Source organism: Bufo gargarizans, chromosome 6 (assembly GCF_014858855.1).
Source record: "Bufo gargarizans isolate SCDJY-AF-19 chromosome 6, ASM1485885v1, whole genome shotgun sequence".
NCBI lineage: Eukaryota > Metazoa > Chordata > Amphibia > Anura > Bufonidae > Bufo > Bufo gargarizans.
Genome location: NC_058085.1, coordinates 72,849,286 through 72,921,374, shown reverse-complemented (window position 1 = coordinate 72,921,374; position 72,089 = coordinate 72,849,286).

The following is a 72,089-nucleotide window of genomic DNA, read 5'->3' as shown; positions in this document are numbered from 1 at the left end:
CTCAAAGAGGCAGTGGGGTGGCAAAAGGGAGAAGGCAGGCCACACCAAACAGGCCCGCAACTGTTCCCCGGAGCACCACCTTGCGGCAATCTCCCTTGCCAAGGGGTAGGTGTTCCGCAGTCTGGCGCTTTTTGGTAGGTGTTCTGCAACCTGTGCAGTACCAAAATCAGCAGGGGTGTGAACACTAGTAACCTCACCACCACCAGCATGATCCGCCACATGGCATCAAAAGCAACCTAATTGGTGGGCCGAACGCCTGGGTCCACAATCAGTGTCTGCGGGTCGCACCACTGCTTCCTCTTACCCTGTGTTACGTGCTGGCCAATACCCTGTCCAAGATGCAGGCCTAGATGCCTCCCACCCTGCACCTGGACCTTTGCAAGCACCATCAGGCCCTACTTCCATAAGGATTTTCGCCACCACCTACATTAGTGGCTGCAACCCCCCCCCTCTCCTCCTCCACCTCCTCCTCCACTTCCACCTCTGAATTCTAATCTTGCAGCACCAGTCAGCTATCAGTCAGTAGCTGGAAGCAGTGTAGCACTGCAGTGGGGAAGCGGCTACAGGCCAAGATGAAATTAATTTGGTGACAAACAGCACACCTCCGCTGAGCTGTGGCAGGGTATAAAGGACCAGACTGAGCTGTGGCTCTCGCACTCAACATACAAACAGGCATGGTCATGTCTGATAATGGCTATAACTTGGTGGCAACTTTGGAGCTCGGCAAGCTCACACACATACCATGCCTAGCCCACATGTTCAACTTAGTGGTTCAGTGGTTTCTCAAAACCTACCCCAATTTGCCTGAGCTACTGGTGAAGGTGTGCCGCGTGTGTGCCCATTTCCTAAAGTTATCTACAGCTGCCGCCGGTCTGGCTACGCTGCAGCAGCACTTACAATCGTCAGCTCACTGACTGTTGTGCGACGTGAGCACACGCTGGAACTCCACGTTCCACATGTTGGCCAGGCTTTGTGAGCAGTAGATCGCAGTAGTGGAATACCAGCTGCAACATGGTCGTCGCCTTTCCAGTCAGCTTCTGCTCTTCACAAGCGACGAGTGGGCATGGATGTCTGACTTTGTGAGGTTTTACGCAACTTTGAGGGATCAACAGAGATGGTGAGCGGTGATGCCACTATTATCAGTGTAACCATCCCACTTCTGTGTCTACTGAAATGCTCGCTGCTCACAATGAAGGCGGACACTTTGCATGTGTAAGAGGTGGAAATGGGGAAGACAGTACATAGGATGATAGCCAGACCACCCTCAGTTCATATTCTTAGTGCAAATTGGATGATGATGAGGAGGAGGAGAAGTAGCAGGAGATGGTTGCCTCCGCTACAGGGGGTAGTACCCATAGCAGGTTTATTCCATCTGTTCAGCGTGGATGGGCCAAAGAGGAGGCAAAGGATTAGGAGATTGAGAGTCATCCTCCTGACGAGGACAGTGAAGTCTTTTCTGTTGGGACTCTGGCACACATGGCTGACTTTATGTTATGCTGCCTTTCCTGTGACCCTCGTGTTATATTGTTATATGCATTTTGGCCAACACCAATTACTGGTTGTTCACCCTTCTCGACCCACGCTACAAAGAAAACTTCTCATCTCTCATTTCTGTGGTGGAAAGGAGTAGCAAAATAGTGCAATACCAGAAGGTCCTTGTGGAAAAATTGCTCCAAAAATTTCCAGCTCACTACGGTGGTGGCAGAGTACGTAGTTCCTTGGGCAACCGAGGAGGGGAGACAAGGGGAACACACAGCAGTTCCAACAGAGGCAGGACAACACTCTCCAAGGCCTGGGACAGTTTCATGACACCCGGCCAGCACCCTCACTCTTATGCGTGGCCTAGTGTCACAAGGAGGGAAACGTTTTGGAAGATGGTAAAGGAGTACATAGCAGACCATGTCAGCATCCTCAGTGATCCCTCTGTGGCTTACAACTATTGGGTGTCCAAGCTGGACACATGACATGAACTGGCGCTCTACACCTTGGAGGTGCTGGCCTGCCCTGCCACCAGCGTTTTGGCAGAGCGGGTATTTAGTGCTGATGGGGCATAATAACTGATAAATGCATCCGCCTGTCAAATGAAAATGCTGACAGGTTGACTCTTATCAAAATAAACAAGGCCTGGATTTTCCCTGACTTCGCTACTCCACCAGAGGAAAGCGGCTGAACATAAAGGCACTTTAAATGTGCCTTTTATGGTCTATTGAATACACTGTATTCCCATGCACCCCTGCCACCGCAAAAAAAGGGTATATGGTTCAATCTTCCATTTCTCATCCTCCTACTCCTCCTCCATCATATCAACATGCTTATTAGGCTGTCCTCGCTCCTAATGTTTTAGAGGGTCATCTCAGCAGCAGACCCTCACCCCTTATGTTTTAGAGGGTCACCAGCAGGCCCTTGCTGCTGTTTTTGAGGGCCACCAGCAGGCCATCAATCATAATTTTTCAAGTGTGTGTATGATGCCCTCCTTGTGTTATAAAGGGTGTGTTAGAGTGCCGGTTCCTTGTAATTTTTGGCAGCCCTTTCACTTAGGCTTTATGAGTGTAGGGGTCCCACTATAGATTACACCAAGTATTCTTTTTTCAGTGTTTATATCCCTTTGTAATTCCACCATAAGGTTTCAACATCCTCACCATCCGCACCCACAATTGCCTCTTTCACACTCGCCTTCAGATCACTCCTCACATATAGGCACACACCACTGCCTTTTCTATTGACCCTGTCTTTCCTAAATAGTGAAAACCCTGAATATTAATAGCCCAGTCATGTGAAGAGTCCAACCATGTCTCAACCACACCAACTACTTCTATGTGTTCCTCTTGTACTATAGCCTCCAGCTCCCCCATTGTGCTAGCTAGACTTCTGGCATTTGTGAAAATGCATTTTAAGTTACTATTGCCTGTAAAGTGAATATCTGGAATTTTTTGGGTACCTTGTTTGATGTTTATGTATAACAGGTCCATATTACCAGCAGCTCTATTTTTCATTGGAGTACAGTTCTGCCCAGTCTTCTCACTAACCCCACTGCCCCCTCCTATATTCCACTCTCTATCTATGCTATCTACCCTTATTAGCATGACCCCCTTCCTCCCTCCAGAACCTAGTTTAAAAGCTCCTCCAGCCGTCTAACCATTCTTTCCCCAGAGCAGTTGCACCCTCCCCATTAAGGTGCAGCCCATCCCTACTGTAGAGCCTGTAGCCGACAGAGAAGTCAGCACAGTTCTCCATGAACCCAAACCATTTCTTCCGCACCAGCCTCTGAGCTACTTATTTAACTCCCTAGGTTCCCTTTGTCTTTCTAATGAGTGACCTTGGAGGTTCTGGACTTGAGCTTCTCTCCTAGTTCCCTAAAATAATTTTTAAGGACCTTTCATCTCCTCCTGACTTTGTTATTGGTGCCAATGTGTCCCATGACTGCCAGGTCTTCCTCAGCCCCACCCAGCAATATGTAAATCCCATCCGCAATATGCTGAACCTGAGCACCCGGAAGACGACACACTGTTTGGCATTTACGGTTTCGGCGACAGATGACCCTGTCTGTCCACCAAATAATAGAGTCCCCTACCACCAGCATCTGTCTGACCTTTGCTGCAGTCCTTTTTCCATCTTTTCTACAGCAGTCATCCTCCTGGCTGCTAGGAGAAACGCCATGCTGCAGTGTTCCTGGCCCTGGGCTTTCATCCCTAATATCAGCCAAATAGGCATATTTACTATGGAGTTCCCTGGCACTTTTTCCTCTACCCCTTCTTCCTACATTAACCCAACTACTGAACCGATAGTCCTGACCTCCTCAACCCACCTCCCTTTCACTGACCACAGTCAGTGCCTACACAGTGAGGTATAAGCCTCTCTCTAGGTCTGCAATGCCCCTAAGTATTGCAAGCTGCCGATTTAGAGTCAAGATCTGAGCTACCAAATATGCAACATGCATGCATCTAGTGCAAATGTATTCACCCTTAAATGGCTCTTCAAGGAATGCATACATTGCACAAGACACACACTTAGTAGCATTGTTCATGGAGCACATGTTTAAATGGGGATAAACTGTTGTAAGGGATCGCCTCTTATTCGGGGGTCATTCTCACAATGATCTTCATCGACCACAGGGTTAGGAGCCAAACATTGCTTTTATTTGGCACCTCAGCAAAACCAAAACAAACAATACAAATAAAACACCTGCCCGACTGGGCTCTAACTAAACATGAGGACTCCCTACCTCAATGAAAGCCCCGTTCACACACGGGAAGAACATGCGGCTTTTCCCAGCTTAAAAATCCAGCACTTCCAGGCTGTAACAAAGTCCAGTACCTTTTGGGGGCTTGTGGCCCAGAAAACCTCCCGACTCTGGCCTAGCGACCGTCGATTCCAAGATCTCGCGGAGTCCCCCAAAGTTCAAGCTAACACCTAGCCCGTGGCCCCTCAGCCAGCTCGGCTGAGCCCACTTCCTCTGCTGCACACAGACTCTCCAGAGTGAGACACACCCAAGATCCAGTAGCAGGATTAAATAGGATCCCTGGACATGAGCATGCCCTAAGTCCCGGACTGGAACCTGGGGAAACAACACCTCAATATTCACATTGCCACACAGTGAAGAAGAAAACTGTAAATAGGAGTTTAGATTTGGAGCCTGTCTGCTGTAGTTGGAGACTTTGCTAGAATCAAGCAAACAACACACAAGGAAAATCTATCAAACCTTAGTTGCTTGCTCCTTTTCTTGAACTCCGGTTCATTAAACTCCACTTATTCAGAAGCCCACTTAGTATAGCATGCCCAGCAGAGCAGAATAGACTGGAAGGGGATTCTACGAAAGTGGTTTCTTGGCATGCTTTGAGATCTGTGCAGAGGTTCAGGAGGGAGTAGATAAGCTGTGATATCACCTATTGTGAATAGTGGATCCTGTGATATCTAAAGTGGTTATCTTTTATTGTAATCCTGACTGTGTTGATAATGAGATGATTGCTGATCAGTGATCTTTACATAACAGGATGTCACAATATATTATTTGGCTTAGTGGTTAGTACAAAAAGTGCAAGAGTATATGTTTTTTTTTAAATATAGAGTCATGGCACTGTAAAAAAAAAAGACAAACATTATTTAAAAAAATATGTTTAACATCAAAACTTTAAACAATATACATTCTCTTTAGGCTGCTGTAGTGTCGCTTGACACTGAGCATTTAACTAACTTATACATTACATTAGGAGCCTCTTTGGCATACACAGATGATAAAGGCTTGTGACCCTGAAAAGAAGCTGCCATAATGGGGTTCAATATACAGTAGTTCTGAAACTGGTAATAAGTACTCAAAGAAGACTTTAAGATGATGTAGCAAACACAATGCAAAACTATGACCGAATATTTAAATGTGACTTTATGTTTAATGCGACAAACATTGCAGGGCTCAGGAGACAAGATAAACACTACGCAATCACATGAACTATAGAGCCCCATGGGAAATGTTAAAGGATATGGAATGGGCTGCAGCCTGGTAGGTATTGTGAATACAGCTGAGTGTACATAATGGTGTAGGGGACTGGAGACAAGCCAGTTTCTGTCTTAGTAAAGGCCATTGTCTGAATATCTAAATAAATCAGGGATCCTGCATCAGATGTTACAGCAGAGGATACACCAATAGATAGGTCAAGTAGAAGTGAACCTGAACAGATCACATTACTGCTGGAATGGAAACTGGTATGAGACTGTGAAACAGTAAAATACAAGTCTGTCAGCTCCTCTCAAGACCGAATCTATTAAGGAGAATTTAAAGATGAAGTGTCTTATTTAGAATTCTAATTAAACTGAAAAATTAAAACATAATAACGAAAGTAATAATTAGTGTTGAGCGAATCAAAGTATCCAAAGTGAACTTCAATCTGTATTTCAGGAAAAATTTGATTCCCCAAAAAAACAAAAGTCCTCATTCTTCATGGTAACGAATACATTTTTCCTAAAATGGTGGCTGAAAATAAAATTATACTAACCTCATCCACTTACTTACCAGGGAGAGGATTTATCTTGCCTGTAAGACTCCTCATGCAGGGGAATTTTCAATCTCTCTCAATGCATACCCGAATCAAAAGTGATGACTCACTGTGTGGCCAGTGTGATCGTGTGGTGAACCATAGGTCCTTTGGTGGTTTTTCTTCAATCAAGATGGGAACAAATGGCCTCTCCGAGAACAAGTAGATGAGGTAAGTATATATATTTTTTAACCCCTGATTAACTCCTGAACGGCTTAATGTTAGTCACAGATGCCACAATCAGCAATGAACGTGGCATCTGAGGGGTTAAATGACGGGGGCGGTGCAATCGCTGTTCCCCGTCATTGCGCCGCTGTTCCCTGTCATTGCGCCTGCTCCGTACAATGGAAAGCGATTTGTGAAGGAGTAATTCATAACTAATAAAATTTCTTGTTAAAGTTTGGCGTAAATTTTTTGGTAATTTAGAATTCTTTGAATTATCCTAGCCATTCTGAGAATGTTTTCTCGTGACCCATTGTACTTGATGTTGGTGGTAAATTTGAGTTGATATGTTTTATCTGTGTTTATTTAAAAAATCCCCAATTTACATAAAATTTTTAAAAATTCACTATTTTCTAATTTTGAATTTCTTTGATTTTAAGACAGATACAGTGGATATAAAAGGTCTAAACACCTCTGTTAAAATGCCAGATTTTTATAATGAAAAAAATATATATCAGATTTACGTACCTTCAGTGTAACTCATTAGCTGTACAATTGAATTGAAAAAGAAACTGAAATAATTTAGTTGCATAAGTATGAGCACCCTTTTATAATTGTGGATGTTGTTGTGTTCAGAATTAGCCAATCACATTTAAGGACCAATTCAGTTATGAAATGACTTTAAGACGCTTGCATAACAGAAACCAACCATAAAGGACCCCATTTTAGAAACTACAAACAAAGTTTATTAACACTTCATTTGTTCCACAACAATTAAAGGAACATGATTTTAAAATTCATTTTTTTGTGGATTTTTCATTTTAGTACATTTTTTTCCTCTAAAGCACCACGGGTTAACAGCAGAACAAACCTGAAAATGCATTAGCCTGATTCTGCAGTTTACAGAAACATCATATATGTGGTTGTAAACTGCTTTATGGGCACAATGCAGAGCACAGAAGGGAAGAAGTGCCATATGGTTTTTAAAGGGCAGATTTTGTGGGAATGGTTTTTGGATGCTATGTCACATTTGAAGAGACCCTGATTTACCCCTACAGTGCACATTTGACCCCATAGGTGTTTTGTAAAAATTAATTCACATCAGAGTACAAAGTGAAAATTGTAATTTTTACACAGATATGACAATTTAGCGCCCAATATTTTTTGACCAAATATGCCAGTATGAAAAGTAAGATATTAAGAATCCCAGCAGCCATGTCTTCTTATCAATATGTCTGCTTTATTCCATCAATATATGTCCCAACAACAAGGACGCGTTTCGGCTATATACCTTCATCAACAGGTACATCCTTATGTGTATATGCAGAATATATATAGAGAGGGGAGCTGATTAAGCCACATGTAGTAACGTCAGACGGTAATCACCAGGTGGTAATCAATCAGCTTTAAAACACAAAGTAAATAACAAAATAACAGCAAAATAGCAACGTCATCAAAATATTCTAGTTATAAACAAAGGATATTACTTTGTCACCACAGGTATCTTTTAACGGAAAAAGGAGGTCTATGGAAGAAATATCATGAGAAGAAAGCAATCACTGACAGAGGCACTAAAGAAATCAAAGATGCATAAATTCATAATCCCTATTGAGGCCCCTAGGATACAATGTATCTATTACATGGCTCCTGAATGCCTCCCTGCGCAATAAAAGTATTTTAATGTCACCCCCCACCCTTGGTATCTTTATTTGCTCTAGCACTTGAAATCTCAGTTGTGCTATGGTATGTTTGTGTCTATCAAAATGATAAGGGAGGGGTAACAATAGATTCTTTGTCCTTATTGTGATCGCTAATTGTCTGTGGCCCCACCCACACGCATATGTCATCTATGAACCTTTTCCGAACTAAAATATTCTAATGGTATAAACCAGTGTTGTATATATGTGTTTCCTCAAATGATGACATAAATGTGTTAGCGTAGGGCGGGGCCACATTAGATCCCATTGCGGTACCACGCCGCTTCAAGTATTAGTTGTCCTTAAACATAAAGTAATTTTCAAATAGAACCAGGCATAGCATTTTCAGGAAAAACTCCTGCTCCAAAGCTGTATAATTGCTATTTCATAATAAAGCAGCTACAGCCTAAATCCCTTCATCATGACCAATCGAAGTATATAAGCTCACCACATCTATAGTAACCAATAAGCTGTCAGGAGGAACAGATGGCAACTCAGCTATTGTTCTCAAAACGTGTGATGTATCCAACAGAAAAGACTGTATTTTTTATCAAAAGTGTCAAAACTTTCTCCAGAACAATAGCCAAGGAAGCAATATGGACCCAACTGAGGCCACAATCCCTCCAAAAACCTTGATCCAGACCAAGTGAAAGCATTACAGAAAGTTTAGACTTTTATCCCCACTACTCGATTTGATAGCTTTCAGTTAGATGTGGATCTGCAACTGTTTTTTCAAAAAATAAGGTTGAAAGCTCATTTCTCCGAACCAAGGGAGATATTGCAAGGTGTGAGCAACGACACAGAAAAAGGCAAAATAAGTTTGACTGATTTGGGCTCAAGAATTAAGAGTACTTTCACGCCACCTAAGGCATATCATCCTGTTGAAGCATATATACAACTGGTTACCAAAGAAGCTCAGGAACTTATGGACTCCATTAAGAGAGGTGAAATACAAATGACTCAGATTGTCTACAAGATAAGAGGGCGGTTTGTACCTTAATGGAGGACAAAAGATTGATTTTGAAACCTGCGGACAAGGGCGGTTCTATAGTTTTGATGGATAGAGCAAAATATGTAGGGGAGGTTATGCGCCAGTTATCGGACACAGAAACATATAAAACCTTACATAGAGATCCCATTTTTCAGATCAAGGAAAAAATCATGAAGGTGGTGCACCACTATGTGGATCTAGGGGTTATGGATGACCAGATGCGCAATTTCCTGATAAACCAATCACCGGTTACTCCGATATTTTAGGTTCTTCCAAAAGTACATAAAACCTTAGTAGACCCTCCAGGCTGTACAACTGTGGCCTCATTTGGGTCCATATTGTCCCCCTTGGCTATTGTTCTGGAGAAAGTTTTGACACCTTTTGATAAAAAATGCACAGTCTTTTCTGTTGGATACATCACACGATCTGAGAACAATAGCTGAGTTGCAGTCTGTTCCTCCTGACAGCTTATTGGATACTATAGATGTGGTGAACTTATATACTTTGATTGGTCATGGTCATGGGATTCAGGCTGTAGCTGCTTTATTACAAAATAGCAATTATATAGCTTTAGAGCAAGAGATTTTTCTGCCAATGCTATGCCTGGTTCTATTTGAAAATTACTTTATGTTTGAGGACAACTATAACTTAAAGCGGCGTGGTACCGCGACGGGATCTACTGTGGTCCCACCCTACGCTAACGCATTTATGTAATCATTCAAGGAAACACAAGTATACAACACTCATTTATACTGTGAGAAAATTTTAGTTTGGAAAAGGTTCATAGATTACATATTTTGCATGTGGGCGGGGCCAGATGGATCCCTGATGTCCTTCTTTGATCATCTTAACACTGCTTGTGAAGGCCTGAAATTCGCCATACTCTATGATATGAATATGGTGAGCTTCTTGGACACTAATGTAATAAAGGAACAGCATGGTTGCCTTTCCACAGATCTTCATAGAAAGGAAACTTACAGGAACAATATTTTCTATTTTACCAGTGCTCACCCCCCATCCTTGAAAAAGGCTATACCGAAGTCTCAATACCAAAGGGTTAAACGTATAGTCACAGACCCAAGAAATCTTCCTATTACACTCCCTACACTGTCTGTCCCTTCCTATGCACAGCTCTCCCTGTTGCGCTACAAACATATATTGCTGCTGTAATACACAATAGTCCTTACAAGGACTTTTGGGTCTCTGAAACGTTTTTGTACAGAAGTAATATTCAATTACACTCCCTACACTGTCTGTCCCTTCCTTTGCTCAGCTCTCCCTGACTTCAAGGAGGGGGGGGGGGGGGGGGGGGTGACATTAAAAAAACTTTTATTGCGCAGGGAGGCGTACTGGATCCATGTACTAGATACATTGTATCCTAGGGGCCTCAATAGGGATAATGAAATGATGCATTTTTAATTTATTTAGTTCCTCTGTCAGTGATTGCTTTCTTCTCATGTTATTTCTTCCATAGACCTCTTCTTTCCGTTAAAGGATACCTATGGTGACAAAGTAATATCCTTAGTTTATAACTAGAATATTTTGATGACGTTGCTATTTTGCTGTTATTTTGTTATTTACTTTGTGTTTTAAAGCTGATTGATTACCACTTGGTGATTACCGCCCAGTCTGGGCGTCTGACGTTACTACATGTGGCTTAATCGGCTCCCCTCTCTATATATATATATAGTGCACATACACATGTACCTGATGTATATAGCCGAAACGCGTCCTGGTTGTTGGGACATATATTGATGGAATAAAGCAAACATATTGATAAGAAGACACGGCTGCTTGGATTCTTTATATCGTATTTGTGGGGTTCGCTCCTTCCTGTGCGCAGACGAGCGAGTACCGGCCAGCTTCGTTATTTAGTATGAATAGTAAGTCCTCAAATTTTTTTCATGTGCTTCCTGGGTTTGTAAACACTTTAGGCTACTTTCACATTAGTGTTTTTTGCGGATCCGTCATGGATCTGCAAAAACGCTTCCGTTACAATAATACAACAGAATGCTTCCCTCATGAACGGATCCGGTTGTATTATGTCTTCTACAGCCATGATGAATCCGTCTTGAACACCATTGAAAGTCAATGGGGGACGGATCAGATTTCTATTGTGTCAGAGAAAGTGGATCCGCCCGCATTAATTTACATTGTGTGTCAGGACGAATCCGTCTTGCTCCATACCACATCGTGGACAGAAAAACGCTCATTGGGAATGCAACCAAACGGAACGGAATGCATTTTGGTGCATTCTGTTTTGTTCAGTTTAGTTTTGTCCCCATTGACAATCAATGGGGGCAAAACTGAAATGTTTTCTTCCACTATTGAGATCCTTTGATGGATCTCAAAAGCGGAATTGAAAACGCTAAAGTGAAAGTAGCCTTACATGTGACCCTTACCTTTTGCCTGGACATATAACAGGGCTCAGGAGAACATGAGCACCATACACATTTGTTCAGTTTTGCAAAATAAAAGCATTCCTGAAAATGATGTTTTTGTGTGGCCGTTTTCTGAAACCCTTTTATTTTTATTATTTTGGTGATGGTCTTGTGTGGGAGGCTTGTTTTTTGCAGGATGAGTTGACAATTTCATTGGTACCATTTTAGGGTACATAGTACTTTTTAATTGCTCCATATTATGTTTTTTGTGAGGGGAAGTGACTAAAAAATGGCTGTAGATAATGTGATTTAAAAAAAATGAATTGTTATTGGCTTGATGAGGTGAACAGGTTTTTTATTTGAAACTTATTTTTTTATTTTTAGAAAACACTTTATTTTTCCTTACATTTTTGAGGGTCTGATCCATTCCACTTCTATTAGGCATATTTTAGTCACAGACTGCGATCTTTCCCCACTCATGCCAGATCAAAAAAAAAAAGTGGGTGTGGCATAGGCGAGGAAGGCGATGGGCCAGCAGGCTCATCTTCTTCATCATTTTTATGCCTGTGTTAGGCGTAGAAAATGGTCTAAATGTAAGCCAGCTAGGAAGCTGGCTTACATTTAGAAGCGGTGCTGGATCCGCCAAAGTTATGTAGATGCCGGTGCCTGGTTATTCAAGTGACCCCCATAGTGTAATGTAATGCATTACATTAACAGTTATAATCCAAAAACAAGCACAAAACCTTATAAACATCAATTGTGTGGACATGTCCCTTCACTGAAACCGACACCTACAAAAATTGCTCACAAAGGAGCACAAAGACACAATGCCCAAAAGAGCATTACAATTTATTAAATGAATAATCAAAAGTACATAATTAAAAACATAAAACATGGGATAAAACATCAAAGACACTGTAGTGTAGCTTCTCAAATCACTAACCACTGATTCCAATACACCCAAAAAAGATGTCAAACATGTAAAATATTGAGGAGAAGGAGAGCCATATTCTCATATATTCAGAGGGGTTGAATGTAATTATACTCTTAAATAGTAGCAACATATAGATTATCTCATATTTAAAAAGAGGGAAGACCTCTATAAACCCTCAAACTATATAATAATGTGGGTACAAAAACACCATATTAGAAAAAAAAAAGCCCACCCAAAAACACAAACCCACCTGTAGACAGGATCAGGGGTAGAGGAACCACAGTGGCCAGGACACACCTCGACACGTATTTCGCTTCCACTGCTTCACAGGAGGCTACTGGTGAGTGATTCGGCACAGCTACACTACAGTGTCTTTGATGTTCTGTCCTATGTTTTATGTTTTTAATTATGTATTTATGATTATTCATTTAATAAATTGAGGATATATTTATTATACTCTTTTGGTCATTGTGTCTTTGTGCTCCTTTGTGAGCAATTTTTGTAGGTTTGGGTTACATTAACAGTTGGCTATGAGACCTAGTCTGGGGCTGGGCCTCATAGGCCTCCATAGCTGCGCAGACCCCAAGTCCTTTTGTGATCAGATCTGGCAGAGCTGTAGGGGTCAGAGAGGGAGCTCCCTCCCCTTGATGTAGGTGCCAGCATTGACCACAGCACCTAAGAGATTAAACCGCCAGCATCAGCGTTTTCACCGATGCTGGCGGTTACAGCAGGGCTCCATCTGCCAGTAACTGCCAGCCCCCTTTCGCTGATCAGGCAAGTACAGATCCTGTGTCCGTCTGATCGAGAACCTCCTTCTCACTGAGCTGTACATGTACCATACGTGTTGGGAAGGGAAAATAATAATAACTATAATACTAATAACAACTGTAATAACAATAATACTAATATGTCCCCGCCTATCCCTTGGTTGAACTTGACGGACTTATGTATTTTTTCTACCGTATTAACTATGTTACTAGAATAATAATAACAATAATAATAATAATAATAATAAAAAGAACAATAATATAACAACTATAATAATAACTGCAATAACAATAGTAATATTGGCAGAATATGGAATATAGCCAATCATGAAAGTGGCTCCTCATTAATGCACACAGACGCACGCACATAGTATTAGAAACATGTGAGGTGTGAATTCAGTTGCTATAACCTTGAGTACATTCCACTCTATAATGATGTATTTGTCTATAACGGTACATACTTAGCATCCATAAATATGGCTTGTTGTAAAGTCACACATTTATTCATTGTGAAATTTAACTCGGAAAGGTGAAAACACGATGGAAAAGGCCACATAGTATGGGTAACGCATAGGATTCAAATCCTCCACACACTTGCTTGTGCATAATGTTTTAAATTAGATTTAATTGGTGTTTGTGTGAAAAGCCTTGAAAAAGTAATAAAATATACTGTCCGTATCATAGATTAAAGCACAACTGTGCTTTATACAATGCTTCACTGTTAACTCTTTGGAGAATGTTGAGTTTGTCATCACTTTTAAGTTATTTTATGTCATTTTCTTTATAAGCCAGCTGTCACAGTAGAGAGTGGGGGAAAACCCCTCACCGCACAATGTCTATAATGACCATGCCACTAGGCCTGGAAGCCAGGATAAGGGATCATACCTGTAACCTAATTCGCCCTGATGATCCCTGATGGTATAGTCAGGAAAAAGAGACAACCGGTTCCTCCAAGACAAGGAAGAACTGGAGTCTCCCACAGGCCTATCAACAAAGAAGGAGCAGAGAGCAAGCATAAACACATAACGGCAGGTAAGAGCCCAGCGCAAACGACTCGCACTGGAACAACCACCACTTACCTGCCACAACAACTGGGTGGAACAACTACAGCTTTCTGGCTTGTGGTTCACCCCTCTGGAAAACCATGGAGCCCATTTCAGCAGGCACAGACAGACAGAGGAAATGTCAAACAACCATGCTGGACTACAAACACCAAATAGACCAGATATGGAACACCAAATGACATACAACAAACACCCTGTGCATAAACCCACACCAAACATCCTAAACAGGTGAGGAAGGGTAAGGGGACATGGGGAAACATCGGGATAATATTGTCAAAGACATTGATGTTCCACAAGGAGGCCCTCATAAACATATGACACATCCGGGGAGGAGCAAAGCTCCTACTCATACAAAGGTAAACATACAACTAACCTCACAACTCCAGTATAAGAAAAGGCATGAGGCCACTCCCAGCATCACCTTGCACACTCCTTTAGGGTCCATTCACACGTCTGTAGTGTATTGCGGATCTGCAAAATGTGGATCCGCAATACACCCGGCCGGCAGCCCCATAGAACTGCCTATTTTTGTCCGCTATTGCGGACAAGAATAGGACATGTTCTATTTTTTTCCTGAGCCGGTCTGGAAGATCCGGGGCGCGCTCTGGAACTGCTGCGGAAGTGTGCTGTCCGCATTCATTCCTGCCCCATAGAGAATGAATGGGTCCACACCAGTTCTGCAGAATTGCGGAACAGGTGCAGACACATTTACGGACGTGTGAATGGACCCTTAGCCCTAAACAAACCAAAATGGGAAGGAAACCCAATCTAAAAGGGGAAGTGTAAAATCATGCTAACAAAACATTGCCACCAGCAACAAGCATGCACGGCAAAATATTCCACTATCACCAGACCATGACAGCCGTGACACCAGCAATATCTTTGATGAGATAATCCTTTTAATAATGCTAATAATAATAATAATAATACTTTCATTCAGTGGACTGTATTGAACTGTGACACTTTAAGGATTTAAAGATTTCTATATTGTCCACAACATATGGACTTTCTCTTGTTCTACAGAACCAAACACCTGAAGTAATGTAAATTCAGTTAAGATGAACCAGAGATCCATGGCTGTGGGTTTAATATAGATGCTAAAATATGTGGCAATAGAGTCATGACGCTTTTAGATTATTTTTCAAATGTGGCACATATGCACATACTATGACCTGGATTAATGAGAATCTTCACAAACACATTTGTTATATATATATTTTTTTCATTCTTTACTTAACACTAGAGTTGAGCGAACACCTGGATGTTCGGGTTCGAGAAGTTCGGCCGAACATCCCGGAAATGTTCGGGTTCGGGATCCGAACCCGATCCGGAACTTCGTCCCGAACCCGAACCCCATTGAAGTCAATGGGGACCCGAACTTTTCGGCACTAAAAAGGCTGTAAAACAGCCCAGGAAAGAGCTAGAGGGCTGCAAAAGGCAGCAACATGTAGGTAAATCCCCTGCAAACAAATGTGGATAGGGAAATGAATTAAAATAAAAATTAAATAAATAAAAATTAACCAAAATCAATTGGAGAGAGGTCCCATAGCAGAGAATCTGGCTTCACGTCACCCACCACTGTAAGAGTCCATTTTCATAAATTTAGGCCCAGCACACAGGCAGAGGAGAGAGGTCCCGTAACAGAGAATCTGGCTTCATGTCAGCAGAGAATTAGTCTGCATGTCATAGCAGAGAATGAGGCTTCACGTCAGCCACCACTGCAACAGTCCATTGGCATATATTTAGGCCCAGCACCCAGGCAGAGGAGGGAGGTCCCGTAACAGAGAATCTGTCTTCATGTCAGCAGAGAATCAGTCTGCATGTCATAGCAGAGAATGAGGCTTCACGTCAGCCACCACTGCAACAGTCCATTGGCATATATTTAGGCCCAGCACCCAGGCAGAGGAGGGAGGTCCCGTAACAGAGAATCTGTCTTCATGTCAGCAGAGAATCAGTCTGCATGTCATAGCAGAGAATGAGGCTTCACGTCAGCCACTACTGCAACAGTCCATTGGCATATATTTAGGCCCAGCACACACACAGGCAGAGGAGAGAGGTCCCGTAACAGAGAATCTGTCTTCATGTCAGCAGAGAATTAGTCTGCATGTCATAGCAGAGAATGAGGCTTCACGTCAGCCACCACTGCAACAGTCCATTGGCATATATTTAGGCCCAGCACCCAGGCAGAGGAGGGAGGTCCCGTAACAGAGAATCTGGCTTCATGTCAGCAGAGAATTAGTCTGCATGTCATAGCAGAGAATGAGGCTTCACGTCAGCCACCACTGCAACAGTCCATTGGCATATATTTAGGCCCAGCACCCAGGCAGAGGAGGGAGGTCCCGTAACAGAGAATCTGGCTTCATGTCAGCAGAGAATCAGTCTGCATGTCATAGCAGAGAATGACGCTTCACGTCAGCCACCACTGCAACAGTCCATTGGCATATATTTAGGCCCAGCACACACACACACAGAGGAGAGAGGTCCCGTAACAGAGAATCTGTCTTCATGTCAGCAGAGAATTAGTCTGCATGTCATAGCAGAGAATGAGGCTTCACGTCAGCCACCACTGCAACAGTCCATTGGCATATATTTAGGCCCAGCACACACACAGGCAGAGGAGAGAGGTCCCGTAACAGAGAATCTGGCTTCATGTCAGCAGAGAATCAGTCTGCATGTCATAGCAGAGAATGAGGCTTCACGTCAGCCACCACTGCAACAGTCCATTGGCATATATTTAGGCCCAGCACACACACAGGCAGAGGAGAGAGGTCCCGTAACAGAGAATCTGTCTTCATGTCAGCAGAGAATTAGTCTGCATGTCATAGCAGAGAATGAGGCTTCACGTCAGCCACCACTGCAACAGTCCATTGGCATATATTTAGGCCCAGCACACACACAGGCAGAGGAGAGAGGTCCCGTAACAGAGAATCTGGCTTCATGTCAGCAGAGAATCAGTCTGCATGTCATAGCAGAGAATGAGGCTTCACGTCAGCCACCACTGCAACAGTCCATTGGCATATATTTAGGCCCAGCACCCAGGCAGAGGAGGGAGGTCTCGTAACAGAGAATCTGGCTTCATGTCAGCAGAGAATCAGTCTGCATGTCATAGCAGAGAATGAGGCTTCACGTCAGCCACCACTGCAACAGTCCATTGGCATATATTTAGGCCCAGCACCCAGGCAGAGGAGGGAGGTCTCGTAACAGAGAATCTGGCTTCATGTCAGCAGAGAATCAGTCTGCATGTCATAGCAGAGAATGAGGCTTCACGTCAGCCACCACTGCAACAGTCCATTAGCATATATTTAGGCCCAGCACCCAGGCAGAGGAGGGAGGTCCCGTAACAGAGAATCTGGCTTCATGTCAGCAGAGAATTAGTCTGCATGTCATAGCAGAGAATGAGGCTTCACGTAAGCCACCACTGCAACAGTCCATTGGCATATATTTAGGCCCAGCACCCAGGCAGAGGAGGGAGGTCCCGTAACAGAGAATCTGGCTTCATGTCAGCAGAGAATCAGTCTGCATGTCATAGCAGAGAATGAGGCTTCACGTCAGCCACCACTGCAACAGTCCATTGGCATATATTTAGGCCCAGCACACACACAGGCAGAGGAGAGAGGTCCCGTAACAGAGAATCTGTCTTCATGTCAGCAGAGAATTAGTCTGCATGTCATAGCAGAGAATGAGGCTTCACGTCAGCCACCACTGCAACAGTCCATTGGCATATATTTAGGCCCAGCACACACACAGGCAGAGGAGAGAGGTCCCGTAACAGAGAATCTGGCTTCATGTCAGCAGAGAATCAGTCTGCATGTCATAGCAGAGAATGAGGCTTCACGTCAGCCACCACTGCAACAGTCCATTGGCATATATTTAGGCCCAGCACCCAGGCAGAGGAGGGAGGTCTCGTAACAGAGAATCTGGCTTCATGTCAGCAGAGAATCAGTCTGCATGTCATAGCAGAGAATGAGGCTTCACGTCAGCCACCACTGCAACAGTCCATTGGCATATATTTAGGCCCAGCACACAGGCAGAGGAGAGAGGTCCCGTAACAGACAATCTGGCTTCATGTCAGCAGAGAATTAGTCTGCATGTCATAGCAGAGAATGAGGCTTCACGTCAGCCACCACTGCAACAGTCCATTGGCATATATTTAGGCCCAGCACACAGGCAGAGGAGAGAGGTCCCGTAACAGACAATCTGGCTTCATGTCAGCAGAGAATTAGTCTGCATGTCATAGCAGAGAATGAGGCTTCACGTCAGCCACCACTGCAACAGTCCATTGGCATATATTTAGGCCCAGCACACAGGCAGAGGAGAGAGGTCCCGTAACAGACAATCTGGCTTCATGTCAGCAGAGAATCAGTCTGCATGTCATAGCAGAGAATCAGGCTTCACGTCACCCAACATTGGAACAGTCCATTGGCATATATATCTAGGCCCCGGCACCCAGACAGAGGAGAGGTTCATTTAACTTTGTGTAGCCTCGCAATATAATGGTAAAATGAAAATAAAAATAGGATTGAATGAGGAAGTGCCCTGGAGTCCAATAATATATGGTTAAGGGGAGGTAGTTAATGTCTAATCTGGACAAGGGACGGACAGATCCTGTGGGATCCATGCCTGGTTCATTTTTATGAACGTCAGCTTGTCCACATTGGCTGTAGACAGGCGGCTGCGTTTGTCTGTAATGACGCCCCCTGCCGTGCTGAATACACTTTCAGACAAAACGCTGGCCGCCGGGCAGGCCAGCACCTCCAAGGCATAAAAGGCTAGCTCTGGCCACGTGGACAATTTAGAGACCCAGAAGTTGAATGGGGCCGAACCATCAGTCAGTACGTGGAGGGGTGTGCACATGTACTGTTCCACCATGTTAGTGAAATGTTGCCTCCTGCTAACACGTTGCGTATCAGGTGGTGGTGCAGTTAGCTGTGGCGTGTTGACAAAAGTTTTCTACATTTCTGCCATGCTAACCCTGCCCTCAGAGGAGCTGGCATTGACACAGCTGCCTTGGCGACCTCTTGCTCCTCCTCTGCCTTGGCCTTGGGCTTCCACTTGTTCCCCTGTGACATTTGGGAATGCTCTCAGTAGCGCGTCTACCAATGTGCGCTTGTACTCGCGCATCTTCCTATCACGCTCCAGTGCAGGAAGTAAGGTGGGCACATTGTCTTTGTAGCGTGGATCCAGCAGGGTGGCAACCCAGTAGTCCGCACAGGTTAAAATGTGGGCAACTCTGCTGTCGTTGCGCAGGCACTGCAGCATGTAGTCGCTCATGTGTGCCAGGCTGCCCAGGGGTAAGGACAAGCTGTCCTCTGTGGGAGGCGTATCGTCATCGTCCTGCCTTTCCCCCCAGCCACGCACCAGTGATGGACCCGAGCTGCGTTGGGTGCCACCCCGCTGTGACCATGCTTCATCCTCCTCCTCCTCCACCTCCTCCTCATCCTCGTCCTCCTCGTCCTCCAGTAGTGGGCCCTGGCTGGCCACATTTGTACCTGGCCTCTGCTGTTGCCAAAAACCTCCCTCTGAGTCACTTCGAAGAGACTGGCCTGAAAGTGCTAAAAATGACCCCTCTTCCTCCTCCTCCTCCTCCTCCTCCTGGGCCACCTCCTCTTCCATCATCGCCCTAAGTGTTTTCTCAAGGAGACATAGAAGTGGTATTGTAACGCTGATAACGGTGTCATCGCCACTGGCCATGTTGGTGGAGTACTCGAAACAGCGCAACAGGGCACACAGGTCTCGCATGGAGGCCCAGTCATTGGTGGTGAAGTGGTGCTGTTCTGTAGTGTGACTGACCCGTGCGTGCTGCAGCTGAAACTCCACTATGGCCTGCTGCTGCTCGCACAGTCTGTCCAGCATGTGCAAGGTGGAGTTCCACCTGGTGGGCACGTCGCATATGAGGCGGTGAGCGGGAAGGCCGAAGTTACGCTGTAGCGCAGACAGGCGAGCAGCAGCAGGATGTGAACGCCGGAAGCGCGAACAGACGGCCCGCACTTTATGCAGCAGCTCTGACATGTCGGGGTAGTTGTGAATGAACTTCTGCACCACCAAATTCAGCACATGCGCCAAGCAAGGGATGTGCGTCAAATTGGCTAGTCCCAGAGCTGCAACGAGATTTCGCCCATTATCACACACCACCAGGCCGGGCTTGAGGCTCACCGGCAGCAACCACTCGTCGGTCTGTTGTTCAATACCCCGCCACAACTCCTGTGCGGTGTGGGGCCTGTCCCCCAAACATATGAGTTTCAGAATGGCCTGCTGACGTTTACCCCGGGCTGTGCTGAAGTTGGTGGTGAAGGTGTGTGGCTGACTGGATGAGCAGGTGGAAGAAGAGGAGGAGGAAGCCGAGAAGGAGGAGGTGGCAACAGGAGGCAAAGAATGTTGCCCTGCGATCCTTGGCGGCGGAAGGACGTGCGCCAAACAGCTCTCCGCCTGGGGCCCAGCTGCCACTACATTTACCCAGTGTGCAGTTAGGGAGATATAGCGTCCCTGGCCGTGCTTACTGGTCCACGTATCTGTGGTTAGGTGGACCTTGCCACAGATGGCGTTGCGCAGTGCACACTTGATTTTATCGGATACTTGGTTGTGCAGGGAAGGCACGGCTCTCTTGGAGAAGTAGTGGCGGCTGGGAACAACATACTGTGGGACAGCAAGCGACATGAGCTGTTTGAAGCTGTCTGTGTCCACCAGCCTAAATGACAGCATTTCATAGGCCAGTAGTTTAGAAATGCTGGCATTCAGGGCCAGGGATCGAGGGTGGCTAGGTGGGAATTTACGCTTTCTCTCAAATGTTTGTGAGATGGAGAGCTGAACGCTGCCGTGTGACATGGTTGAGACGCTTGGTGACGGAGGTGGTGGTGGTGGTGTTGGTGGTACATCCCCTGTTTGCTGGGCGGCAGGTGCCAACGTTCCTCCAGAGGCGGAGGAAGAGGCCGAGGCGGCAGCAGCAGAAGAGGTAGCAGGGGGAGCCTGAGTGACTTCCTTGGTTTTAAGGTGTTTACTCCACTGCAGTTCATGCTTTGCATGCAGGTGCCTGGTCATGCAGGTTGTGCTCAGGTTCAGAACGTTAATGCCTCGCTTAAGGCTCTGATGGCACAGCGTGCAAACCACTCGGGTCTTGTCGTCAGCACATTGTTTGAAGAAGTGCCATGCCAGGGAACTCCTTGAAGCTGCCTTTGGGGTGCTCGGTCCCAGATGGCGGCGGGCAGTAGCAGGCGGAGTCTCTTGGCGGCAGGTGTTCTGCTTTTGCCCACTGCTCCCTCTTTTGCTACGCTGTTGGCTCGGTCTCACCACTGCCTCTTCCTCCGAACTGTGAAAGTCAGTGGCACGACCTTCATTCCATGTGGGGTCTAGGACCTCATCATCCCCTGCATCGTCTTCCACCCAGTCTTGATCCCTGACCTCCTGTTCAGTCTGCACACTGCAGAAAGACGCAGCAGTTGGCACCTGTGTTTCGTCATCATCAGAGACATGCTGAGGTGGTATTCCCATGTCCTCATCATCAGGAAACATAAGTGGTTGTGCGTCAGTGCATTCTATATCTTTCACCGCTGGGGAAGGGCTAGGTGGATGCCCTTGGGAAACCCTGCCAGCGGAGTCTTCAAACAGCATAAGAGACTGCTGCATAACTTGAGGCTGAGACAGTTTCCCTGGTATGCATGGGGGTGATGTGACAGACTGATGGGGTTGGTTTTCAGGCGCCATCTGTGCGCTTTCTGCAGAAGACTGGGTGGGAGATAATGTGAACGCGCTGGATCCACTGTCGGCCACCCAATTGACTAATGCCTGTACCTGCTCAGGCCTTACCATCCTTAGAACGGCATTGGGCCCCACCATATATCGCTGTAAATTCTGGCGGCTACTGGGACCTGAGGTAGTTGGTACACTAGGACGTGTGGATGTGGCAGAACGGCCACGTCCTCTCCCAGCACCAGAGGGTCCACTAACACCACCACGACCATGTCCACGTCCGCGTCCCTTACTAGATGTTTTTCTCATTGTTATGGTTCACCACAACAACAAAAATATTATTTGGCCCAATGTATTGTATTCAAATTCAGCGGGATATAAATTTGAGGCCTAGTATTTAGGCGCTGGGTGACCGGTATGGATTTACTAACAGAATTAGACTTGGAAATTCACAGTAGCGTGTGTGTGAAGTTATTCTGAATGACCCTATGTGCACCTTGAATATTATATACCCTTTTAGGGATAGATTTCAAATAGCTCTGATATAGCAGGAACCACTAAATTATGAAATTGCTAAATTGGGAATTGTACTTCAACCCAGAACAAAAAATGTGCTTTGACGGACACTAAATAACTTTCCCAGCCACAACAGTACAGCGGTAACGAGAGATTTAGCGGGATATAAATTTGAGGCCTAGTATTTAGGCGCTGGGTGACCGGTATGGATTTAGCGACAGAATTAGACTTGGAAATGCACAGTAGCGTGTGTGTGAAGTTATTCTGAATGACCCTATGTGCACCTTGAATATTATATACCCTTTTAGGGATAGATTTCAAATAGCTCTGATATAGCAGGAACCACTAAATTATGAAATTGCTAAATTGGGAATTGTACTTCAACCCAGAACAAAAAATGTGCTTTGACGGACACTAAATAACTTTCCCAGCCACAACAGTACAGCGGTAACCAGAGATTTAGCGGGATATAAATTTGAGGCCTAGTATTTAGGCGCTGGGTGACCGGTATGAATTTAGCGACAGAATTAGACTTGGAAATGCACAGTAGCGTGTGTGTGAAGTTATTCTGAATGACCCTATGTGCACCTTGAATATTATATACCCTCTTAGGGATAGATTTCAAATAGCTCTGATATAGCAGGAACCACTAAATTATGAAATTGCTAAATTGGGAATTGTACTTCAACCCAGAACAAAAAATGTGCTTTGACGGACACTAAATAACTTTCCCAGCCACAACAGGACAGCGGTAACGAGAGATTTAGCGGGATATAAATTTGAGGCCTAGTATTTAGGCGCTGGGTGACCGGTATGGATTTAGTGACAGAATTAGACTTGGAAATGCACAGTAGCGTGTGTGTGAAGTTATTCTGAATGACCCTATGTGCACCTTGAATATTATATACCCTTTTAGGGATAGATTTTAAATAGCTCTGATATAGCAGGAACAACTAAATTATGAAATTGCTAAATTGGGAATTGTACTTCAACCCAGAACAAAAAATGTGCTTTGACGGACACTAAATAACTTTCCCAGCCACAACAGGACAGCGGTAACGAGAGATTTAGCGGGATATAAATTTGAGGCCTAGTATTTAGGCGCTGGGTGACCGGTATGGATTTATTGACAGAATTAGACTGGGATATGGCCAAAAAATAACCACACTATTGCTGGTTAAATGCACTTGGTGACGGGCGCAGCTTGCCCCTGATTTAGTATATGGCCAAAAAATGAACAGACTATTGCTGGTTAAATGCACTTGGTGTGATAGCTTGACCAACCACACTACTGAGGGTTAAATGCACTTGGTGACGGGCGCAGCTTGCCCCTGATGTAGTATATGGCCAAAAAATAAAAAGACTATTGCTGGTTAAATGCACTTGGTGACGGGCGCAGCTTGCCCCTGATTTAGTATATGGCCAAAAAATGAACAGACTATTGCTGGTTAAATGCACTTGGTGTGATAGCTTGACCAACCACACTACTGAGGGTTAAATGCACTTGGTGACGGGCGCAGCTTGCCCCTGATGTAGTATATGGCCAAAAAATGAACAGACTATTGCTGGTTAAATGCACTTGGTGTCACAGCTTGACGAACCACACTACTGAGGGTTAAATGCACTTGGTGACGGGCGCAGCTTGCCCCTGATGTAGTATATGGCCAAAAAATAAACAGACTATTGCTGGTTAAATGCACTTGGTGTGACAGCTTCACCCTGATGTAGGCTTTAGCCAAAAAACAACCACACCATTGAGGGTTAAATGCACTTGGTGAAAGGCGCAGCTTGCCCCTGATTTAGTATATGGCCAAAAAATGAACAGACTATTGCTGGTTAAATGCACTTGGTGTGACAGCTTTACCCTGATGTAGGCTTTAGCCAAAAAACAACCACACCATTGAGGGTTAAATGCACTTGGTCGCAGCTTGGATGCACTTGGTCGCAGCACCGCACGAGACACAAAATGGCCGCCGATCACCCCAGAAAAAAGTGACTGACAAACGGTCTGGGCAGCCTAAAAACAGTGAGTGAGCATTTGAATTTCAGCAGCTCAATGATGCACAGCTGCAGATCGATCGATTAATCAAGTGAAGTCCTTTGGAGGAGTTAATCTGCCTAATCTCGCCCTACTGTCGCATCCGCAACCTCTCCCTACGCTAATCAGAGCAGAGTGACGGGCGGCGCTATGTGACTCCAGCTTAAATAGAGGCTGGGTCACATGGTGCTCTGGCCAATCACAGCCATGCCAATAGTAGGCATGGCTGTGACGGCCTCTTGGGGCAAGTAGTATGACGCTTGTTGATTGGCTGCTTTGCAGCCTTTCAAAAAGCGCCAAGAAAGCGTCACAAAAGCGCCAAGAAAGCGACGAACACCGAACCCGGACCCGGACTTTTACGAAAATGTCCGGGTTCGGGTCCGTGTCACGGACACCCCAAAATTCGGTACGAACCCGAACTATACAGTTCGAGTTCGCTCATCCCTACTTAACACGTTAACCAAGTTTAGCTCAGCTGCATCTGTACATGGATCAACGGTGATCTATCAGTCATAGTGAAATCTGATCAAATGGTACTTCAGTGTGTCTATAAAGAGAGAGAAGTTTGCTGCCATATGGTTTCCTCTCTGTGGTGATGTACAGCCAATACTATAAGCCTTGATCCTGAGAGACATCAATCATGTGTTGGTTTTCTAGTCTAAAATGGTCCATCAACTAATTTTCACTGAGTAGGCATATTCAATCTAATTACAATCTTCTCTTTCTCTATACAATGTATGAGATTATGATGATATTAAAAGATTAAAGGCTATGTACATCTTTTGTGTTTTTTTCTTATTAGTGCATTCTACTCATTATGATCGAAAAATAATTTTTTCAATTAGTATTTATTAAAAATATGGAGTCATTTTCTCTGTACAGAGCTGAGATGCTCTACTGGCCAGATCTGAATTTTCTCTCTTCTCCATCAGGCAGGGAGCTTATAGGCTCCTTATCTCTGCTCTCTGACCTTATAAACACTGATCAAAGCTCAATACTTAACTTAATGATAAGAATGTGGCTTAAATATTTTTATGACCTCTTAGTAATTTAGAGATAGAGGTTATAAGATGACTGACAAAAAGTGAAAGTAGGATGCACACAGCTGGAAAAACAGTTAACGCTTTATAGAGTCCTTCATAGATTCCTTTTCTATGTACAGAGCTGAAATGCTCTACTGGCTGGATCTAAATTTTTGCTCTGCTCTGTGAGGCAGAGAGCTGACTGGCTCATTATCTCTGCTCTCTAACCTCATAAACACTCATCAAAGCTCAATCCTTAGCTTACTGATAAGAATGTGGCTTAGCTATATTTATGACCTCTTAGTAATTTAGAGATAAGGGTTATTAGTAGGGATGAGCGAACTCGAACTGTATAGTTCGGGTTCGTACCGAATTTTGGGGTGTCCGTGACACGGACCCGAACCCGGACATTTTCGTAAAAGTCCGGGTTCGGGTTCGGTGTTCGTCGCTTTCTTGGCGCTTTTGTGACGCTTTCTTGGCGCTTTTTGAAAGGCTGCAAAGCAGCCAATCAACAAGCGTCATACTACTTGCCCCAAGAGGCCATCACAGCCATGCCTACTATTGGCATGGCTGTGATTGGCCAGAGCACCATGTGACCCAGCCTCTATTTAAGCTGGAGTCACATAGCGCCGCCCGTCACTCTGCTCTGATTAGCGTAGGGAGAGGTTGCGGCTGCGACAGTAGGGCGAGATTAGGCAGATTAACTCCTCCAAAGGACTTGATTAACTGATCGATCTGCAGCTGTGGATCATTGAGCTGCTGATCCTCAATTGCTCACTGTTTTTAGGCTGCACAGACCGTTTGTCAGTCTCATTTTTCTGGGGTGATCGACGGCCATTTTGTGTCTTGTGGTGCGCCAGCACAAGCTGCGACCAAGTGCATTTAACCCTCAATGGTGTGGTTGTTTTTTGGCTAAAGCCTACATCAGGGTGAAGCTGTCACACCAAGTGCATTTAACCAGCAATAGTCTGTTCATTTTTTGGCCATATACAAAATCAGGGGCAAGCTGCGCCTGTCACCAAGTGCATTTAACCCTCAATGGTGTGGTTGTTTTTTGGCTAAAGCCTACATCAGGGTGAAGCTGTCACACCAAGTGCATTTAACCAGCAATAGTCTGTTCATTTTTTGGCCATATACAAAATCAGGGGCAAGCTGCGCCTGTCACCAAGTGCATTTAACCCTCAATGGTGTGGTTGTTTTTTGGCTAAAGCCTACATCAGGGTGAAGCTGTCACACCAAGTGCATTTAACCAGCAATAGTCTGTTCATTTTTTGGCCATATACAAAATCAGGGGCAAGCTGCGCCTGTCACCAAGTGCATTTAACCCTCAATGGTGTGGTTGTTTTTTGGCTAAAGCCTACATCAGGGTGAAGCTGTCACACCAAGTGCATTTAACCAGCAATAGTCTGTTTATTTTTTGGCCATATCCCAGTCTAATTCTGTCACTAAATCCATACCGGTCACCCAGCGCCTAAATACTAGGCCTCAAATTTATATCCAGCTAAATCTGTCCCTAGTGCTGTAGCTGGGCGAGTTATTTAGTGTCCGTTCAAGCACATTTCTTGTTCTGGGTTGAAATACAATTCCCAATTTAGCAATTTCATAATTTAGTGGTTCCTGCTATATCAGAGCTATTTGAAATCTATCCCAAAAAGGGTATATAATATTGAAGGTGCACATTGGGTCATTCAGAATAACTTCACACACACCCGCTACTGTGTATTTCCAAGTCTAATTCTGTCACTAAACCCATACCTGTCACCCAGCGCCTAAATACTAGGCCTCAAATTTAAATCCCTCTAAATCTCTCGTTACCGCTGTACTGTTGTTGCTGGGCAAGATATTTAGTGTCCGTCAAAGCACATTTTTTGTTCTGGGTTGAAGTACAATTCCCAATTTAGCAATTTCATAATTTAGTGGTTCCTGCTATATCAGAGCTATTTGGAATCTATCCCTAAAAGGGTATATAATATTGAAGGTGCACATTGGGTCATTCAGAATAACTTCACACACACCCGCTACTGTGTATTTCCAAGTCTAATTCTGTCACTAAACCCATACCTGTCACCCAGCGCCTAAATACTAGGCCTCAAATTTAAATCCCTCTAAATCTCTCGTTACCGCTGTACTGTTGTTGCTGGGCAAGATATTTAGTGTCCGTCAAAGCACATTTTTTGTTCTGGGTTGAAGTACAATTCCCAATTTAGCAATTTCATAATTTAGTGGTTCCTGCTATATCAGAGCTATTTGGAATCTATCCCTAAAAGGGTATATAATATTGAAGGTGCACATTGGGTCATTCAGAATAACTTCACACACACCCGCTACTGTGTATTTCCAAGTCTAATTCTGTCACTAAACCCATACCTGTCACCCAGCGCCTAAATACTATGCCTCAAATTTAAATCCCTCTAAATCTCTCGTTACCGCTGTACTGTTGTTGCTGGGCAAGATATTTAGTGTCCGTCAAAGCACATTTTTTGTTCTGGGTTGAAGTACAATTCCCAATTTAGCAATTTCATAATTTAGTGGTTTCTGCTATATCAGAGCTATTTGAAATCTATCCCTAAAAGGGTATATAATATTGAAGGTGCACATAGGGTCATTCAGAATAACTTCACACACACGCTTCTGTGCATTTCCAAGTCTAATTCTGTCACTAAATCCATACCGGTGACCCAGCGCCTAAATACTAGGCCTCAAATTTAAATCCCTCTAAATCTCTCGTTACCCACCGCTGTACTGTTGTTGCTGGGCAAGATATTTAGTGTCCGTCAAAGCACATTTTTTGTTCTGGGTTGAAGTACAATTCCCAATTTAGCAATTTCATAATTTAGTGGTTTCTGCTATATCAGAGCTATTTGAAATCTATCCCTAAAAGGGTATATAATATTGAAGGTGCACATAGGGTCATTCAGAATAACTTCACACACACGCTTCTGTGCATTTCCAAGTCTAATTCTGTCACTAAATCCATACCGGTGACCCAGCGCCTAAATACTAGGCCTCAAATTTAAATCCCTCTAAATCTCTCGTTACCCACCGCTGTACTGTTGTTGCTGGGCAAGATATTTAGTGTCCGTCAAAGCACATTTTTTGTTCTGGGTTGAAGTACAATTCCCAATTTAGCAATTTCATAATTTAGTGGTTTCTGCTATATCAGAGCTATTTGAAATCTATCCCTAAAAGGGTATATAATATTGAAGGTGCACATAGGGTCATTCAGAATAACTTCACACACACGCTTCTGTGCATTTCCAAGTCTAATTCTGTCACTAAATCCATACCGGTGACCCAGCGCCTAAATACTAGGCCTCAAATTTAAATCCCTCTAAATCTCTCGTTACCCACCGCTGTACTGTTGTTGCTGGGCAAGATATTTAGTGTCCGTCAAAGCACATTTTTTGTTCTGGGTTGAAGTACAATTCCCAATTTAGCAATTTCATAATTTAGTGGTTTCTGCTATATCAGAGCTATTTGAAATCTATCCCTAAAAGGGTATATAATATTGAAGGTGCACATAGGGTCATTCAGAATAACTTCACACACACGCTTCTGTGCATTTCCAAGTCTAATTCTGTCACTAAATCCATACCGGTGACCCAGCGCCTAAATACTAGGCCTCAAATTTAAATCCCTCTAAATCTCTCGTTACCCACCGCTGTACTGTTGTTGCTGGGCAAGATATTTAGTGTCCGTCAAAGCACATTTTTTGTTCTGGGTTGAAGTACAATTCCCAATTTAGCAATTTCATAATTTAGTGGTTTCTGCTATATCAGAGCTATTTGAAATCTATCCCTAAAAGGGTATATAATATTGAAGGTGCACATAGGGTCATTCAGAATAACTTCACACACACGCTTCTGTGCATTTCCAAGTCTAATTCTGTCACTAAATCCATACCGGTGACCCAGCGCCTAAATACTAGGCCTCAAATTTAAATCCCTCTAAATCTCTCGTTACCCACCGCTGTACTGTTGTTGCTGGGCAAGATATTTAGTGTCCGTCAAAGCACATTTTTTGTTCTGGGTTGAAGTACAATTCCCAATTTAGCAATTTCATAATTTAGTGGTTTCTGCTATATCAGAGCTATTTGAAATCTATCCCTAAAAGGGTATATAATATTGAAGGTGCACATAGGGTCATTCAGAATAACTTCACACACACGCTTCTGTGCATTTCCAAGTCTAATTCTGTCACTAAATCCATACCGGTGACCCAGCGCCTAAATACTAGGCCTCAAATTTAAATCCCTCTAAATCTCTCGTTACCCACCGCTGTACTGTTGTTGCTGGGCAAGATATTTAGTGTCCGTCAAAGCACATTTTTTGTTCTGGGTTGAAGTACAATTCCCAATTTAGCAATTTCATAATTTAGTGGTTTCTGCTATATCAGAGCTATTTGAAATCTATCCCTAAAAGGGTATATAATATTGAAGGTGCACATAGGGTCATTCAGAATAACTTCACACACACGCTTCTGTGCATTTCCAAGTCTAATTCTGTCACTAAATCCATACCGGTGACCCAGCGCCTAAATACTAGGCCTCAAATTTAAATCCCTCTAAATCTCTCGTTACCCACCGCTGTACTGTTGTTGCTGGGCAAGATATTTAGTGTCCGTCAAAGCACATTTTTTGTTCTGGGTTGAAGTACAATTCCCAATTTAGCAATTTCATAATTTAGTGGTTTCTGCTATATCAGAGCTATTTGAAATCTATCCCTAAAAGGGTATATAATATTGAAGGTGCACATAGGGTCATTCAGAATAACTTCACACACACGCTTCTGTGCATTTCCAAGTCTAATTCTGTCACTAAACCCATACCTGTCACCCAGCGCCTAAATACTAGGCCTCAAATTTAAATCCCTCTAAATCTCTCGTTACCGCTGTCCTGTTGTAGCTGGGAAAGTTATTTAGTGTCCGTCAAAGCACATTTTTTGTTCTGGGTTGAAGTACAATTCCCAATTTAGCAATTTCATAATTTAGTGGTTCCTGCTATATCAGAGCTATTTGAAATCTATCCCAAAAAGGGTATATAATATTGAAGGTGCACATTGGGTCATTCAGAATAACTTCACACACACCCGCTACTGTGTATTTCCAAGTCTAATTCTGTCACTAAACCCATACCTGTCACCCAGCGCCTAAATACTAGGCCTCAAATTTAAATCCCTCTAAATCTCTCGTTACCGCTGTCCTGTTGTAGCTGGGAAAGTTATTTAGTGCCCGTCAAAGCACATTTTTTGTTCTGGGTTGAAGTACAATTCCCAATTTAGCAATTTCATAATTTAGTGGTTCCTGCTATATCAGAGCTATTTGAAATCTATCCCAAAAAGGGTATATAATATTCAAGGTGCACATTGGGTCATTCAGAATAACTTCACACACACGCTTCTGTGCATTTCCAAGTCTAATTCTGTCACTAAATCCATACCGGTCACCCAGCGCCTAAATACTAGGCCTCAAATTTATATCCCGCTGAATTTGAATACAATACATTGGGCCAAATAATATATTTGTTGTTGTGGTGAACCATAACAATGAGAAAAACATCTAGTAAGGGACGCGGACGTGGACATGGTCGTGGTGGTGTTAGTGGACCCTCTGGTGCTGGGAGAGGACGTGGCCGTTCTGCCACATCCACACGTCCTAGTGTACCAACTACCTCAGGTCCCAGTAGCCGCCAGAATTTACAGCGATATATGGTGGGGCCCAATGCCGTTCTAAGGATGGTAAGGCCTGAGCAGGTACAGGCATTAGTCAATTGGGTGGCCGACAGTGGATCCAGCACGTTCACATTATCTCCCACCCAGTCTTCTGCAGAAAGCGCACAGATGGCGCCTGAAAACCAACCCCATCAGTCTGTCACATCACCCCCATGCATACCAGGGAAACTGTCTCAGCCTCAAGTTATGCAGCAGTCTCTTATGCTGTTTGAAGACTCCGCTGGCAGGGTTTCCCAAGGGCATCCACCTAGCCCTTCCCCAGCGGTGAAAGACATAGAATGCACTGACGCACAACCACTTATGTTTCCTGATGATGAGGACATGGGAATACCACCTCAGCATGTCTCTGATGATGACGAAACACAGGTGCCAACTGCTGCGTCTTTCTGCAGTGTGCAGACTGAACAGGAGGTCAGGGATCAAGACTGGGTGGAAGACGATGCAGGGGACGATGAGGTCCTAGACCCCACATGGAATGAAGGTCGTGCCACTGACTTTCACAGTTCGGAGGAAGAGGCAGTGGTGAGACCGAGCCAACAGCGTAGCAAAAGAGGGAGCAGTGGGCAAAAGCAGAACACCCGCCGCCAAGAGACTCCGCCTGCTACTGACCGCCGCCATCTGGGACCGAGCACCCCAAAGGCAGCTTCAAGGAGTTCCCTGGCATGGCACTTCTTCAAACAATGTGCTGACGACAAGACCCGAGTGGTTTGCACGCTGTGCCATCAGAGCCTGAAGCGAGGCATTAACGTTCTGAACCTGAGCACAACCTGCATGACCAGGCACCTGCATGCAAAGCATGAACTGCAGTGGAGTAAACACCTTAAAACCAAGGAAGTCACTCAGGCTCCCCCTGCTACCTCTTCTGCTGCTGCCGCCTCGGCCTATTCTGCTGCTGCCGCCTCGGCCTCTTCCTCCGCCTCTGGAGGAACGTTGGCACCTGCCGCCCAGCAAACAGGGGATGTACCACCAACACCACCACCACCACCTCCGTCACCAAGCGTCTCAACCATGTCACACGCCAGCGTTCAGCTCTCCATCTCACAAACATTTGATAGAAAGCGTAAATTCCCACCTAGCCACCCTCGATCCCTGGCCCTGAATGCCAGCATTTCTAAACTACTGGCCTATGAAATGCTGTCATTTAGGCTGGTGGACACAGACAGCTTCAAACAGCTCATGTCGCTTGCTGTCCCACAGTATGTTGTTCCCAGCCGGCACTACTTCTCCAAGAGAGCCGTGCCTTCCCTGCACAACCAAGTATCCGATAAAATCAAGTGTGCACTGCGCAACGCCATCTGTAGCAAGGTCCACCTAACCACAGATACGTGGACCAGTAAGCACGGCCAGGGACGCTATATCTCCCTAACTGCACACTGGGTAAATGTAGTGGCAGCTGGGCCCCAGGCGGAGAGCTGTTTGGCGCACGTCCTGCCGCCGCCAAGGATCGCAGGGCAACATTCTTTGCCTCCTGTTGCCACCTCCTCCTTCTCGGCTTCCTCCTCCTCTTCTTCCACCTGCTCATCCAGTCAGCCACACACCTTCACCACCAACTTCAGCACAGCCCGGGGTAAACGTCAGCAGGCCATTCTGAAACTCATATGTTTGGGGGACAGGCCCCACACCGCACAGGAGTTGTGGCGGGGTATTGAACAACAGACCGACGAGTGGTTGCTGCCGGTGAGCCTCAAGCCCGGCCTGGTGGTGTGTGATAATGGGCGAAATCTCGTTGCAGCTCTGGGACTAGCCAATTTGACGCACATCCCTTGCTTGGCGCATGTGCTGAATTTGGTGGTGCAGAAGTTCATTCACAACTACCCCGACATGTCAGAGCTGCTGCATAAAGTGCGGGCCGTCTGTTCGCGCTTCCGGCGTTCACATCCTGCCGCTGCTCGCCTGTCTGCGCTACAGCGTAACTTCGGCCTTCCCGCTCACCGCCTCATATGCGACGTGCCCACCAGGTGGAACTCCACCTTGCACATGCTGGACAGACTGTGCGAGCAGCAGCAGGCCATAGTGGAGTTTCAGCTGCAGCACGCACGGGTCAGTCGCACTACAGAACAGCACCACTTCACCACCAATGACTGGGCCTCCATGCGAGACCTGTGTGCCCTGTTGCGCTGTTTCGAGTACTCCACCAACATGGCCAGTGGCGATGACACCGTTATCAGCGTTACAATACCACTTCTATGTCTCCTTGAGAAAACACTTAGGGCGATGATGGAACAGGAGGTGGCCCAGGAGGAGGAGGAGGAGGATGAGGAAGAGGGGTCATTTTTAGCACTTTCAGGCCAGTCTCTTCGAAGTGACTCAGAGGGAGGTTTTTTGCAACAGCAGAGGCCAGGTACAAATGTGGCCAGCCAGGGCCCACTACTGGAGGACGAGGAGGACGAGGATGAGGAGGAGGTGGAGGAGGATGAGGATGAAGCATGGTCACAGCGGGGTGGCACCCAACGCAGCTCGGGTCCATCACTGGTGCGTGGCTGGGGGGAAAGGCAGGACGATGACGATACGCCTCCCACAGAGGACAGCTTGTCCTTACCCCTGGGCAGCCTGGCACACATGAGCGACTACATGCTGCAGTGCCTGCGCAACGACAGCAGAGTTGCCCACATTTTAACCTGTGCGGACTACTGGGTTGCCACCCTGCTGGATCCACGCTACAAAGACAATGTGCCCACCTTACTTCCTGCACTGGAGCGTGATAGGAAGATGCGCGAGTACAAGCGCACGTTGGTAGACGCGCTACTGAGAGCATTCCCAAATGTCACAGGGGAACAAGTGGAAGCCCAAGGCCAAGGCAGAGGAGGAGCAAGAGGTCGCCAAGGCAGCTGTGTCACGGCCAGCTCCTCTGAGGGCAGGGTTAGCATGGCAGAGATGTGGAAAACTTTTGTCAACACGCCACAGCTAACTGCACCACCACCTGATACGCAACGTGTTAGCAGGAGGCAACATTTCACTAACATGGTGGAACAGTACGTGTGCACACCCCTCCACGTACTGACTGATGGTTCGGCCCCATTCAACTTCTGGGTCTCTAAATTGTCCACGTGGCCAGAGCTAGCCTTTTATGCCTTGGAGGTGCTGGCCTGCCCGGCAGCCAGCGTTTTGTCTGAACGTGTATTCAGCACGGCAGGGGGCGTCATTACAGACAAACGCAGCCGCCTGTCTACAGCCAATGTGGACAAGCTGACGTTCATAAAAATGAACCAGGCATGGATCCCACAGGACCTGTCCGTCCCTTGTCCAGATTAGACATTAACTACCTCCCCATAACCATATATTATTGGACTCCAGGGCACTTCCTCATTCAATCCTATTTTTATTTTCATTTTACCATTATATTGCGATGCTACCCAAAGTTGAATGAACCTCTCCTCTGCCTGTGTGCTAGGCCTAAATATATGCCAATGGACTGTTGCAGTGGTGGCTGACATGAAGCCTGATTCTCTGCTATGACATGCAGACTAATTCTCTGCTGACATGAAGCCAGATTGTCTGTTACGGGACCTCTCTCCTCTGCCTGGGTGCTGGGCCTAAATTTATGACAATGGACTGTTGCAGTGGTGGCTGACGTGAAGCCTGATTCTCTGCTATGACATGCAGACTGATTCTCTGCTGACATGAAGCCAGATCCTCTGTTACGGGACCTCTCTCCTCTGCCTGGGTGCTGGGCCTAAATTTATGACAATGGACTGTTGCAGTGGTGGCTGACGTGAAGCCTGATTCTCTGCTATGACATGCAGACTGATTCTCTGCTGAAATGAAGCCAGATCCTCTGTTACGGGACCTCTCTCCTCTGCCTGGGTGCTGGGCCTGAATATATGCCAATGGACTGTTGCAGTGGTGGGTGACGTGAAGCCTCATTCTCTGCTATGACATGCAGACTAATTCTCTGCTGACATGAAGCCAGATTGTCTGTTACGGGACCTCTCTCCTCTGCCTGTGTGTGTGCTGGGCCTAAATATATGCCAATGGACTGTTGCAGTGGTGGCTGACGTGAAGCCTCATTCTCTGCTATGACATGCAGACTGATTCTCTGCTGACATGAAGCCAGATCCTCTGTTACGGGACCTCTCTCCTCTGCCTGGGTGCTGGGCCTAAATTTATGACAATGGACTGTTGCAGTGGTGGCTGACGTGAAGCCTGATTCTCTGCTATGACATGCAGACTGATTCTCTGCTGTCATGAAGCCAGATTGTCTGTTACGGGACCTTTCTCCTCTACCTGGGTTCTGGGCCTAAATTTATGAAAATTGACTCTTACAGTGGTGGGTGACGTGAAGCCTGATTCTCTGCTATGATATGAAGACTGATTCTCTGCTGACATGAAGCCAGATTGTCTGTTACGGGACCTTTCTCCTCTGCCTGGGTTCTGGGCCTAAATTTATGAAAATTGACTCTTACAGTGGTGGGTGACGTGAAGCCTGATTCTCTGCTATGATATGAAGACTGATTCTCTGCTGACATGAAGCCAGATTGTCTGTTACGGGACCTTTCTCCTCTGCCTGGGTTCTGGGCCTAAATTTATGAAAATTGACTCTTACAGTGGTGGGTGACGTGAAGCCTGATTCTCTGCTATGATATGAAGACTGATTCTCTGCTGACATGAAGCCAGATTGTCTGTTACGGGACCTTTCTCCTCTGCCTGGGTTCTGGGCCTAAATTTATGAAAATTGACTCTTACAGTGGTGGGTGACGTGAAGCCTGATTCTCTGCTATGATATGAAGACTGATTCTCTGCTGACATGAAGCCAGATTGTCTGTTACGGGACCTTTCTCCTCTGCCTGGGTTCTGGGCCTAAATTTATGAAAATTGACTCTTACAGTGGTGGGTGACGTGAAGCCTGATTCTCTGCTATGATATGAAGACTGATTCTCTGCTGACATGAAGCCAGATTCTCTGTTACGGGACCTCTCTCCTCTGCCTGGGTGCTGGGCCTAAATTTATGACAATGGACTGTTGCAGTGGTGGCTGACGTGAAGCCTGATTCTCTGCTATGACATGCAGACTGATTCTCTGCTGACATGAAGCCAGATTCTCTGTTACGGGACCTCTCTCCTCTGCCTGTGTGTGTGCTGGGCCTAAATATATGCCAATGGACTGTTGCAGTGGTGGCTGACGTGAAGCCTCATTCTCTGCTATGACATGCAGACTAATTCTCTGCTGACATGAAGACAGATTCTCTGTTACGGGACCTCTCTCCTCTGCCTGGGTGCCGGGGCCTAAATATCTGAGAATGGACTGTTCCAGTGGTGGGTGACGGGAAGCCAGATTCTCTGCTATGGAACCTCTCTCCAATTGATTTTGGTTAATTTTTATTTATTTAATTTTTATTTTAATTCATTTCCCTATCCACATTTGTTTGCAGGGGATTTACCTACATGTTGCTGCCTTTTGCAGCCCTCTAGCTCTTTCCTGGGCTGTTTTACAGCCTTTTTAGTGCCGAAAAGTTCGGGTCCCCATTGACTTCAATGGGGTTCGGGTTCGGGACGAAGTTCGGATCGGGTTCGGATCCCGAACCCGAACATTTCCGGGATGTTCGGCCGAACTTCTCGAACCCGAACATCCAGGTGTTCGCTCAACTCTAGTTATTAGATGATCTGCACAAAGTGATAGTGAAAGTAGGAAGCACATAGCTAGAAAAACAGTTAAACCTTTGTGGCAGAACGGCTCATTATTTAAAAAAAAGTCCAATTGAAAAAATTATTTTAGACCCACATGATTAAAATGCAAATCCCCAAAAGTGCACATAGCCTTTTAAGGATACAGCTACACAATCCATGTTTCATGATGTAGTTTTGGAAGTCAAAATAAGGAGTGGATTATAAAAGGAGAAAAAGTATAACGATGGAAACGACTTCTCTTTTTTAAATTGCTTTTGGCTTTCGAAACCTGAGCATGTGGCCGTACCCTTACACTTTATTACTTTACATTCATTTTATATTCATTCATTTTACATTTGTTTCCATAGATATGATATAATGCATGTTAGCTGCAGGTGTCTCCTTCCTTACATATCTCACCATGAGTGGACGAGATAACCAGTTTTAATAAAACTCTTCTGCGTTACTCCCCATGTTTGACAAAGTAACGCAAATGGTTTGTACTGTACTTTATAACTAATATCTCCTTCTAGTGCTTCCAGTCTTCGCTTTTCTCCTCTAGGTGATGCTTAACACTCCTCAGACTATCCCAGGCTACAGATTTAACATTTGTCATGAAAACACTTCCTATGTAGAAACTGTAATCCATTAAATTTTAAAGATGCACTCAGTGGCGGTTGCTGTAAATTCCCAGCTTTGCATTTTGTAGCGAAAACTTAACAGCATTAATTTATTGCGCTCTGTCTTTAACAAACATCATTATCATATCGCTTGCTTGGATTATGCAAATCGGAAGCCACTGAAGATATTTCTCTTTAGGAAAGTCACCTTGATTTATATAAACATTTTGGAATAACATACACAAAAGTAATTTCATTGTTACAAAATAGAAAATGCTGGAGGAAAGAAATGTGCAGCAAATATGAAGGGAATAGAAAGAGCAGCACAAGACAGTGCAAGAGATAGCAAGAGAGGAAGGAAAGGCAGTAATCTATATAACACACCAATATCAAACAATGTACTGCATAGCTTAGATGCTGTATGCTACATGTCTTAAAAAAATTTCTACTGACAATGACAAGAACAAAGCACAGAACAAATTTACCATGATATTACTGCTATAAAAAATACTACAGGTTTACAGGATAAGACATGCATCATTTCTTAACAGCTGTGATTTTTTTTTTATCTTGAAAATCCGTTTGAGGAATTGTTCCTAAACCTGCAGTTATAGTAAATTCCCCTAAAGTCAGAAGAATAATAGAAAGCTTCTGGGTCCCAGTGAAGAACTGAAGCAAATGAGGCTTCAACAGACAAGAGTGGCACAGTTTCTGGGATAAAAAGCAGATCTATTTCCTAATCTTGGATAAACTCATATTTTGCTTCCAAATCTGTTACTTATGTTTATTGTTATCTAAAACTTCTAAAAAATGCAATTTGCAACATTCTGGAAAACTCAACAATCACCAGGTTAGAAAGGCCAGATAGCACAAATGGCTGCTAATATTCAAAGCTATTCAAAAGTAAAAGGAACCTTTGAGACCAATGTTTTCATGCAACTGAAAAAAATAGAATGAAAATTTGGCAACATTTTAACACACCTTTATTAAATGTTTCATATTTAATAAATTCCAAATTAGAGAGCAAATTTCTTGAAATTTGCTTCAGGTCTGAATCTAATGAATTAGTCAAAAACTGTAATTCGGGTCTGAACTGATTCTGTCCAAAACAAAAATGTCTCTATTGGCCTGGAAATTGGTGTATGGCACTCTGACGTCTAGGATATTTTTTCTCTCTTGTTTTTCTTTTTTTTCAAACTCTTTCCCATATTTCTCTCCCACCTTTCCCCTTTAAGTTCTTTAAAGCAATAGTAAATAATGTGAGAACGACACTGACATACATAGCTATGAATAAACACGTGGTTGAAGGTGTTGATAAACAGTCTGTTTAAAAACACACTGCTCTTTCTGATGGTCTGCTGTTAAATAAAAAATACTAAACTTCCCCATTAACCTATGGGCCTGAAAATTGTCAATCACTGCATTGTGTTCCACTGAAGAATTAACTTTCTGCAGTGTAAATAATGGTTTGTTGCAGATTGTTGTCCTAATTTGCGTATCTTTTCATATCTTTTCCCCAGAGGAGTGTTGCCTAGGTGCTTAGGAGCTCTCCATAAGAAGAAATACTACCCCTCAGATCCCAACCAAGGCCTCTCACCTAGTTAGGCTACTTTTACATTAGCGTTCGGGGCTCCACTTGTGAGTTCCGTTTGAAGGCTCTCACAAGCGGCCCCGAACGCATCCGTACTGCCCTAATGCATTCTGAGTGGATGCGGATCCACTCAGAATGCATCAGTCTGGCAGCGTTTGGCCTCCGCTCAGCAGGCGGACACCTGAATGCTGCTTGCAGCGTTCGGGTGTCCGCCTGGCCGTGCGGAGGCGTGCGGATCCGTCCAGACTTACAATGTAAGTCAATGGGGACGGATCCATTTGAAGTTGACACAATATGACTCAATTTTCAAACGGATCCGTCCCCCATTGACTTTCAATGTAAAGTCTGGACGGATCCGTCTGAGCTACTTTCAGACTTAGAATTTTTTCTAAAATATAATGCAGACGGATCCGTTCTGAACGCAAGTGTGAAAGTAGCCTTAATCTATTTCTCTCTGCTCTGCACAGAAGAAGGGTAATTTAAGTTATGTTTCAAAGCCTGTTTAAAAGGCTGAGTATTGACTTCTAGTATTGATACTTAACATTTGGTAGTATCAGAGGCTTTCTGTTACTTTTGGAAGAAAAGCTAATTTGCATACCGAGGAGAGGATTTATCTTGGCTGTAAAACTCTTCATGCAGGTGAATTAGAATCTCTCTCTTATTCATATTTGAATCAAAAGTGATGAGGTCATTGAGTGGCCAGCATGATCACATAGTGAGGTCATCATGCTCACCACAGGACTTTGCCAGGTTTTCTTCAATCAAGACAGAGCAGACGGCCTCTCCGCGATCAAGTGGATGAGGTGAGTAAAATGTTGTGGGTGGAAGCACAGGGATGCACTATTCCCTACATAACATGACACCTTTAGTTGCTTTGAGGTTACTTTTGGTTTCTTTGTGATCTCAAAGTCTATTATACGCCTTGTTCTTGGTGTGACTTTTGTTGGTCGACTACTTCTTCTATGAATGGTCTTGAATTTACTCAATTTGTTTATAATCTGGCTGTGGATTGGTGTCCAAACTGTAACCTTTTTATAGCCATTTTTTAATTTATAACCTGCTTTCATTCCAATTTACTAACAGCAACCATAGATCTTGAAAATGGCAACTAATTGGAAATGCATACCAGAAATGTGCATAACTTGACATTATCAAATGATTATGCTATAATATCCTTAAACAAGGTATTTAGAAAATGATTTCTATTATCAGCAATTAAAATGTTACTTTGTCATTTAATCACAATTTGCATTTCCTTAAAATATATTTTTATCTTTGTCTCTTTATTTTTGACATCTCTTTATAATGATATTTTTCCACAGCAAAATTCAGAGTAAACATTAAGCTGAGATAAAAATCTGTAGGACATCTCCAATATATTTGTCAGTACTAGGAAGTAAAATGATGGATTCCCTGCAGCGGTGCAGCTATAGGGGGTACTGAAGTTGCAGTCACACCTGCTTTCTATTTTTTAGGAGAGCTAAAGGCTCCTCTGCAATACAAGAAAACAGCAGAGATATAAAGGACTAGTGAATGGGTGTGATAGCTGTGACACAGTAATATAATAATTGAAGACAAAGCTATCTTACTGTGTAAATAGAATATAAAACATAATAAATTATAATAGCAATTATATATATAATATATATATATATATTCAAATAGTATGGATTCTACTTAGCATTCTGTGGTATGAAATGGTAGTTCCTAATGAAGATTCAACATCATGGCCTTAGGTCTTTAAAATGTCTCCTTATTTCCTTATATAAACAGATTTAAAAATTATAGGGGACATTTATCATTTGTGGTTGTTTTTGTGTCAGTTTTAAAGGGCATCTGTCAGCAGATTTGTACCCGGCTGACCTGTTGCATGTGCTCTTGGCAGCTGAAGACATCTTTTTTGGTCCCATATGTGCCCTCACTGCTGAGAAAAATTTAGTTTTAATAAATGCAATAAGGTTCATTGCTGTTACTCCTAGAGGCTCAGTTCTCTTTGCAACTGCTTCTGCAGTTTGATTCGAAACATCACCCCTGGCCTTAATTCTAAAGTTAATCAAAGAGCATCACAGTTTAAGTGATCTCTTAAACATCGACCACTTTGAGAAGTGGTGACGAGAAACAAACTTCACAAAAATTGACCAAATGTCACAAAACTGACATATCTGATTTGATTAATATCCCCCAAGGTGTTATAAATATACATTTATAGGTGTCTTGAGCTCCATTTTCTGAACAGAACTTCAAATGTCCTGCAGAGACACAGACTTAAATGATAAAATTCTGCTTGTAGCCCCCAGCTCACCACATACTATTTGTACATTGAGCTCAGAGTTAACAGAGTATGCAGTAAGCTCCATCTAGTGGCAGCATCAGTCAATCAAAACATGATATATTTTAAATCTATATTGAAGCAGGGCCTTTTGGAGCTTTGAATGGTAATCAACTTAGGGTGGGTTCACATCACTGTTTAGCTTTCAGTTCTTCTGATCCGTCAGAAGAACAGGGGAAAAAAATTGATCCGTTATTTTGAGCATCAGTTATGAGATCAGTTTGGATCCATTTGTGTCAATTCTGTCAGAGATCAGGTATTTTTGACGGGAGGAAAAGTCCAGAAAAAAAGTACCGTATATACTCGAGTATAAGACAAGTTTTTTGGCACATATTTTTGTGCTCAAAAAGCCCCCTCGTCTTATACTCGAGTCTAGGTCTGTATTATGGCAACTTACATTGCCATAATACAGACCATGACATGTTGGGGGCCGGAGAAGCTGTTACTTACCTTTACAGCTGCTCCGGTCAGCTCCAAGCACGTCCGCGCGGCACCTCTGTTAAGCTCCCAGTGTAAATCTCGCGAAACACGCGGGCCGCGAGATTTACACTGGGAGCAGACCGCGAGATTTACACCGGCAGTAAGTACCGGCCCCTGCACAGCCTCCCCTCCCCCTGGACAGCCCCCCCCCCCTCCCTGGCCAAGTATGAAGTAGGGAGGGGTATTTTCTTGATCGCGAAAATTCGCAAAAAAATCGCATTCAAATTTTCGCATAAAAATTCGCATGAACTGGTATTTTCCCAAAAATGGAATATTCGCTTTAGTTGTTTTTTGTACTGTTAAAGTTATTGTTGATACCATATTGTTTTTCTTTGAAATAAATATTCTAAAACCTTTAACCTACTGATGCCTCAATTAATGTAATTTTATTGGTACAGTATCTATTTTTATTTTTGAAATTTACCAGTAGCTGCTGCATTTCCCACCCTAGTCTTATACTCGAGTCAATAATTTTTCCCATTTTTTGGGGGTAAAATTAGGGGCCTCGGCTTATATTTGGGTCGGCTTATACTCGAGTATATACGGTACTTTTTCTCTGATGGAAGTTACACAAATGGATGCAAACTGATCATAACTGATGCTCAAAATAATGGATGAGTTTTCCTTTTTGTTCTTCTGATGGATCAGAAAAACAGAAAGCTAAATGGTGATGTGAAACCGGCCTAAGCTCAAACTGCTTTAACATATGCTAAGAAATGAATCAGTAAATAATTTGGACAAAAAATGACGGTGCTAACAGGTGGAAATTAACTTCAAGCTAAGCCTCTGGTTTCAATTGACTTTAGTTCCCATGTAATTAGCCTTTTGTTCCTATATTAAAGAGACTTTTTGGTCTACACAAATTCTTTATTCCAGAAACAAAATATCATAATTTTTTAAGATTAAATTCATAACTTTCTGTTTGGCTTCTATTTAATGCTTATTTGTCCATGGACACATGTTTCGATCAGCTTTGGGACATAACAAGGAATAGAAATCAGCTTAGTGCTTAGGGTTTTTCTTTAGAATGACTTTAACTCTCTTTGCCTAAACAGCTACGAGCACGAATTGAACTCATTAGTAAACTGAAGGCGGCATGTCCCACCCGTCCAAAGCAGCCGAGTTAAATGGAAATGAGTAGCCATTTGTACATTCCCCCCTCTTAGTGTATATAATTGTAGGGAAATAAACATTACTTTCAAATACCCTGGTGGACTTCAACACAATGCTGAGGTGCGGGCAGTTTCAATTTATGAAATGTAGATTCAGCAGAATGTGATTAAAGACGTTATGCTTGTAAAATCCTGAGTGATTAACGTGATACCATCAGTTACTGTTACTTTAATATTACCCGCAAAGTAATTGGAACTTTATTTATAGTATATTTCCTTTTTAATACAAAAACATTTATTTCCCTCTGTAAATTTCAAGCAATGGATACTGCAAGAATCAGGAACACGTGACTGCTGTTATATCTTTAAATAGGCAATTATTTGTGCCAACAGCAAAAAATAAATTATTAACAGGAAGTCTATTGTAAAATGCAAATAACATTAATGCTTTCTGCTCATTAATACTGTTAGAAACTGTCAAATGTCTCCAAGCTATTTCACAAATAGAAATGAACCAGTGTGTGTAGGGCTATCATACCCAAAGGCAAGGATATGGCTACATGTTACATACAGTATATAGGTAAAAAGAAGCGAGTTGCTGTAATGGCACAAATAATGGCGACAATAACACTGGGGCAGGTGGTGCAATTTAACAGTTATTTACTGAATATAGCAATTGATTCAAAAAAGAACATGCAAGCACGCATTTCAAATGTCTTTTAAAACGTGTGATAGAGAAGAGTCTCTAGAATAGGGATCAGTAACCTCCAGCACTCCCTGCTTCATTGACTTCTATGGGAGTTAGAAGAACAGTCAAGCATGTTTGCATGCTGGGAGCTGTAGTTTCACAGCAACTGGAGTGCCGAAGGTTGACGATCCCTGCTCTAGAAGCACTATTCCGTTTTCAGGGGCAACAACATCAATGCAAATCAGTAAATATTCTCTTTTGGATACAGCTCAACAGTTCTTGCACCAGATGCCCTTTATACTTGATGACTAAAGCCTCATGCACATGACCATAGTTTCTGTCCGCATTTTTTCTGCTTTGAATGCAGACCCATTAATTTCAATGGGGCTGCAAAGTGTGCTGGCCGCATCTGTATTTCCGTTACGTGGCTCCGGAAAAAAGATAGAACGTGTCCTATTTTTGTCCATATTGCAGAAAAGAATAGGCATTTCTAACAGAAAGCAGAATGTACTAATCCACAAAATGCTGAATGCACACGGCCGGTATCCGTGTTTTGTGGATCCGTGATTTGTGGACCGCGAAAACAGATAAGGTCGTATTTAGGAGGCCTTGGACTCACTCTGAGTTGTAATCCAGTTGTATTCAGGTCACGCTGCTCCTCTTTTTACAATCCACTTCCTGGTACTGGAACTGGCATACAGCGTTTGCTCTGCTCCATCTTTGTCGCACAACTCTTCTTCTCTGAATTCTGCAAGTCATACTTCCTCTGTCCCCCTTAGGATTCAACGTGAAACACATGTTGGGACTAGCGTTTATCGTGCCTACTAGGACTGTATATCTGTATTCCTCCATTGTGGCCTTGTGGAACTTACGCTACCAGCATTTTATTGTGTATCTGTATTGGTCCAACTGTGTTATTTTTTACCCTAGTAGGTGTCTTGTCATATGGTGTTATCTGTCTTTACCAAATATGTGCGATTTTTACTTATAATGTATAATAAAGCTGATATTTTTTAACCACATAGTGTTTGCAGAGTACATCTTTCTGTTTCGGTGTTCTTATATCTTCCCTCCTGCACCTGCGAGTATTGTTAGAGGGCCGGTACTTTCACTTTCTAGATACGTAGATAACTGTTTCTGCTTTGTTTCAGTCCAGGACACCTTATAAATGCTAAAATCATGTGGGTTTGAAGGAGCTATGGGATGTACCAGCAGGGAAATCTCTGCATAGCATGTGGTCTGGTAATAAAGATTAGTAATATAATATAAAAATAATAATATTTAACCTATTGATGGTGTTAATGGTGAGGTGCATAGTCACTTTGGGATTGTGACTTAATGTCACATTATACTTTGACGTCAGACGGTCCTTATGTTGCATGGAGTTTAGTCAATATTTTTACAGATTATTTCTCTGCTTCAGTTAAGTTCGTGTGGTGTACATCCCTAAATATTTCTCAATTGTCTCCTGACCTTTGGTTCCACCTCCTGACACACAGACATTCTGGCGTTCTGGCAGACTCTCCATGTAGGCGTATTGCAGCTTCTCTAGGTGTTACAGCATTAAAACTATTTTACCTCCAATGTAAGACAATTGAAAATACATCTAAAAATGATGTAGCATCTCACAAATGGTGATCACTATACAAATAGTGCACAACTTAAACTAAGTGCATGTTTTAGGGGGATTAGTATTCTCAAGGTTATTTTTTAAAAGAAGACAGTAGAAAATCAGCAGATTTACTGAAAATATATCTCTTTTGACTAGAATTTCAGTTGGGTAATGGTTCTGATAGGTGATATAGTAAATTGTTCAAGATAAAGTTAACTCAAAAAGACAAGAGACACTCCTTCCATCCGAAAGAAAAAAAGATGCGTGGGATTCTTCACTGTAAGAGTAGAGTGTGTGTCTAAGGGGCAGTTCGAAAAAAAATACACCTACAGTAAGTAGTCACTTCAGGTGCTGGTTTTACAAATAAGAGTTGATGTCTTCAAGGAAGTCTTAAGGCCAACATGCATATTAGTTCTGATATTTCTAATATTTTGTGAGGAGCTCCCAACTCTATCGTGACAGATGATGTCAATATTTTTTCCCAATCGTTTTGTCCTCATAGGAGATAAATAACCCCCAGGAGTGTCTGGGAGCAGCTTTCTCCTCTCTTTCCATTAAATACACATACATGTTTGGCCAAACCAACTGTGGATTTGTATGGTGGATTCGGGAGGGAGTCCAGAGAGATAGTTGTTAGCACAATGATCATTTGGCCAGCAGCTATTGAATGTGTATGGCAGCCTTTAGATGATTTCTAAAAACTACATTCCATAAGTGCTTATGTAAATGTATGGAATGTGCTCCACTCTGCTCACCACTTTAAGTTAAGGCCATACACATTAGATAGAACCTAGAAGTTGGGTTGTGGTTAAGCAGCAGTTTAACAAACAAATATCTGGTGAACGATCATTTCGCAGACACAGCCATAAACATTTTAGTCCTTTGCGTTCATGCATGCCCCCTTCCTGTCATTGACATGTTCTCCCTCTTGCTTTCATCCTCAGCTTCCTTCACCTCATCTGTCTACATCCCTCTACTTTCATATGCATCTTTTCCCTTCCCCCAGATGAAGTTGATGGACATTGATCAATATAACTAACAGCATAATTTTGTATAGCAGAAAACTGATCAATATGTCTGCTTGGTGACTTCATTTCTCTCCCTCCTCTTTAAAGTTACATTTTAAAAAATCTAGTTTTTACCCAACATTATGCACCCTATACCTCATTATGAGAAAGTGAAAACAGAATGTTAGAAATCTTTGCTAATTTATTGAAAAGGAAAAACTAAAATTGCATTGAGATAACTATTCAGACCCTTTACTCAGGACTGTGTTGAAGCACCTTTGGTACTGATTACAACCTCCAATATTCTCAAATATTATCCTACAAGGTTTGCAGATTTGGATTTGAGGATTTTCTGCCATTCTTCTCTGCAGACCCTCTCAAGTTCTGTCAGGTTGGATGGGGATCATCGATGGACAGCCATTTTCAGGTATCTCCAGAGATGTTCAGTTAGGTTTAAGTCAAGGCGCAGGCTCAAAGACTTTAGCAGAGTTGTCACTAAACCACTCCTGTGTTGTCTTTGTTGTGTGCTTGGGGTCATTGTCTTTTTAAAAGGTATGGGTGGGTTCACATCACCGTTATGTATTCCGTTACAACATGGTTATAACGGAGTCCATAAGACTGAAGTCAAAACAGAAAGAGGCATTCCATTTTGATCTGTCATAATAGAAGTCTATGGGAATCATAACGGATCAGTCTGGTTCCCCTTATGCAAGACGGAAAACAAAGTCCTTTTTGTCCGTTCTGCATAACAGGAACCAGATGGATCTGTTGTGATTCCAATAGACTTCTATTATGATGGATAGCAAAATGGAATGCCTTTTAAAGGCTTCTGTTTTGCATTACATCATAATACAAGTCTATGGGCAGCATAACGGATCTGTCCTGGTTTCCGTTATGCAGGACTGGACTCCTGCATAATGGATCCATTATGCTGGCCATAGACTTGTATTATAAAGGATCAAAACGTAATGCCTCCTAAAGGCTTCCGTTTTGACTTTTGTCTTATGGATTCTGTTATAACGGAAAGCCATAACGAAATACATAACACTGATGTGAACCCACCCTAACTCTTCGGCCCAGTCTGAGGTTCAGAGTACTGTGAATCAGGTTTTTATTAAAAATTATCACAGTACTTCGCTCCATTCAGCCTCCCCTCAACTTTGATCAGTCTCCCTGTCCCAGATGCTGAAAAACATAATTATGCTGCCACCACCATGCTCTGTAGGAATGCTATAGGGCTATACCTTGTTTCTTCCAACCATGATGACTAGAATTGAGGCCAAAACATTCAATCATGGATTCATCAGACCAGAGAATCTTGTTACTCCCAATCTGAGAGTCCTTTAGGTGCTTCTCTCTGGTCACTCTACCACAAAGCCAAGATTGGAGGAATTCTGCAGTGATGGTTGACCTTTTGGAAGTATATTCTATCTGCACACAGGATCTTTGGAGCTCAGCCAGAGTGACCATTTGGTTTTTGGTCATCTCTTTTATTAATGCCCTTCTTCCATCTTCTATCTTTAGTTTGGTGGTGAGGTCAGCTCTAGAAAGAATCCTAATTGTTCCAATTTTTTTCCATTTAAGAATTATAGAGGCCATTTTGCTTTTGGGAGCGTTCAGTGTAGCAGAATTTTTTTGCCCCCTTCTCCATATGTGTTCCTCCACAAAATCCTGTCTCAGATCTGTACAGGCAGCTTTTTCCTCCTCATGGCTTGTTTGTTTTTTGCTCTGATATGCCTTATCAGCAGTGGGATCTTATGCACACTGGGGTGTTGTTACGATCAATGTGTGTGGACCCACTGTGCCAACTAACTAGTTGGTTTTGGGCTAAACCTAAGGACGTTGTCCTAGCAGTTCCCTGGTATTCACACTTTAACACCTCTACAGGGATCTGGACTTCACCACAAGAAACCAACCAGGCTACTACCTCCTGAAGTAGTCCTGGTGTAGTTGGCTGCTGACCCACGGGGGTAAGAGACACCAGTTCGATGCACCACAAATACAGGCAAAAGCGTATTCTGAACACAGTCCAATAGTCAGGGCAGGCTGGGTAATTGTATATTCCAACTAGCAGTCCCAAGGTCAGGGTAGGCTGAGTACAAGCTTAATCCAGGTCACAGTTCTGAGGTCGGGGCAGGCAGCAAGGAGCAGAACCGGAAGACAAATAAGATTTGGTACCAGACTAGACGGATATCCAGACTAAATCACCTTCACTTGTTAATAGCAAGGAATTGCCTCAAAGCTCAGGAGAGAAGGTGGGAACATAGCCCAGCTAAATAGGGAGACTGATCATCAACTTAACCAGCACCTGGATGGGGCAGGGGGAAGCATTAAGTGCTGAAGGAAAGTTCACAGAGCTCTGATCCCAATTTATACAGGGGGAGCAGAGCGACAGCACAAACCGCCAGCGTGACAGGTGTGTCTTTCCAAATCATGTCCTATCCACTGAATTTACCAGAAGTGGACTCCAATAAAGGTGTGGAAACATCTCAAAGATGATCAAGAAAAATGGGAGGCAGCCAGAGTAAAATTTCAAGTGTTGTAGAAAAGGATCAGAAATTACTTATGGCCATGCAAAATTTTACTTTTTCTTTTTTTAGTAAATTTGCAAACATTTTGAAAATTCTGTTTTCACTTTCTCATAATGGAGTACAGAGCGGAAACTGATAAGGGAGAACTTGAATTTTCTTTTTATTTTAGCACAAGTGAAAAAAGTGAAAAAAGTGAAAGGGTCTGAAGATTTTCCAAATATACACAGTCATGTTTTTATGACCACCAGCTGATACCCAGAGTAATTGCTGTGTGCAGCACAGACAGCAGCTAGACAGGCTGAGAGTGACTCAACAAGTTCCTGGTAGGTTGTCACAGGCATCTGGAGCAATACTGACCCACAGCTGCTGGAGGGTGCATGGAGAAGAATTCATAGAACAAAAATGATGATCAAGCTGGTCCCAAAGATGCTTAGTTTGATATATGTCTGGGAAATTAGGTGACCAAGATGGTACTTAGAAGTGTTGGTCATGCTCTTCAAACAAATGTTGGACATTTCTAGCCATATGACATGTATGGCATTGTCTTGCTGGAAGATCCCATCCACCCCTGGGAAGACAATCAGCATGTATGGGTTACGTGATCTGAAAGGATGGATTCATACCCTAATTGGTTGAGAATGCCTCCATATAGATGAGTGGGCCCCGAAAATGCCACGAGAATATTCCCCAGATATAATGCTGCCACCACCAGCTTCTGTTCTTCCTGTAATGGTTGCAGGGTGTTCATTCTCTGATGTTTCTCCCCTGATACCAATGTCCATCCATTCAATAAAGCAGAAAACATGACTCATCCGAGAAGGCAACCCTTTGCCAATCAGCAGATGTCCATTTCCAATACTGCATTGAAAATGGAAGCATTTTCTGCTGATGCAGCTTCATTAACAGAGAAGCAGTGACCACCCATCTACTTCGGAGACTCGTATGCAGTAAGGATTTCTGCTTTAGGCACATGTCTGGTAGCCCCCTGGTTCATTTTGGCCTCTTGCACTTTCTTAGCCGACATTCACCTCTCTCGTCAATGGCACGTGTGCAGTTTTCACACCACTTATTCCCAATGATGCCATTTGTACACTCATCATTAATGTTGATCACGAATATTTGAATTGCAAATTTTTATCGCGAATATCGGCACTTCGAGAATTAATGAATAGTTAGAATATAGTGATATATATTCGTAATTTAGAATATTTGAGATTTTTTTTTTTATCAGTACAGAAGATCCCTCTCTGCTTCTAGCTTGTGGCCAATGAGAAGGCTGCAGTATCTTTGACTGTAGGAGTAGTGTTGATTGCAAATTTTCGTAATGCAAATTTTTATCGCAAATTTCCGCAATCAAGAAAATAAGGACTGGAGATAATGAATTCTCGAATATATGGCGAATATTCGCCCAAATATTCGCGAAATATAATAAATTTGATTATTGCTCCTGCCGCTCATCACTACTAAAAACATGATTCCTCCCTGCTTCTTGCTTGTGGGCCAATGATTCAGGGTGAAGTTGCAAATAGCTGGAACTTATAAATAAATGACCGACTGGCTTGATCCCAAACTAAGGAGCATATAGGTGAGCCCTTTAAAACCCTAAGAGCTCTCCCTGACTGCTATGCACATGCAAGGGTCTCAATGGTAGACGATTGCTTGCCCACGTACCTAAGACCGTGTGACACCTGAAAACCCTATAATAGTGAGGGGACATGACCACCGCCCAACTGCACTTAATACGGACGGAGTCAGGGTCACCTAGAATCAAGCCAGCAAGGAAACACAAAAAAGGAAAAGACTTATCTGAGCAAATAGCAGCAGCAGCCTCCAGCAGTGAACACTTCATCCAGGAAGTAGTATAAACCGCAAGGTGAGGCAGTATGGGAGGGAATATAAAGGAAGACAATTAGTCTAAATAAGTGACACCTGGCAGAAGGAAAGGAGATGACGAAGTGAAACCAAAACAAAGAACGTCATACAAGAGGTAGAGAAGAACGTCTGTCAGACCTTCTCACAGAACTGGCGGTGACAGAAGCAACTTAGGCAGGGAGGAATCATGACTTTAGATGTGAAAAATTATGAATATTCTAAAAAAACTATTATATAGCAATATATCGAATATATGTTTTTTTGAATATTTGTAATATTCTAAAACAAGAATATATAGCAATATAGCAAATATTCAAAAAAAATATCTATTATAGAGCATCTTAGCTAATATAGTGTTATAATATTCTTTGTCTAATAGTTGTAATTTTTTTCTCATCTGGAGTTCAGATTAGAAAAAAATTACAACTATTAAAAAAAAAGATTATAGCACTCTATTATCTAAATTGCTCTATATTTTTTTTTTTTTTTTTTTTTTTTAATATTGGCTATATTGCTATATATTCTTGTTTTAGAATATTCCAAAAAACAAATATATAGCACTATATCAAATATATTAGTTTTTTTTGAATATTTGTCTTTTTTTCCATTTGACTTCCTGATTCCTCCCTGCTTAAGTTACTTAAAGGGAACCTGTCACCAGTTTTATGGTGTCCTAACTAAGGGCAACATAAATAAGTGACTGATTCTCTAAGCAAAATGCTGGGTCACTTGCCAACATCTTGTATTGAAAAGGACTGTTTGGTCTGTATTTACCTTTACTGCATGTTTTTCCCTTATGTCATTTTTTTAGCTGATGCACTATGCACTTTATATACTCTGACTGATGGCTGTGATTGTTATCCTTCACACAGCTTGGGAATCATTGCAAAGCCACATGTAATATAATGTGACAGACCTGTGGAGATCATCCTGTGTGATGTAATGCTGCTTATGTATACGGATGTCTATGTTTTATACAAGTGTATGTCCAATAAAATATTTTGTATTTCTATACTTTATTAATAAATGAAAGGCAGCAGTGGGCTAATTGGCTGTGCAGTTCATCACCACCGCAACACAGCTGCTCAATGTGGCCATACCGTAAGGCAGAGTGGCCTGGGTATACCTGATTTATAGCAATTTGTGATGAATTCATTCTTAACAAATCAAATTTCTTGGGGAACTTTGGCAAAAATTTAAAACTGTACTCACCTTTTGTCATAATAATGGTGCTCTATTGTGTATATATGAATATCATCATCAATTCTTCCAGGTACACTTGCACACAGTTTTTGAAGGAACTTGGCAGACAGGTTGTTTCAAACAAATTGGAGGGCTAACAACAGATCTTCTGTGGATGTAGGTTTGCTCAGATCCTTCTGTCTCTTCGTGTAATCCTAGACAGACTCAATGATGTTGAGATCAGGGCTCTGTAGGGCCATATTATGACTTCCAGAGCTACGAGATCTTCTTTATGGTGAACATAGTTCTTAACCCCTTAAGGACACAGGGCGTACAGGTACGCCCTTGTGCCCTGGTACTTAAGGACACAGGGCGTACATGTACGCCCTGTGCATTTTCGATCACTGCCGTGCGGCTGGCAGTGATCGGAACCCGGCGCCTGCTCAAATCATTGTGCAGGCACCTAGGCTAAATGCGCGGGGGGGTCCTGTGACCCCCCCATGTCGGCGATCGCGGCAAACCGCAGGTCAATTCAGACCTGCGGTTTGCTGCGATTTCTGCAGTTTCTGATCCCCGCGGTCCCTGACCGCGGGGATCAGAAACTTTAGGATTAAAAATGGTTTCCTGTATCCCTCCCCCCTGCACCCCTGAGTTGTTCGAGCACGGTGGGAGGTGCAGGGGGAGGGTTGCGGGCGGTGCGGGCGGTGCGGGAGGCGGGCGGTGCGGTAGGCGGGATCGCGATCCCCCGCCCGCCTCCCATTGCGTAATCGTTGGCGCCTAGTGGGTATACCAGGGTGCCAGCACATTGCTGGCACCCTGGTATAAACGGCTGACATCGGTGATGCAATGTCAGCCGTTTAACCCTTTCCATACAGCGGTCCGTACGGACCGCTGTATGGAAAAGGTTAACAGTAAGAGGGAGCTCCCTCCCTGTCCGATCGGGGGGCTGCTATGCCTTTGCAGTCCCCCGAATGGAGAGGGAGAGAGCTTCCAGGCAGCCCCCCAAGCCCCGTCCTTACCCTTCCCCGTCTGCGCAGTTCTGGCCACTACTGAGCAGACGGGGAAGGTTCCCATGGCAACAGGACGCCTTCTCAGGCGTCCTGCTGTCCATGGTTCTGAACAGATCTGTGCTGAAAGCATAGATCTGTTCAGACAAAGTGTAAGTAAAATACAGTACAGTACAATATATATTGTACTGTACTGTATTATACAGACATCAGACCCACTGGATCTTCAAGAACCAAGTGGGTCTGGGTCAAAAAAATAGTGAAAAAAGTGAAAAATAAAGTAAAAATCAAAAAACACATTTATCACTGATTAAAAAAAAAAAAAAAAAAAATCCCTACACATGTTTGGTATCGCCGCGTCCGTAACGACCTGATCTATAAAACGGTAATGTTACTTTACCTGAACAGTGAACGCCATAAAAAAAAAATTTAAAAACTATGATGAAATTGGAATTTTGCCCACCTTACTTCCCAAAAAAGGTAATAAAAGTGATCAAAAAAGTCGCATCTACGCCAAAATTGTAACAATCAAACCGTTATCTCATCCCGCAAAAATCATACCCTACCCATGATAATCGCCCAAAAACTGAAAAAGTTATGGCTCTTAGACTATGGAAACACTAAAACATGATTTCTTTTGTTTCAAAAATGAAATCATTGTGTAAAACTTACCTAAATAAAAAAAAAGTATACATATTAGGTATCGCCGCGTCCGTATTGACCGGCTCTATAAAAATATCACATGACCTAACCCCTCAGATGACCACCGTAAAAAAATAAAAATAAAAACGGTGTAAAAAAAGCAATTTTTTGTCATCTTCCGTCACAAAAAGTGTAATAGCAAGCAATCAAAAAGTCATGTGCACCCTAAAATAGTGCCAATCAAACCGTCATCTCATCCCACAAAAAATAAGACCCTACATAAGATAATCGCCCAAAAATTTAAAAAACTATGGCTCTTAGACTATGGAGACACTAAAACATTTTTTTTGTTTTAAAAATGAAATTATTGTGTAAAACGTACATAAATAAAAAAAATTGTATACATATTGGGTATCACCGCGTCCGTGACAACCTGCTCTATAAAATTACTACATGATCTAACCTGTCAGATGAATGGTGTAAATAACAAAAAAAAAACGGTGCCAAAAAAGCAATTTCTTGTTACCTTGCCGCACAAAAAGTGTAATATAGAGCAACCAAAAATCATATGTACCCTAAACTTGTACCAACAAAACTGCCACCCTATCCCGTAGTTTCTAAAATGGGGTCACTTTTTTGGAGTTTCTACTCTAGGGGTGCATCAGGGGGCTTCAAATGGGACATGGTGTCAAAAAAACCAGTCCAGCAAAATCTGCCTTCCAAAAACCGTATGGCATTCCTTTCCTTCTGCGCCCTGCCGTGTGACCGTACAGCGGTTTACGACCACATATGGGGTGTTTCTGTAAACTACAGAATTAGGGCCATGAATAATGAGTTTTGTTTGGCTGTTAACCCTTGCTTTGTAACTGGAAAAAAAATATTAAAATGGAAAATCTGCCAAAAAAGTGAAATTTTGAAATTGTATCTCTATTTTCCATTAAATCTTGTGCAACACCTAAAGGGTTAACAAAGTTTGTAAAATCAGTTTTGTATACCTTGAGGGGTGTAGTTTCTTAGATGGGGTTACTTTTTTGGAGTTTCTACTCTAGGGGTGCATCAGGGGGGCTTCAAATGGGACATGGTGTCAAAAAAACTGTCCAGCAAAACATGCCTTCCAAAAACCAAACGGCGCACCTTTCACTCTACGCCCCGCTGTGTGGCCGTACAGTAGTTTACGGCCACATATGGCGTGTTTCTGTAAACGGCAGAGTCAGGGCAATAAAGATACAGTCTTGTTTGGCTGTTAACCCTTGCTTTGTTAGTGGAAAAAATGGGTTAAAATGGAAAATTAGGCAAAAAAATGAAATTCTCAAATTTCATCCCCATTTGCCAATAACTCTTGTGCAACACCTAAAGGGTTAACAAAGTTTGTAAAATCAGTTTTGTATACCTTGAGGGGTGTAGTTTCTTAGATGGGGTCACTTTTATGGAGTTTCTACTCTAGGGGTGCATCAGGGGGCTTCAAATGGGACATGGTGTCAAAAAACCAGTCCAGCAAAACCTGCCTTCCAAAAACCAAACGGCGCACCTTTCACACTACGCCCCGCTGTGTGGCCGTACAGTAGTTTACGGCCACATATGGTGTGTTTCTGTAAACGGCAGAGTCAGGGCAATAAAGATACAGTCTTGTTTGGCTGTTAACCCTTGCTTTGTTAGTTGAAAAAATTGGTTAAAATGGAAAATTAGGCAATAAAATGAAATTCTCAAATTTCATCCCCATTTGCCAATAACTCTTGTGCAACACCTAAAGGGTTAAGAAAGTTTGTAAAATCAGTTTTGAATACCTTGAGGGGTGTAGTTTATAGAATGGGGTCATTTTTGGGTGGTTTCTATTATGTAAGCCTCGCAAAGTGACTTCAGAGCTGTAGTGGTCCCTAAAAATTGGGTTTTTGTAAATTTCTGAAAAATTTCAAGATTTGCTTCTAAACTTCTAAGCCTTGTAACATCCCCAAAAAATAAAATATCATTCCCAAAATAATTCAAACATGAAGTAGACATATGGGTAATGTAAAGTCATCACAATTTTTAAGGGTATTACTATGTATTACAGAAGTAGAGAAACTGAAACTTTGAAATTTGCTAATTTTTCCCAATTTTTGGTAAATTTGACATTTTTGTTATGCAAAAAAAAATTTTTTTTTTAACTTTATTTTACCAGTGTCATGAAGTACAATATGTGACGAAAAAACAATCTCAGAATGGCCTGGATAAGTTAAAGCGTTTTAAAGTTATCATCACTTAAAGTGACACTGGTCAGATTTTCAAAAAATGGCCTGGTCCTAAGGTGTAAAAAGGCTGTGTCCCTAAGGGGTTAATGACATTGGCTGTGTCACAAACCAGTGCGTGTGAACCCACTGTGCCATGTGACCAACCTCCTCTAAGGGCTAAGGGATTGTGTAAGTGAACCCCTTGTTCTTCACAGTACCCCTGATGGTGGGGATAGACTTTCCCTAGGGGAACACCAGGTCGCAACCTCTTGAGGTGGATTGGCATACAAAGCAGCTGGTCCAGGCGGACCAGTGGGTACCAGAGTGAGGTACCAGAGGTACAGTCATAGTCAACAGGCCATCGTAACCAGGAGCAACAGTGTAGAACCGAAGGATAAGGCAGAAGCAAAGTCGTACAAGCAATGGGTCAAGGCACAGGCACAAACAACAGCAACCTTTTCAGGACACAAGGACCTTTGATGCTCAGGCACCTGGAAAGGGGGTTAGACCAATTACATAGGTGCAGGGTGGCTAGGATTGGTTGCACAGGAAGTGATGTGCAGCGGCCCTTAACAAGGTGCTACAGGGAAGGCATGCTGTGTCCAGGACTAAAAGAAAACTGTGGAGCTGATTCCAGGAAGGGTGGTGTCTATGAGAACAGAGCCCAGGACCGCAGCTGCTACCTGCCCCACAAATGCTGACAGATGAGGACAATGAAGGAGGTGGTCATGGAGGACAGTGCTCGTCTGAGAACATTGCACGGACAGCCGTGGAAAATAGGGGAACATCGGCGGTCAGCAATCACTGTTATAGACTGTATGTTTGGGGTTGTTATCCTGCTGCAGAATAAATTTGGAGCCAATCAGATGCCTCACTGATGGCATTGCATGATGGATAAGTATCTGCCTGTATTTCTCAGCATTGAGGACACCACTAATTCTGACCAAGTCACCAACTCCATTTGCTGAAATGTATCCCCAAACTTTGACTTATTAGTCAAGAGCACCTGCTGCCATTTTTCTGCACTCAGTTCCTATGTTTGTGTGCATAGTTGAGTCGCTGGGCCTTTTTTTGCACTCAAATCTCTCTCTCTCTCTCTCTCTCTCTATATATATATATATATATATATATATATATGTATATATATATATATACACACATATCGTATTTTTTTTCGTCTTGTAAGACACACCTGCCCATAACATGCTCCTAGGTTTTAGAGGAGGACAAAAAGATTTTTTTTTTCCCTTAGACCTTGGATTACCAGCAATAAGACCAGCCCAATGTTAATCAGACCTCAGCTCACAGCCCCAATCAGACCCCCAATGTTAATAAGACCCTCAATCAGAGCTCAGATCAGACCTCAATGTTAATAACACCCAAATAAAACCTCAGATCAGACCCCAATGTGAATGACCCCCAATCAGACCTCAGATAAGAGCCCCAATATAAATAAGACCCCACATTCAGACCTCAGAATAGACCCCATGCCTCAGATCAGACCCCCAGTCCACAGATCAGCCCCCATGCCTCAGACCAGCCCCATGCCTCAGATCAGCTCCCCATGCCTCAGATCAGCACCCATGCCTTAGATCAGCCCCATGCCTTAGATCAGCCCCCATGCCTCAGACCAGCCCCATGCCTCAGATAAGCTCCCCATGCCTTAGATCAGCCCCATACCTTAGATCAGCCCACATGCCTCAGATTAGCCACCATACCTTAGATCAGCCCACATGCCTCAGATCAGCCCCCATGCCTCAGATCAGCCTCCACACCTTAGACCAGCCCCCATGCCTCAAATCAGCTCCAGTGCCACAGAGAATAAAATAAAATAAATCTCTCATCAGCTGTGCTGTCACCTGACACCCACAGAGCGTCCTCACGCTGCGCACAGTAACAGAGGACCAGCAAGCGGTGAGTACAGAGCCTGGGGAGTGCTGCATTCACAACTTCCTGGTCCTCAGGCACTAATGATCAACTACACATACCTGTCATGTACAATAGACAATGTAACAGAAAGTAATTGTTAGGAAACACACTATACACGTCTTTAAAAGCAGTTGTGGATATAACAAGAACCTAGATACTAAGCATTACAGATAAGTACATTTCATGAAATTTGTTTCAATTCTAACATATTAGTCGGCAGATTCAATTCAGGTACAAATAAATTTGACCCAAATCGAAAGTATTTAGATTGACCCAAAAAGTTGTCTATGACACTGTGGGGTCTCCTAGGACTGTATGCAACCCCTTTCAAACTCTTTAATATAAAGATGACCTAAGGGTGGGTTCGCATTAGTGTTATGGAATTCTGTTAAAGGGCTCCGTTATAACTCTGTTCAGTTATAACTAAATTTTGTTCCGTTATACGTGATGGAAAAAATAGTCCTGTCGACAGGACTATTTTTCTGTCATGTATAACGAAACAAAACTGAACCATTATTTGTGGCCATTGACATGTTTTAGGACGGAACAAAAGGGAATGCCTCTTAAAGGCTTCCATTTTGAATCCCATCCTAAAATTCCGTTATGATGAAACCCTATAACGGAATTTCATTATGCAAATGCATTAGCAATGTGACAGTGACATGTATGTTATTGAATAAACAGATAGTAGCTGGTGGTTACAAACAGCCTATTAAATAAAAATGGCAGTTTGTTACTACCAGCTACTGTCCGTTTACTCATAGTCATATATGTTGTAGTCACTTTGACATTACTAATGTTGTCTTGGCGTTAAAGAGCTCGAAAGGAGTTGGATGCACTCCTAGGAGACCTCAGGGTGTCATTCACAACTTTTCAGAACAATCTGAGCTCTTTCGATTTGGGTTAAATTTATTCAGGCCAGAATCAAGTCCTATGACCAGGGGTGTTGCTAGGGTCTCAAAAGATCTGGGGCTCAAGCCCCAATGCACATGGCCCAATTCAAGTCGACAGATGCCCCCCCCCCCCCACCCCCAACACTAGCATTGAAGACATTTTACTGTAATTGCTATACAGCTATGCAGCAGCATATACCTGTCACATCCAGAGCCTCCCAGGTGACGTCTCCTCTGATGTAGATCTTCTCTGTCAACATTTTCTTCATTCAGTCTAGACACTTCTCTTAGCCGCCTCGTCTCTGCAGAGTGTGACACACAGACATCTTAGCTACCTTACTTTTCTATCATCATTCTCCAACCTGGAGTCCCCCAAAATATGATCCTGAAAAAAAAATTGTGCCCCCCATAGTAATAGTGCTCCTCATAGTCCAACTAATATTATTCTGTTATAGAATGCCCTCATTAGTAATACTGCCCACTATAGTGCCTCAACCGTGATAATGCTCCCCAAGAGTGTCTCCATTAGTAGAAGAGACCTTCTGTATTAATAATACCCTCACAGAGACCCCAATAAAAATAAGGCCCCACTATTGTTCCCCAAGTGGTAATAAAGCTATCTACAGACCCCTCAGTAGTATTAAGGCCCCCCATTGTGCTTTTAGTAGAAATAAGGTGGATGTATAAGTCCCTCCTATAGAACCCCCAGTATAATAAGAACGCCTATAGTGTCCCTTGGATTTAAAATGCCCCTACAGTGCCCCCAGTATTTATACTGCCCCCTACTGTTATAATGCTCACCGTGAAGTACCCCCAGTATTTTAATGGTCCCTGCAGTGCACCCCTGCAGTTATATTCCTCCATTTAGTGTCCTCAGAAAATATAATTCCTCAGCCCCTCCACTATACAGTCCCATGTAAATAACATTATTTCCATCCCTCCGCCATAGATTCCCATGTAAATACCTTCACATCATCTCTCCAGCCCCCTCCATTATACAGTCCCATGTAAACAACATCCCGCTCTATCTACAGCCCCCTCCAATATACAGTCCCACGTAAATAACATTACCCCCTTCCCAGCCGCCTCAACATACACTCCCATGTAAAATAACATCACCCCCTCCACAGCAGCCTTAAACATACAGTCCCATGTAAATATCACCACCCCTCAATATTCAGTCCCATGAAAATAACATTACTCCCTCCCCAGACACCATCAACATACAGACCCATATAAATAACATTGCCTCTGAACATTTAGTCCCATGTAAATAACATCACTCCCTCGCACAGCCGCCTTCAACATACTGTCCCATGTAAATGACATCATCCCCTCAATATTTAGTCCCATGTAAATAACATTATTCCCTCCCCCAGTCACCTTCAACATACAGTCCCATGTAAATACAATTTTCCCTCAACATGTAGTCCCATATAAATAACATCACTCCATCCGACAGCACCCTTCAACATACAGTCCCATGTAAATAACATCACCCCCTCAATATTCAATCCCATGTAAATAACATCATTCCCTCCCCCAGACACCTTCAACATACAGTCCAATGTAAACATCACCCCCTCAATATTCAGTCCTAACATCATTCCCTCCCCCAGACACCTTCAACATACAGTCCCATGTAAATAACATTTCCCCTCAACATTTAGTCCCATATCAATAACATCACTCGCTCCCACAGCTACCTTCAACATATAGTCCCATGTAAATAAAAATAACCCTGCCTCAGCAGGGCATTCCCAAGTAAATAACATCACTCCACCCCACTGTCTCATTTAAATAACTTCCCTCCCTTCAGCCCTAACATACAGTCCCAGTAAAATAACTACAACTCCCAGTATTCCTCTGCCTCTCTCTTCACTTACCTCTCCTCACGTAGAAATGTCCGGTTCATGAACAAATCGTTCTTTTGAATCAATTCTTTTCACTGAATTGGACGAGTTGATTTATCTGACTGAGCTGATCCGTTTGAAACAGCTCAGTCAGTGACGTAGCACTAGTAGCTCCGCCTACTGCTAGCAGAGAGACTCTAGCAGCGCAGGTCTTGTGCGGAAGAGTGGAAGCCTGGCTTGCTAGCCCCTCCCCTCCCCGCCCACCCCGGCCTGCAACCAATCAGATCTGAAGCAATAGCAGCACTGAGTCACTCCAACACACAGTACAGTGTATGTTAAAGGTAGGTACAGACATCCCTTCTGAAACATCTGTCTCATTCAGTAGCTAATGCTATATAACTAACTAAACCTCCATTTTAATTGTATTATTTACCCCTCCAGTCCAATTGAGCCAAATCCGATCTATCAGATCATCCAATGTATGTTATCACTTAAATTTCAGGTGATGCGCGAATCCGCGCGATCAACTGTGTTAAGGTGTGTTACTGCGCAGTGCGCATGTGCAGTAAGGATTAGATGCTCCTGACCTTCGGTTCACTTGCTTGACAGCTGACCTCAGCAAGTGAATCGAAGATTCGATTCATGAATCAGTTCTTTTGAATGAACTGATTCAAATGAACCGATTCATTTAAAAGAATCGAACTTGCCACCTCTACTCACCACAGCTTCTTCCCAGGACTTCTCTTCACTGCTGAGCCCTGCTCTCCTGCACTGGTCCCATGATGGTGACATCATCACAGGTCCTTTTCAGCTACTGCATTCACAACTGATCACATGACCTGTGAGGTCATCACAGGTCCTTCAGCTCTTGCAGGGCATTAGATTCAATTGTATTGCCGTCCTGAGGATGGCAATACAGTTCTATCTATCTGGCAGGCAGTACATTCGTGGCATGCGACAAAACATCAGGGGCCTAGGCCCCCGAATGTTTTAACCTAGCTACGTCCCTGCCTATGACCAATTTGTGTGAATCATACCTGAAACAAATTTCAAGAACTTTTCTGTATTAGTAATATAGCTGTGCAGTTCTACACATACTGTAAATGGGGAGAGGTTTGCTTGCAATTTATGGTATTTTTTTTAAAATAGAGCAACACATCAAAAAAGAAATCTGCTGGAATAGGAAAGCTGATATTGCTGATGAATATCATTAATAGATCAAAGGATAATATTACTGAGAAAGTAGCAGAACAATGCATCGGGCAATGATAACAGTTCTAACAGTGTCCATGATGGCAGCTACTTGCAATGTATCATGTAATATTACTATGCAATGTCTGATCTATGGCTCTAATTCTCTCTGCTCAGTCTAATTTCCAGATTTGCAAGGCTTTATAGCATGTTCACACCTCAAGAAAGCAGTCGCGTGTCTATAAACACGCTATAAACAAATCTTATTACTACTGCAAGCATTTCTGTCAGGTTTTATTGACTCGGAAAGCTACAGTTAAAAGAAACCTTAGAGGAAATGTTACAGAGCTTGCATTGCTGTGCTCTTCATGCTCTAATATTATTCTAAAGACGGATCAGGAGCCTCACTGTGTAAACTTTATTTTCCTAATTCTGTCTACTTTATATTAACCGCTTAGTGACCAACCTGTTTTGGGCTTCAGAGAATAAGCAATTTTTTTTTACATTTTGACGCATTCCAAGAACACTTTTCTGTGTATGTAGTCATATTTTTAAGCAAGACAAATTGTAGTTTTTAATACCACTATTTTGGGGAATACATTAAAGATGAGCGAACTAGTTTCGTTATGAAGTTTTCAAAATTTTGGCTGGCAAAGGAACCCGAACTTTTTCAGGTTAGTTTCAATGAATATAGTAGAATGGCACGTAGAGCCATTTTATCGCACATGTCGGCGGGAAAAAGCATCAGAGAGAAAGAAGAAGGCTGCTCACAGGACCCTGAGAGGAAATGGGGGAGAGACAGCCTCGATGTTCCAATCAGTGCTGCAGCAGGCAGGGAGGTGCCCTAGTAGAATGAGCAGAACATCATTCTGTGTTGGGCTGTGAATGGGGGTGGATGGTTGACGCAGTGCCTGCCAAAAATGATCTTAGGGAGTCAGGGACAGTCAAAATTCACAATCAAGCTTGTATTCTACTGCTAGGGGCATTGAAGAGAAAGGATAGATTTCAAAGAAGAAGAATTGTGGGGGTCATTTACTATGCTCAAATACGCCTAAATTAGACATATTGCAGGCGCAGATAGCGGCTGATGTGACTTTGCCCCGCTCACGTCAGGTCTAAAATTGTGGGTGTGGCGTGGGTGGGGAAGGGGACCGGCCAGCAGGCCTGTCTCATTCACCATTTTCTACACCTGTTTGAGGCGTAAAAGAAGGGCTAAATGTAAGACAGCTAGGAAGCTGTCTTACATTTACCACTGAATGCATCGAAGTTATGGAGAAGCCTGCACTGGTCTTAATAAATGTGCCTCTGTGTGTGTAAAAAAGAGACAGGCAGGGAAAGCTGTTAGCCAAGGAATAAAAGGTGAGGAGCTGAGGTTGGATGTGCCTCCTAGCACAACTGCAACTGCTGCAAACCTAAAAAAAAAAAAAAATCCCATTTTAACACAAATCTATATTTTTTTTTTGGAGTGGGGGGTGGAAAAAGCGCAAAAATGTACAACAGGTATTTCAGCCTCGATATAGCAGTTTAATTCCTAAAATACAAACTCTGTGTCAGGCATCTCCACATAGTTCATTTATTTTATTTTTTTATTTAAAAAATAGTATAAAATACGCAGGCGGACAAAAACATCAGTGAGTGATAACGTGACGTTTATTTCTATTCTACACAGTTACTACTGTACATTAGTGTTGATCACGAATATTCGAATTTCGAATTTTTATCGCGAATATAGGTAATTCGAAAATTCGCGAATATTTCGAATATAGTTATATATTCGCAATTTCTAATATTCGAATTTTTTCATTTTTTTTTTTTCTTTTTTCCGATTTTTTTTTTTTTCTTTCCGATAATTTTTTTTTTTTTAATCAGTACACATGATCCCTTCCTGCTTCTAGCTTGTGGGCCAATAAGAAGGCTGCAATATACTTGACTTTAGGAGTAGTGGTGAGCGGCAGGGGTCATATTCGAAAATGCACGATTTTTTTTTCTTTAAAAAATCGGCAAGGTAATAATTGTGTAATATGCTAATTTTCGTAATTCGAATTTTCGGATTCGAATTTTTATTGCGAATTTTTCAACTTTAAGACAAACAAGATTATAGCACTATATTAGCTAAATTGTTCTATATTCGTTTTTTCGAATATTCGCTATATTGCTATATATTCTTGTTTTAGAATATTACAAATATTCGAAAAAACGAAGTTATAGCAATATAGCGAATATTCGAAAAAAAACGAATATAGAGCAATTTAGCTAATATAGTGCTATAATCTTCTTTGTCTAATAGTTGTTGAAAAATTCGCAATAAAAATTCGAATCCGAAAATTCGAATTACGAAAATTCGCATATTACACAATCATTTCCTTGCCGATTTTTTTCATGAAAAAAAATCGCGAATTTTCGAATTTTCGAATATTCGACGAATATTCTAAAAAAAATTCGCGAAATATCGCGAATTCGAATATGACCCCTGCCGCTCATCACTACTGTACATCAATACACAAGGTAGCACATAACATTAACTGTGAGTGATAATTTTTTTTTGGCTAAATAATTTTTTTTTTATTTCTATCTCCACGTGTTCCAGTTTTTTTTTATATTTTTTTATTTATTTATTCAAACCAGCATATATGTAATTAGGTGTTTTACAGTACGCAGGGTAGCGCACAACATTATCTGTGAGTGATAACGATCTAAGCCTAAATCCTTTTCCGTTTATTTCTATGTCCACACATTTCCAATTTTTTTTAGGGGGCGGATGGGGGATTGTTGGATTTACTCAAACCGGCATATATGTGATTTCTACACCAATACACATTGGTAGCGCACAACATTATCTGTGAGTGATATTGTGATATTAGACGTGATATCATTCCGTTTCAGTTTTCATCTCCACACGGTTCCAATTTTTTTTGTGGTGGTGGGGTTGTAGAATTTATTAAAAGCAGTATAAATATTTTCCAAAGTTAACTGTCATTAGTAGTGTCTTCAGTGTGTTAGTGGAATGGGAAGTACATCGTACTGCACTTATCTGTCTTTAATTTCCAGAAATTTGATTTGCAAACTGTTCCATACTTTGTGTGACTGTATAAATTTAGGCCCAAAAATATCAGGGTTACCGAAGGGTTCTAAATGAAAGACCCAGAGCCAGAATGTGGGTAGTAACAGCACCAACTATCCAGCCAGAAGTAATAGTAGTAGGCAGCAATTGTCCCTGGCTTCGGAAAGGACATCATTATCATTGAGGAGAAAGAGGATGAGATTGTGGATTAACCACCTCCGGACCGCCTAATGCAGATTCGCGTTCCGGAGGTGGCAGCGCTGCGCAGAGTCACGCATATATACGCGTCATCTCGCGAGACGCGAGATGACGCGCTTTGCCGGCCCGCGCGTGCGCATCGCGGGCCGGCAAAAGTTAGAGGGGGGTCACGTCAGCAACCTGCGAGCCAATGATCGTCGCTGGCAGGTTGCTGATTTTTTAAAAATCCAATGAGAAGCCAGATAACACATCATATTAGTAAATATGATCTGTTATATGGCTGCCTGCTCCTCTGCTGGTCCTTTTGGTCGGTTGGATCCAGCAGAGGAGCAGGCTTCACAGTGAGTAGCACCAAACACTACACTTAGCCCCAGATCACCCCCCTGCACCCCAATTAACCCCTTGATCACCCCTTCTTGCCCCTGTCAATCACTAGTGAAAGTGAAAAAAGTGATTAGTGCAAACTGTCACTTTTTTTTTCACTGGTATTGACTGTTAGGTTTTAAGGATAGTTTAGGCCCCTTGGTTAGGTAGTTTAGGGATCAGTTAGCGCCCAGCCCACCGCACCGCAGTCACTTATTCGCTGATTAGCGTATCGCTAATCAGCATTTGTACTTTTATAGTATCTGGAAGTGATCAAAACTGATCACAGTCAGATATATAATAGTATTAGTGTCATCTTAGCTCACCCTCCACCCAAAAACGCAGTGTTTGCCCGATCAGGCCTGATCGGTCGCCCACACGTGCGTTCGCCCACGCCCGCCCTGCCGCAGTGACCAAAAATTTTACACGCGCTGCGGCGATAAAAAAATCTGTTTTGATATTTTTTATCAACCGCAGCGGCCTCCGGTACTTCGCTAGCCTCCCATTTGTAAGACAGGCTTGCTTTTTTTCTTGGGTAGTCTCAGGGAATACCCCTAAATTTTGTTGCCCAAATGTCAAACAGGGGGTATTTTTCTGAAGAGTCCTACAGGCTTCTGACCCAGGCTTCTGACCCAGTCGGATGAGGAATGGGAACCCTCATCTGATGAATCTAGCGGTTCAGAATATGAACCTGTAGAAAGCAGTGGCTCTCTGACCCAAAGTTCGGACGAGGAGGTTGAGGTCCCTCATAGCACCAGGCGTACCTGGCCCCGTGTCGCTAGACCACAGGTTGTGCAGGATCCGCTTCAAGGGCAGCAGAGTGGGGCTGTCGCTGTCGGATTACGTGGTGAGGCATACACCAGCAGCGCAGCCCTCCCTGGACCTAGTACCAGCACTGCCGTAGAACATGGTCAAGTGGCGAGCACCAGAAGGGCAGTTGAAGCTGGTACGGTGGCACGTGCAGTAGTTGCCCCGTCGCAGCCACCACACAGACGGGCCCGTAGAGCCCCTAGAATCCCAGAGGTGCTGGCAAACCCTGATTGGCAGTCCCCAACTTCAGCCGCACCTGTAGTTCCCCCTTTCACCGCCCAGTCTGGAGTTCGGGTTGAGACAGCTCAGATCGGTTCGACCCTGGGATTTTTTGAGCTGTTCTTGACTTAGTCGTGGCAGAAACAAACCGGTATGCCACTCAATTTATATCCGCCAACCCGGGAAGCTATTATGCCCAGCCTTTCCGGTGGAAACCAGTCCAAGTTTCCGAAATTAAAATTTTTCTGGGCCTTCTCCTCAACATGGGTCTAACCAAAAAGCATGAATTGCGGTCATATTGGTCAACGAACCCAATTCATCACATGCCCATGTTCTCTTCTGCTATGTCTAGTGCACGATTTGAGGCCATCCTGCGTTTCCTGCACTTTAGTGACAATAGCACCTCTCGTCCCAGAGGCCACCCAGCTTTTGACCGGCTCCACAAAATTCGGCCCCTTATAGACCACTTGAACCAGAAATTTGCAGATTTGTATACCCCTGAGCAAAACATCTGCATAGACGAGTCCCTTATACATTTTACCGGGCGCCTTGGCTTCAAACAATACATCCCAAGCAAGCGCGCCCGGTATGGGGTCAAATTGTATAAGCTCTGTGAAAGGGCCACAGGCTATACCCACAAATTTCGTGTCTATGAGGGAAAAGATCAGACCCTGGAGCCGGTCGGTTGCCCTGACTAACTGGGGAGCAGTTGGAAGACAGTCTGGGACTTGGTGTCACCCTTATTCGGCAAGGGGTACGATCTTTATGTGGACAATTTCTACACAAGTGTGGCCCTCTTTAGGCATTTGTTTCTAGAACAGATTGGCGCCTGTGGCACCGCGCGAACTAGTCGCGCGGGCTTCCCCAACGGCTCGTTACCACCCGTCTTGCAAGGGGGGGAGAGGGCTGCCTTGTGTAACGAAGAACTGCTTGCGGTGAAATGGAGAGACAAGCGTGACGTTTACATGCTCTCCTCCATTCACGCAGACACGACAATCCAAATTGAGCGAGCAACCCGTGTCATTGAAAAGCCCCTCTCAGTCCACGACTATAACCTTCACATAGGAAGGGGTGGACTTCAATGACCAGATGTTGTCTCCGTATTTAGTTTCCCGCAGAACCAGACGCTGGTATAAGAAGGTGTCTGTATATTTGATTCAATTGGCTCTGTATAATAGTTTTGTTCTCTACAGTAAGGCTGGGAGAACAGGATCCTTCCTCAAATTTCAGAAAGAGATCATCGAGAACCTCCTGTATCCAGGAGGTTCCGTGGCCTCACCCACCAGTGTAGTTAGCCGTCTACACAAGCGACATTTCCCCAATGTCGTTCCTGCTACCTCAACCCAACCGTCACCCCGAAAAATATGTTGTGTCTGTAGCAGGAGTGGAATAAGGCGTGACACCCGCTATTTCTGTCCTGACTGTCCTGACCACCCTGCTCTATGCTTTGGAGAGTGTTTCCGGAAGTACCACACACAGGTACACCTAGCATAGGGATCACATCTCACCAGGACAGGCACACAGGGCTATTAGGGCCCATTCACATACAGCTGCTGCAAACCTCTCCTTTCACCTGGGATAAAGTGCATAATGTACTTCGCCACATCTTTGGGCGATTTGCGCTTTGCACATTGTTCCATGGGGAAGGAGAGGTTTGTCCTATAAAGGTAAAAAAATAAAATAAAATAAATCACCAGTACGCAAAAAGGTTAATGTTCAGTTCAAAAAGTTTAAGTTTATATGTTCTGTTCAAAAGTTAATAAAATTGTTGCGTTGCGGCCTGGTTTTTTTCATTTTTTTTTTTTTTTTTTACCTTCCAGGTGGACCAACCGATCGACTAGCTGCAGCACTGATGTGCATTCTGACAGAAGCATTGCGCTGCTGTCAGATTACACACAAGTCGGTGTATGCGGCGCTGCAAGACGAGATTTCTCCTCTGCAGTAAAAGATACGTTTGCCGAGGCATATGAGCTGAGGAGGTGGCGGTGTTCCTATGCTTTGGCAAACACTTTGTATATAAAAAATAATAATCCCGGCAATGATTTATTCATCCACATCGATTGATGTGAATGGAGAAATCTGGTTTGCCAGGGCATACGAGCTAAGTAGGTATGGATGTTGGGCGGAGCTCCTATGTCCTGGCAGACGCCTTTCCCCTCCTTTTTTTTATTTTGGCAGAGATTTTTTCATCCACATTGATCGATGCGAATGAAGAAATCTGTGCCGTTCATTTTTTTTCTTTCAGCCCAGAGGCTGAACGGAAAAAAAAATCTCATTACCTGTATGCTCAATATAAGGAGAATAGCAGAAACTCCTAATGCTGGCCATACATGTAATGATTGCGGAGACCCTCAAATGCCAGGGCAGTACAAACACCCCACAAATGACCCCATTTTGGAAAGAAGACACCCCAAGGTATTCGCTGAGGGGCATATTGAGTCCATGAAAGATTGAAATTTTTGTCCCAAGTTAGCGGAAAGTGAGACTTTGTGAGAAAAAATAAAATAAAAATCAATTTCCGCTAACTTATGCCCAAAAAATAATTTCTATGAACTCGCCAGGCCCCTCATTGAATACCTTGGGGTGTCTTCTTTCCAAAGTGGGGTCACATGTGGGGTATTTATACTGCCCTGGCTTTTTAGGGGCCCTAAAGCGTGAGAAGAAGTCTGGGATCCAAATGTCTAAAAATGCCCTCCTAAAAGGAATTTGGGCCGCTTTGCGCATCTAGGCTGCAAAAAAGTGTCACACATGTGGTATCGCCGTACTCAGGAGAAGTTGGGGAATGTGTTTTGGGGTGTAATTTTACATATACCCATGCTGGGTGAGATAAATATCTTGGTCAAATGCCAACTTTGTATAAAAAAATGGGAAAGGTTGTCTTTTGCCAAGATATTTCTCTCACCCAGCATAAGTATATGTAAAATGACACCCCAAAACACATTCCCCAACTTCTCCTGAGTACGGCGATACCAGATGTGTGACACTTTTTTGCAGCCTAGGTGGGCAAAGGGGCACACATTCCAAAGTGCACCTTTCGGATTTCACCGGTCATTTTTTTACAGATTTTGATTGCAAACTACTTCTCACACATCTGGGCCCCTAGAATGCCAGGGCAGTATAACTACCCCACAAGTGACCCCATTTTGGAAATAAGACACCCCAAGGTATTTTGTGATTGGCATAGTGAGTTCATGGAAGTTTTTATTTTTTGTCACAAGTTAGTGGAATATGAGACTTTGTAAGAAAAAAAATATATAAAAAAAAAATCATCATTTTCCGCTAACTTGTGACAAAAAAATTTGAGGAACTCGCCATGCCCCTCACGGAATACCTTGGGGTGTCTTCTTTCCAAAATGGGGTCACTTGTGGCGTAGTTATACTGCCCTGGCATTCTAGGGGCCCTAATGTGTGGTAAGTAGTTTGCAATCAAAATGTGTAAAAAATGGCCTGTGAAATCCGAAAGGTGCTCTCTAGAATGTGTGCCCCTTTGCCCACCTAGGCTGCAAAAAAGTATCACACATCTGGTATCACCGTACTCAGGAGAAGTTGGGGAATGTGTTTTGGGGTGTCATTTTACATATACCCATGCTGGGTGAGAGAAATATCTTGGCAAAAGACAACTTTTCCCATTTTTTTATACAAAGTTGGCATTTGACCAATATATTTCTCTCACCCAGCATGGGTATACGTAAAATCACACCCCAAAACACATTCCCCAACTTCTCCTGAGTACGGCGATACCAGATGTGTGACACTTTTTTGCAGCCTAGGTGGGCAAAGGGGCACACATTCCAAAGTGCACCTTTCGGATTTCACCGGTCATTTTTTACAGATTTTGATTGCAAAAATTCTCACACATCTGGGCCCCTAGAATGCCAGGGCAGTATAACTACCCCACAAGTGACCCCATTTTGGAAAGAAGACACCCTAAGGTATTTTGTGATGGGCATAGTGAGTTCATGGAAGTTTTTATTTTTTGTCACAAGTTAGTGGAATATGAGACTTTGTAAGAAAAAAAGAAAAAAGAAAAAAATCATCATTTTCCGCTAACTTGTGACAAAAAATAAAAAGTTCTATGAACTCACTATGCCCATCAGTGAATACCTTAGGGTGTCTACTTTCCCAAATGGGGTCATTTGTGGGGTGTTTGTACTGTCTGGGCATTGTAGAACCTCAGGAAACATGACAGGTGCTCAGAAAGTCAGAGCTGCTTCAAAAAGCGGAAATTCACATTTTTGTACCATAGTTTGTAAATGCTATAACTTTTACCCAAACCATTTTTTTTTTACCCGAACATTTTTTTTTAATCAAAGACATGTAGAACAATAAATTTAGCGAAAAAATTATATATGGATGTCATTTTTTTTACAAAATTTTTCAATTGAAAGTGAAAAATGTCATTTTTTTGCAAAAAATCATTAAATTTCGATTAATAACAAAAAAAGTAAATATGTCAGCAGCAATGAAATACCACCAAATGAAAGCTCTATTAGTGATAAGAAAAGGAGGTAAAATTCATTTGGGTGGTAAGTTGCATGACCGAGCAATAAACGGTGAAAGTAGTGTAGTGCAGAAGTGTAAAAAGTGGCCTGGTCATTAAGGGGGTTTCAGCTAGCGGGGTTGAAGTGGTTAAATGGCTCAGTCCTCCTCTTAGTTGCAGCAGGGCGACGTGGAGGTGATTTCTAAGTCTGACACTGTGCCAAGGAGCCAGGGGTCACAGCATTCCTCCTGCTCCTTCTCCTTGCAGCCCCAGAGAAGGCTTTCAGTCGAGTACTCTCATTCTTCACTGCCCCTTCCTGGTTGGGTGCCTTCTGTTTTCATAAGAAGTGGCAAAAAAAACAACACCCTACAGCAGATAGTCAAGACAGTCTCTCTGTAGATGACTGGTGTGAGAGCAGTCAGAATTTGTACTGCCCTGAGGAGGAGGCTTTAGACCCCGGGCATAGCTGTGTTAGTGGTGGTGGTAGTGGCACCAGTAGCCATGGTATTGGGGGCAGTGACAGTGGCAGTTGGGGAAAATGCAGAGCAGGAAGAGGGGCAAAAGAACCCACCATGATATCTCACAGTCTGATAGGCAGGGAGGGTGAAGACTCTGATGACGATTGTGTGCTAAACAGGACCTGGGAGCCGGATCGAGGCACTGAGGAGGAGGAGGCAACATTAGAGGAGGAGGATGGTAGCAGCAGCTATAAAGAGAAGAGCCCACGTACTGCTCAAAGAACAGTCAGGACCATGACTGCTTCGGGATCTGATTATGCTGCTGACACTGTGGGTGGGTAAGGCTCAAAACAAGCCACAGCTAAGCCATAGTCAGCTGCCTCTAGCTCTGTGCAAATATCTCCAGAATTACAGTTTTTCTCTATGCTGCCTGAAGACAGAAGCATTTCCCTGTGCAAGCTGTGCAAGAACAAAATAAGACGTTGGCAGGCAAACACAAACGTAGGCACCACAGCATTATAGAACCATATGAAGAGTCATCACGCCATCACGTGGGCAAGCAAAGATGGCAGCCAGCTACCGGTACAGGAGTTCCCTCCTTCTCCCAGTCCCCTTTGTGGCACCCAGGCAGTATCCACAAGCAGTACAGTGTCTTTAACATCGTCATCAGCCCTTTCTGCTTTTCCCGCTCAGACTCCTTCTCCTCCTCCGCATCATCATCAGCCATCTATAACGAAATGTGTGGCCAAGAAACAGCTGTACACGTCTAGCAATCGGTTGGTCCACAAGCTTAATTCCCACCTGGCCAAGTTGCTGGCGGTGCAGTTGCTGCTGTACCATTTAATCGAGTCTGCTGCCTTTGGGGAGCTGATGGCATGCAAACAGCCTCACTGGAAGATACCTGGCCATCATTATTTATCTAAAAAAGCCATCCCTGCATTGAACTCTCACATGGTGGACAGCGTTAGCTGCTCCCTGTGATATTCGCTGTTCTGTAAAGTGTATGCTATGATAGACACCTGGAGCAGTTGTTACAGGCAGGAACAGTACATGTCTTTCGCAGCCTACAGGGTAACAGCTTTTTGTGGCACCACCCCAGCAACAAGGCTAGGTCCTTTTGACCCCCCACGATTGTGTCAGC